This window comes from Moschus berezovskii, chromosome 2, assembly GCF_049115385.1.
Source record: "Moschus berezovskii isolate FMDL1 chromosome 2, NW_MosBer_1.0, whole genome shotgun sequence".
In the NCBI taxonomy this organism is placed as follows: domain Eukaryota; kingdom Metazoa; phylum Chordata; class Mammalia; order Artiodactyla; family Moschidae; genus Moschus; species Moschus berezovskii.
Genome location: NC_142461.1, coordinates 48113826 through 48169173, shown reverse-complemented (window position 1 = coordinate 48169173; position 55348 = coordinate 48113826). Strand labels below are relative to the sequence as shown.

Sequence of the window (55348 nt, the reverse complement as noted above, 5' to 3'; positions counted from 1 at the left end):
AGCTGCACCAAAGGGAGAAAGAGAATTACTAATCTGGTCACCACAACTATATTTCAGTTTCAGTATCACCCAGCTGTGTGAGCCAGAAAATGTTTTAAGCAATCTGCATTGACTGGATGATTTCTAAGATCCCTTTCAGCAACAAAATTCTGAGATTTGGAATTCCTGAGAAGTTGTTAACATTCTGTGTAATAGTTTACATATTAAAAACATCTTATTTGGTCTCAACCAGGTAGGCAAAAAAGATGAAAATACTTTGCATTTAAAATAAAAGATACATTAAAAATTATGACCAGGAAAACAATTTTAAAGCATCCTGAAGGATTCATCTCTAGATATTACAATTTAATGTTGCAATAGGAACCACCTCAAATCTCTCAGCAAAGGAGCCAGCACCAGCCATCAACTATGTGCCTGCCCTTGAGCTATCCCCTTTATTTTTGTAGCAACCCTATAAAGTTCATTTACTTTAAAGATAAGGAAAGCTTCTTAAAGGATTATATAATTTGCCTAAGGTCATCCAGTTTACTTTCCAAGTAAAGTGAATTAAAATGAATATTCATTAGGCAAACTGTAATCTCACATTTACTTCCTAGTTTTCTACATGATTCTGGACCTAGGTATTTTGTTCTGATTCTCTTACTGGCTAACGAGGGGGGGGGGATGGTTATTAAAGAGTGGACATAAATATTGTTCAAACTAAATCGGTTTTTTTTTTCTTCCCCAGGGAAAAGAGTTCTTTGCTTATCCTAAGAAATAACCAAAGATCAAAATCAAATAATTAGCTATAAAACAATTTCTTTTCTGACAGACTAGCTCTGTTGACCTGAGTAACTTCCATCTTTCTTCCCAAAGATGCCTAGGAAGTTGAGAATAATTTTCTTTATACTTTTCCTTTCTTATTTGTCATAATTTACTGTTTATAGGCTTCCCTGGTGACTCAGACAGTAAAGAATCTGCCTCCAATGCAGGAGACCTGGGTTCACCCTGGGTCTGGAAGATTCCCTAAAAAAGGGAATGGCTACCCACTCTAGTAGTTTTGCCTGGAGAACTCCATGGACAGAGGAACCTGACAGACTATAGCCCATGGGGTCACGGAGTCAGACACAACTGAGTGACTAACACTTTCACTTTTTAAACCTGAAATTAATCCATTCCAAATACAAGGTATAAGTGAATGTATAATTTTTATTAGAGAAAATTTTCTCCATACTTTAAATGCACTAAATCGATGTAATCAGATTGCTTTATATGAGCACATTTGTGTTCAGTAAATATATCTGGTCTCTCTTCAATGACATTGCAATATAATTACTAGGTGCAAAACAAAGAATGGCATAGATCCACATACAAACGCTCATTGTCTTCGGTGATGACAACATTATTGAGATCTCTCATGTATTCATTCTTGAACACTTTAAAAGGGATAGGCAGAAAACATCTCATGGGGAAAACTTGAATTAGGTTAAAGTTTAGCCATAGGTATAAATTAAAACAGATTTGAGTATTCAAAAACTGAAAAAACGGGCAGGCATGACTTTTACTGGGTACCAAGAAAACCACGATCAGGACCACAATCAGATTAAACAGTTGCTTCGGACAAATCACAAAACTAAGTCCAAATTACTATTATCTAATCCAGGTGTTCTCAATCCTAATTACGCATCAAAAAAAAAAAAATCTTTTAGATACCTATGCCAAACTCCCAAGATACTGCTCTACAAAGATGAGGCCTACGTATCTGTATGTTATAAAAAGCTCAAAAGATTAATGTAGTACACATTGTTGGTTGCCCATGTTTTTTTCCTTATCTAAACGGATTCTAAAAATGACCCATTCTGCCCTCATAAATACCTCCTGTGTCTCAGAGGAAACGAATTCCACTTCCAGCTACAGTAGACCCAACTGACCTAAGAGTTATTCCATATCCTTTACCAGTGACTGGCCTGTGGGTGGACAGGTCTAAGCTACTTTAGATCAATAAGACCCAGGCATCTGGTGGCAAATTCTGGGAAAGCTTTTGCATGTTAAGAAAGGGCCCCTGAAATCCTCCCCGATTCCTGCACTGCATGTAAATGAAGATGCACAGAGTCCCAACTGCTACTGGCAAACATCCCGTGACCACGAGGGTAGCCAGCACTAGATGATGCCAATGCTGCAGTTGAAAACAGTGGGGGGAAAAAAAGTCCAGAGGTTCTTGGTGACCCTCCTATGGAATCACTGGAATAGAAATACTGAAGCCCTTTTTATCAGCTAACTTCATGTATTCAATAGATTTTCTAATTGTTTAGGTCATTTTAAGTTGGATTTTTTAGTTATTTGCATCTGAAAGCTAAAGGGTTATCCCACTGCAGCACCTTTTCAACCACGTGTGCTCTGCTTAGTCACTCAGTCGTGTCTTAACTCTTTGTGACCCCATGGACTGTAGCCCGCCAGGCTCCTCTATCCATGGAGGTTCTCCAGGCAGGAATACTGGAGTGGGTTGCCATGCCCTCCGCCAGGGGATCTTTCCAACCCAAGAATCAAACCCAGGTCTCCTGCATTGCAGGCAGATTCTTTACCATGTGAGCCAGCAGGGAAGCCCTAACAATCTGTAGAAACCACACAAACATGCCTTCATACTAATTCTGTAAATCTGAGATTGATTTATCTTTCCTATTGTAACAAAGATTAAATCTTTCAAAAACTAATTTACATCTTGTTACACTTTTCCAATATTTGAACTGTATTTAAAAGTTTATGCTCACTGCATTCATTTCATTATTCATTCAAAGTTCTTGCTATAGGCTTTGTCTTGAATGTGCAAGACCATTCGCCGTGCATAGAAGTCCCTGTATTCCTCTGGTAATTCAGCCAGTGTTTTTAAGGCTCTGTCCAAAATTTGTACAGCTCTTGATGCTGCTGTCAAATCTTTGTTTCCATAGGTATCCGTTTTATCATAGCATTCAGATGGAAGGTGCTTCCAAAAGACATTCACTCCCACTCCAAACTCTTCAGAAATTACATTATGGAACCATAAAGCTGAAGAAGTATTAAAAAAAAAAAAAGTTAAAAATAAAAGCTACAGTTAAAAAAAAACAAAATGTCAGTGAAATATCACGAATTGCATATAGCCAATTCAAGAAATAAATCTTATAACTAGATCCCTTCGTTAGCACACTCCTAGATTTTAACAGAATCATTTTAACTTTTATGAATTGCCAACCAATTTAAAGTGTCAATAGCACAACCCTACCTTTAAAACTTCTGAAAGTAGCAATTTTTCCTTTTAACTTGAAAGACACAATAAAGTTCTATTTGTTTTTTAGTTCTGTAATTTGGGGCTGTGTTTTGTGTTACTTGTTTACACTTCCTGAGTCACACACCACATCAAAAGTGTTCATTTTTTTATCCACAGAACATTTCAATTATTTGAGGAGTATCTTTGACCTTTTCTGACTCAGTACAGTACTTTTGTTCTCAAAAACTTCCTGTTTAAGCTGCATTTGGTTCTCTAACTTGCTTAAAATCTGCATTCATTGTAGCCTCCCCAGTTTTATATTTCTAATGCAGTTACAATCATCCTATATTAACACTCCTTTATAATATATATATATAAGTAAAGCAAATATTTTGGTTGTGGAAAAGATGAGTAAACTTCGTATAGCTAATTAACATTTTACTTCCACTAGAAAATTTACTTCTTTGTTTTCAATTGAGAATAAATATTTTCAAAGCATAGGTGCTAAAGAAATACTAAACCAACACTACACAAAGATGAAATGCTAGTCACATCCAAAAAGTGTTTAATCTTGTGACAGAAAGGAAGATTTATAAGATGCTAAATTTTAGAAATAAACTCATTCTAAGAGTGCTCTAGAAGAAAAAAAAGCTTAAAATATTTTGACTTAGAAAACTAGGTTCCAAGCATGGTTTTAATCTTAACTACTCTTTCAGAACCTTTATTTCCTTATTCAGTGTTAACAGGGAGAAAAGCTAACCATTCTGTTAAATTTAAATCCAAAGATGGGACTTCTGCTCCTATTTCAAAATATCTGCAAATGTTCAGTATTTTTTCTCTTTTAAAGTTGTATACAGAATAAGGCAGAACTGCATCACCCTTAACCATGCTCTCAAGATATAAACCCCCCAAATTTAAGTAATGGCAATGGATCTAAAACACAGTGTGCTGTGACTGTTTTCAATGAAGAATGAGAAGTCAAAGTATTAAACTTTCATACACAATTATGTAAAGTACACTAAACAGGACAACACAAAGACTGACAAACTATGGTTCCCTATCCTCAAGGAATTTATAATCTAGTCCCAAATAAGATCATATTATTATTAATACTTTTAACTTAATTTTATCACTCAAGAGGTATTATTATAAACATATTAACATATATGAAAAGTAAAACTATAAGCTAAATTTGTTAATGCACCCTTAATATTAATTATGATTTTTATAATTTTCAGGTATTCAGTTTTGCATAGATATTAACTGTATCACTGGTTACTAACAATAACTAATGCCTATATACTGTTCAAAGAAATTAAGTGACACTAATTCAGACTGTAGAAAAATAGTGCACAATAGTGTACATCATAGGTATTGCATTGTAACATTTGATATTTAATAAAATATTCTGTTTGGCTTTGAAATATATTTACTATTTCTTCATAATTACTTAAGTGACAGTTCTAAAACACATAAATATTTTAGAAACAAAATGATTTTAAAAGTATCATGAGGTATAATTTTTCTGCAGATATAAAGTATCTTGCTTAGTATCCTTTAATAAAAGAACTTAAGAGTATAATAATATAGTTATAGGTTTTTTTGAAAAACAAGACTTAATATTGTAAGGATCTGACTTAGCATACTTTAAACACATACATATTTGTATATAAAAAATCATCTTGCATAGGATAGGATACAGTTTAACTTTTGTATTAAAAAAAAAAATCACATAATGGTTCAGTTCAGTCAGTTCAGTTCAGTCGCTCAGTCGTGTCCGACTCTTTGCGACCCCATGAATCACAGCACGCCAGGCCTCCCTGTCCATCACCAACTCCCGGAGTTCACTCAAACTCATGTCCATCGAGTTGGTGATGCCATCCAGCCATCTCATTCTCTGTCGTCCCCGTCTCCTCCCACCCCCAATCCCTCCCAGCATCATACTCTTTTCCAGTGATGGTTAGGTGAGTATAAATATTATAAAAAGAAAGTTACTGAAGTCTAGAAATCTTACCAGGAATGAATAACACATCTCCAGCTTTAAGGGAACATTCATACCTTCTAGCCTTGGAAAACAGTGGATATTTAGCTAAGTCTGGGTTATCTATGTTCAGTACTTCTGATTTAGAACCTGAAAAGTTCCAAAACAGGATGATATAGATTGAACAGTTAGCATTTTTTTTTAAATAACCACAGATATAAATTTGAAAACTTTTTCCTTAACAACTACTTTACCGTATCACACTGTGAGAACATTTACTGTTATCCTGGAGACAATTTTCAGTGACCTACCCTTTATTTATAACCATTGACATTCATGTAATATAATCAAGATAATCTGAAAATTTCATTCTTCATATAACCTATCATCCCATGTATACACGTACACAATGAAGAACACAATACAAGACACAAATACAAATACAACACAAGAATCATAATTAGGAAGAAGCCCTGCAAAGTTTTTCTATGAGAATGAAGACATTAAAAAAAATAAAACTTTAGCAATTTATTCTTAAAAAAAAAATAGTACCTGATAAATATAAATATTGGGCATCTCGAGGACTGAACAGAACAACACGCTTTTTTCCTGTCACTTGTATTAAGAAGTTATCCATTACCTGAAGGCAAATAAGAACTTATGAAAAAGCATAAAATTCTAATATACAGAATCAATGGTATTCCAAATAGTTAACCATAAATCCTATCTTTTAATAAAGCTTGACTCAGATTACCTAAAACTCTTGTAGTGATATTCTAATTTAACACTGAAAATAGATGTGTTAACACAACTGTGTCATTATTTCTTCAACACCGCCTTAAAATGGAAAGGATTGGCAGGCCATTAGAAAATCTGCTTAGAAGACTATTTGCCTTTGCCTCATCATCATGACAGCAAGTGCAGTTACATCTATTTGAGGCTCCCTTTGGTAAGTATGACCAACTTCCCTGGTGGCTCAGATGGTAAAGTGTCTGCCTACAATGTGGGAGACCTGGGTTCAATCCCTCGGTCAGGAAGATCCCCTGGAGAAAGAAATGGCAACCCACTCCAGTACTCTTGCCTGGAAAATCCCGTGGACAGAGGAGCCTGGTAGGTTACAGTCCATGGGGTCACAAAGAGTCAGACACAACTGAGCAACTTCACTTTCACTTTTCACTTTTAATTTGGTAAGTATGGGTTTCCCAGATGGTACCAGTGGTAAAAAACCTGCCTGCCAGAACAGGACATGTAAGACATGCTGGTTTGATCCATGGGTCGGGAAGATCCCATGGAGGAGGGTATGAAGCCTACTTCAATATTCTTTCCCGGAGAATACCATAGCCAGAGGAGCCTGGAGGGCTACAGTCCATAGGGTCGCAAAGAGTTGGACCCAAGTGAAGCGAGTTAGCACACACACAAGCATGTTGGTAAGTATCTATTTTACTTATCAAGGAATACTATGAGGCCAACATTAGATGATAGGATGAAAGCACTTAGAAAAACCAGGTGTTGAGGAAACAAACGGTAGTGCTGCAACCACTCTTACTATATGGCCAACCAGAATTTGGTTATAGGAATATATATTGATTTCCAAATTATTTCAATAGGACCATAACTTGGCAAATAATTTTGACAAACTTAGTAATAATGGAGTGATGTTGACTTTTATTGTGTTTGTAAGGGTACACTGCATTAGTACAAATTTTGAAAAATCCTAAAAGCAGAGCTACAAGGACTTCCCTGGCAATCCAGTTATCAAGACTACATGTTTCCAATGCAGAGGGTGCGGGTTCGATCCCTGGTTGGGGAACTAAGATCCCAAATGCCTCACAGTGCAGCCAAAAAATAGAGGAAAAAAAAAGGCAGAGCTACATTAATTCTCAGCTAAGGAATTAAAATATATACTAAGCAAGATATATTCATGATTATTTACATATCACTTCAACCTAAGCATTTCTCCCTTAACACTGACTTATGTACGCTTTAACTATATAATTAGCATTCCTTTGACTTATTTTTATGTTTAAGAAAAACTTCATAATATTTAAGATAAAACGGATACTACACAAAATTTGTGAATACAGTTAAAAGTATGAATTATCACTTTCTCACTATACTATTCATGTAACTAAAATCTTAAAAAACGTTAAGATCTTGTATCTCTCATTTAATTATACTATACCAAAATTCTCCCAAGAGGTCCTCAGCTATAAAACACTATAAAACTTTATTATAAAGTTTTATATTTAGAACTTTTCAAAATATTCTTTCATCTTTGGAAACCTATCAAGGGGTCGCAAAGTCAGACACGTGCAACTAATATACAAGATATTGCTTTAAATTTTCTAAATTTCTCTACCCAACACCAAACTAAACACAAAACTTATAATGTTTTTTAGATATTTATTTGCATGTGTTTGCACGTGTGTGTGAATGTTCAGTTGTGTCCGACTCTGTGACCCCATGGACTATAGCCCACCAGGCTCCGCTGTATATGGAATTTTCCAGGCAAGAATACTGGAGTGTGTTGCCATCTCCTACTCCAGGAGATCCTCCCACGGATTGAGCCCACATCATTTGTGTCTCCTGCATTAGCAGGTGGATTATTTACTGCTGTGACACCTGGGAAGCCCATGCATATGTTTAAGCAAATAAAATTGTAAAACCATAGAATAAATGGTCAAGATCAATGTCTGCACATGTTACCGCTCAATAAATACAGCAGACACTTGACATTCTCAAGGGATATACACCCTAAGACCTACAGGCATCTCCAAATGTTTCCAGTTGGAAATGGCTCTCCACAAACTTCTGCCTTTCTCCCAAACAACGGTTCCATCTAGTCTCGTGTATAACTTTAACCTTAACATTTTTTTCCACTTTCAGTTTCCCCTCCTCATCTCGTGTCCATTTTCCACATGTTAAAAAAAAAAAACTTGAAAAAAATCAGTATGTATATATATATATATATATATATATATAAAATGATGAATCAAGAACAAGACCACAGAGAAATGCAAATATAAGAAACTAACTAGGCTCTGGCATTAACTAAACAATTTACTCCCATACCACTGCCTGGCAGAGCACCTGTTTTCAAATCTGTTTTCAGCAAATTACATGTCAGAGATCTTCAGGGTAGCCTCCCAAAAGTTAACACTGTGAATGTTCAGTCTATAAATTCTAAAGAGCTACTGTAGTTTTAGATTTCTCATTTTATGTAGCATACATCATAGTGTGTCCAAAGTTGTAACCCTGGTGAGCTGATTCGAAAAACACTGGAAAAGAACTGCTCTTCTTTGAAGAATTTTGGAAACTTAATATCTCCTTCCAATAAAGGAAACTGCTTTCTGATATCTGCAACATCCTGCATTGAGAGAAATACAATGAGAATTTTATTCCACAATATTGGAGTAATGCTTATTTTATCTAAGGCTGCCATCAGAGCCCATGATATCATGCAGGAATGGTGCAAAATTCTGCTCACTGTTTTAAAATACTAGGATGTGACCATAGCCAACACATGATCTTTTAAGTGAAGGAATGACAGACTGTGAAATAAGACATTCAACGATATCACTATTGTTAACCTTTATATGCCTCATTAATAGGAAAGTTCATCTTACTCTAAGCAAGAATCATACAATGGCCACCTACTGAAATGTAAGAGTCATTAACTTGAATGTTATAAACTATGTAAAAGCTGTGGCTTCTCCTAAGAGAGAAGACTAAAAGAAGATAAAGAAATAACATGCCATAAAGAGAAAAGATAGAATCTGACTTGATCATTTTAGGGACTGCTCCTTAACTGTGTCCATATTAATTTGACTCTAAATACATATATATGAATTATCCAGGTTTTTATATCATTTTAGATTATATTTTATTAGCTGAATGGCCGTCTGCAAAATAAGTGGAATAGATTCCTTAATTGTGGAAAGATTAGATAACTTTTTACATTCAGAATTCTTACCTTTCTAGGGTCTTCTCCAAGTGATCGGAGATAGTACTTTTCATCCTTAAACATGCCAAAGAAAAATAACATCAGGATTCACTTAAAAATATTAGAAAGTAAAGACAAAAGGAAATAAATTTGAAAATCTAACCCAATTAAGCCATTTTCAAAAAAAGTTCCATTTTCTTCCCTTTCTACTAATGCTCTCTGGTGGCCATATGAAGAAATGTTTCTATATGTGCTTGTAATAATGAGAGGATCCACAAAACATCAGGCAAAATAAATTCTTTATAAAGGCAACACATGCATACCACATCTAAAGCCACAAAGCTTAATTTAGACTTTATACTCTAAATTATTTACAATCTTAATTAGCATCTTAAGACTTTAACGAAATTCCATTTTTATCACACACATGATCTCAGAGTATCATTGAGGGCCAACAACAAACTTTGTTAATATAATGCAAATGTAGAAGATAATATAAAATACTTGATACTTTTAAAACTAATTTTTTAAAAAATCTGAAACATATTTTATAAAGCTAAGCTTAACCCTAATCATAATTCTCAACCCAAATCATCAAGAGTCAACACAGGTATGAATTAGAACTATGTCATCTTACAGTAATAAACTTAAGTTGACGCTTTAAAAAACTGTCAATTATAACTTCATTAAGTAGCTCTAATAGGGAACTATTTGAATTATGAAGTATACATTGCCTGCATTTTCTGTAATAATTAGTAAAGTGAGCCACATCAGGTCAAACACAGGGGCAACCCAACACAAGAATTCTGCCTCTTTTATACTTACAATGACAATTACAGCACAAACTTCAAAATATATCTCATTTACCACACAATATATCATATATCTATGTTCATAGATTTTACTTAAATCTAAGATTTACTGATTTAAAAATTTTAACTAGTACCATATCAGATAAGTTTCATAAATTTGTTACTAGCTAAACAGGTTCAGGGCTTGCCTGGTGGCTCAGACAACAAAGAATCTGCCTGCAATTTGGGAGATCCAGGTTCGATCCCTGTGCTGGGAAGATCCTCTGAAGAAGGGAATGGCAGTCCACTCCAGTACTCTTGCTTAGAGAATTCCATGGACAGAGGCTAAGTCCATGGGGTCGCGAAGAGTGGGACAAGACTAAGCGACTAACACTTGCACTTTCAAACAGGTTTCAAAGTCTGTTCTTCAAAATTCTAAGAGTTTTCTACCAGTTCTAATATTTCAGGATTTAAAATATAAATTTATGTGGCAGATACAGAGATGTACCATAGAACTCTCTTCAAGAAAAGATTCATTAATTGCAAGGAGTGTGATAAACTTACAGCTGCCAGCTGTTAACTCCTTCAGGTTCACCTCACCCTTTGAACTGAAGGTCGTGCTCTTTCTAGGGTAGCCTCAACCAATGACTAAGCAAGATGGTAAAAGACCTAGACACTGCCACCCTGGACAGGATTCCTCTAGGAAGCAGTCTTTGCTCAGGAGTTCCACATGGAGCTGGCAGAGAGTTGGTCAGCTCTGGATCACTGCCTGATGGCACCCTCTACCCAAATCTTCTTTTCTTTCACAGGTATTTTCCCTAATAAGTCTTTTGTCATCCTAATTTCATCGCAGCATGTGTCTCCCAGAGAACTGAACTGACAGTCCAATTCATCTTACACATCACCCTAACTTTTAGACTTTAATACCACTCAGTTCAGTTCAGTTCAGTCGCTCAGTTGTGTCCGACTCCTTGTGACCCCATGAATCATAGCATGCCAGGCTCCCTGTCCATCACCAACTCCCGGAGTTCACTCAAACTCATGTCCATCAAGTCGGTGATGCCATCCAACCATTTTGTCCCTATTTCCTTTATTTCACTTGACATTTCAAGGCCATTTAAATCTGTGCCACTCATTACCCTTGGACAGGAAAGTATCAAAGTGCAGCTGAACATACATGTTAAAGCATGACTGTAAAGCTAAAATACATTTTTCAGATATAGCTAATGGAATCAGTTTTATAGATATTCTAGTCACACAGTTAGAATCAGACATCTGGGATTTGTAGGGATAAAACATTATGAGATGAAAGAACAGAGAAAATGCAATACCTTTTACCACCAAACTGACCATCAGCCCAGCTGGCTCAGATGGAGACAACAGCTTTCTTCAAAGCTTAAAAAGCAGTTTATTTTTCAAATGTGTTTTTGAAATAACACAGTAAACTTTTTTTTAAATGTATTTATAAAAGCCTCAATATCTCATCTCAAGATATTTAAATTATATTTTGCATTATTTTAAGCTGGATTATTATGTAAATAAGTAGAATTCTTCTGCATGTAATCCTGAACAAATGTTATAGCAAATACATACAAAGGAAATCACATTAATAACAATAAAAAAAAATACAGAAATAGTCTTATAGATATGAAAACAAAGTTCTCCTTTTTAGCATCTGAACTTGGCATATCAGACCAAAGCATTTTCAGAGAAGGTAGTATTAATAACTAATATTTAGTGAGTGATTCTGACCTGTCAGGCACTGTGCTGAGTACAGATTTTTTTTAGTTAACTGTCACAAAAAACTTATGAAATAAGTACTATTACTGTTCCTATTTTACAGATGAGAATACCAAAGCACAGAAAGGTAATGAGGACAAGGTTTGAGATCTAATAAATAGCACAGCTAGGATATACGGAAAGCTACAGTTCTCATATATCTAATATTCTAAGAAAATAATTTAGTGATTACATATTAATGTTTTCTTAAGAAAATGTGTTAAAAACAATTACCTCTGAAATAAAGAATTCCGTATGCTTTTCTTCAGCTGCCCTTTGTACCAACTTGTCAAAAGGTAAAGTTCTGAAATAAACACAAAAGAATCCTTGGACTTAGTAAAAATAAACTAGTAATACCCTAGCCACTATACACACACACATACTGCTTGCTAGAGTTTGATATCATCTTCTGTTTTACAACACAGAATCCATAATTTTTATTATAACCTATTATGTGGAATTCTAAGTTTTCAAACTTCATTTAGAGTTGAGTTTATTTGACTTAGATTGTCTGAAATTTGGCTTTCAAAAATTAAAGAGTTTTAGATCTACAGTACAGATGGATCCTTCTCATATGTCAATATACTCCTTCCTATTCCAAGTTGTTGTTAGAAAAATGTTTCTGGTTTTATGGTATATATGGAAATATACAAACTTGCAAGCTTTTACTGCTACTAATTTTCTAGTTTCATGGCAAAACAAGTCTCAGGATGAACGGGGCAAACCACTAGTGCTACTGTACAAGAGATAACAAGCAAATGGTCCCATGAAGCAAAGCCCTCCCCTTCTCACCAACCTGCCTGCCTTCTGGCACGACCAAACAAAACTGCTCTCACCCTTCTATACTACATTCTATCATTTCAGGCTTCTGAGTAATAGCTCAAGGATTCCAGTGAAGTGATCAAATTTTATTCTTAAATATTTCTGCCCAAAGGCCCATCTCCTTCCATCCTGGTAAACAGGATTGAACACTGTAGAAGCAAAGTTTGTTTCCTTTACCTCACTCTTTTGAGTTTGAGGGTTACCTTTTCTGAGTCATATCCTAGCTGTTCAATCTTCTAGAATCAAAAGTACTGCCCACTACCTGAAGATGATACCTTATCAGAAACATCAAACACAGACGATGACATCATCAAAGGCATCTGGGTCACTACACTCTAGCCTCCACACCTGATTAGGAGTTGTAATCTTTCGCTCTTTCTAACAAATATCTTTCCACTTGAACTCTATAACAGGGAGGTAAGATTTCTTTGTAAGAAGATGACCATGCAATGCTTTCCTAGAAACATAGTGTGTTAACATTAATGTGGAATGTCAGCTGTTAGAACAGATAATACTGTTTACTGAAAAGAAAAAGACCCTCTTGGAATTCCCTGGAGGTCTAGTGGTTAAGACTGTGTTCCCAATGCAGGGGGCATAGGTTTGATCCTTGGTCAGGGAACTAAGATTCCACATGCCATGCATCTCGGTAAAGTGCAAGTAAAAGTCGCTCAGTTGTGTCCAACTCTTTGACCCCATGGACTATACAGCCCATGGAATTCTCCAGGCCAGAATACTGGAGTGGGTAGCCTTTCCCTTCTCCAGGGGACCTTCCCAACCCAGGGATTGAACCCATGTCTCCTGTATTGCAAGCAGATTCTTTACTAGCTGAGACGCAAGGGAGGCAAATCTCAGCAAAAAAACAATTATTTAGTATGTCTGGACTAGAAGGATGGTGAGTGAACTCTTAATTGTTGGGAAGCAGAGGACGTGGCTTCCCTGTGTGCAGTGTAACTGAGTAATTGAGCACGCCCCTTGGAGGAGCTGAGAAACTAAGGTCATAGTCATCTTATGCTACAGGTTTCTGTGGACTATGTAGCTTAACTAAACTAGGGGATCTCTGTATCCACCTCTAGTCTTGTTCCCTTACAAGGAAGCTATCACTTAGTGAGCCAAAAATGGCTTCTGGATTGGTATAAGGACTCTACTGATACTATCCCGCTAGCATGCTGTTTCCTGCCTTGTACCCCTTTGCAAAGCTAAGCGAATCTGATGCCAGATTCTGGACTAGCAGGTGTCAATATGAATTTGAGGACACTACTGATAATTATGTACAGTGGACCCTGCAGGAGAGAAGAAAGAAGGCTGTCATCTCAGACCAATCTACTACTATAGTTTCTGGCTAATAATACAAATTTATTTGTTCAATGTTTTCCATCTCTGATCTCACTGTACACCCTTCATTTCTACAAAAGCATCTTTTGAAGAGTTTGAAAATAATACAGAAGCCTCTGCAGGCCAGAGCTACCTCTGTAATTGGTGCAGTTGCTAAGGTCTTAGAGAGAACCTAAGACCTTTACAAGAACAGGCCAGGTAGAGTAGTTCAGTCCAAAGCAGAACTTGAGTGGCCTCAGCAACCTTCTCCTTTAGTAGCACCACCCAAGCTTCTATAGAAGCGAAGCTTGAGAGAGGGGGGAAACAGGCATATCAATTAGGAAGTTCCTTGGCCTTAAGGTCTCATCTATCCTACGCATGTCTCAGTAAGAAGAACACCTGCTATACGATGCTCCACTTGTCTGGACTGACAGACAGACCAGCAAGTGAGGCAGTATCTAAAAAGGATTAGGATTGTTAGGACTCTGTGGAGTCAGGCAAATCTGGGATAAGTCTTGGTTCCGTCATTTCAAGCTATATTTACAATCTTGAGTAAATTATTTAACATTTTTAAGCTTCCGTTTTCTCATCTGTTAAAAAAATCTACCTTATAGACATTTAAATGAGTAATATAACCTAGGATGCACAGTACCTGATATACAAGAAATGTTCAATAAAAGACAGATGGTGGGGTTAACAATAACGGTAACGTAGCAGCAAGCAGTTAACAATATTCAGAAAAAGAAAAAAAATCCTTACTATTCTCTTCCCCATTTTGGAAAGGTTTCTTTCCAAGATCAGGAATGATGAAAGTGTAACAAACAATAAGAGCAGGATGACAGGAGTTAGACGATGTGGATGTGATAGGCAGAAGCAGCAAAGCAAAGCTCATGTAAGACTCAGACTTGAAAAAAAAAAACCTATGGACAGAATACCAACAGCATCCTTTCAAGGCTCTTCATTTTTATGTATATGAATTCTGGAAGAACAGTAAGAGCTACCATGAGGAAAGAAGTAAAAGCTAAGACTTGGGAACATATTTATCTTCAAGTGTTTAAAAAGCAGAAATGAAACCTTAATGTAAAGTGTTAATAATGAGATACGTGCATAGGTTTTCTTACTTTCCAGCCTCTCTCTTTGGCCCAGATGCCTCCCTTCTTTCCTGTTCCCCAATAACTGCTAAAATGACTACATCTGTTTTCCTTCTGTCTCTAAGCAAATAATCTTGCAACTCTTTAGCTGCTCTAGTGAAAGGCTTGGAGGAGCTGGAATAGGAACTATTACATAATATATGTGCTTCAAAAACATGTTTTGAAAAGTTTATAGGACATGACATAACATTAAGGCAATTCAAGACAAAGTTTCAATACCCATTTGTTACAGCACTGGGCTTCCCTGGAAAATAAACATCATTAACTGCAGGCTGAGAAACACTAATCATTCCAGCACTTTCTTCCACTTTCTTATTTAATAAAAAATGAAAAGTTCTTACACTTGGAAAAATTTATGGCAATTAAATTCAATTCATGGCCTATTAAAAACAAAAACTGTAGCAGCAAATATTCAGAGAATCAAATACCAAGAAATGGTTTGGCAAGCTACTATACAAACTTGGAAAACTCTAATGAGAAAAGTATGACCCTGGACACTGAAGCTCTGTTTAGCTCATCTCTAAACTCTGGAAGAAACAGTGAGAGCCACCTTTCTTTAAAAAATCAGTCTTTTGTGAACATGGTTTTTCAACAGACTGGATTTGCTGGAAACAACACGTGCTCAGAATTTGAAAATTGTTTTTAAATTTAACATTTTTAGTGAAACTCAAGGGAATAAACTCATGGGAATAAACAGCATAGTAAAACTATCACATTACAGCATTTAAAGCTTTTAAGTTCAGACATATCCCAGCTTTCAACTATCTTTTACTTTTAAGACATCCCAAAGCATAAAACGACAACCATGAGGGAAATTTAACATATTTAAGATTATTTTGTCAAAAAAGAAAATTAAGTCATATTTATCCAAGTTGACAAAAGATTATACCAAACATAGCAACCACGTGTCTTATATTTCTGGAGAGGGCAGGAAAACAACAACAGGAGCTTATACTTAACTAAAAACAATCTGGAAATAGAAAATCTTCCAAAACTAGGGCATTTAAAATTAAAATAGGTTATGAAGGAAAACTTTAGAATTTACAACTCTAGGTAACAATTACTGATGTGGGAGGCTCAACTAATCAATGAAGCACTAAATGAATACTGCACATCCAGCTTTAGACATAACCTAACTCTAGTTACAGAAATTCTCTGCTCTTTCCATAACTCCAGAGGGTATTGGGTATACACTCTATTTTTAAATAGTCTTTGGAAATGTCTCTGTATAATTATGTAAGCTGAGAATTCTTGTCTTTTAAAAGCCATTCTTTAAAAATTAGTAAGCTATTCTATAATTATAGCAAACAAGCCAAGAGAGAAAATGCCATATGGTCCTTGTATAATAATGCAAAAATATTTTACAGGTTTAAAAAAAGTTATGTGTATCCCCAGAGTAAACCTCAGAAGAAAATACCTATATACAAAGTTTTTACTAATGAAGTCCATCTGGGCAACTGCAGCAACATGAATTTTCACCTCTTTCCTCCCTCCAATTTGGCTGAGGTAATCCACTGTCCATTTGCTTGTACACGCGCCCAAATCAATTCCTTCCAACACTAGAGGTTTTCTCTGTGTGGGAAAAACCAACAAAAATTAGGGAAAACCAACAATTTATCAGGAGTTACATTGGGTAATAAAGGGATAAAAACAAATAAAAAATGACTATTGATCCCAAGATGCTCAAAATCAGATCTTCTGACAATTCATGATGTAACTAAAACAGGAAGAGGAAACTATGTAATATACTTAGAACAAAATTTTAACATTAGGAAAACAAAACCAAACCAAATAGCAATACTATCATAAGCTTAGAAACATGAGAAGTCCGAATATTATTTAAAGCATTTTTATGTGTTATATATAACAAAAAATACAACTGATTAAAATGTGTACTTTATAGTCAAATATTGTTTGCAACTTTTTATTTTGATAACAATTCTAAACTTATGGAAAAGTTGCAAGAACATTACAAAGAACTCCCATATACCATTTACTCTGAGTCACGAGTTGCTAATTTAACATTTTGCCCCACTTACTTTACCATCTGCTCTCACTCTTGCAATGTGTGTGTAGAGACATATTAAAGATAATTTAATTTTTTCTAAACTATTTCAGGGTAGTTTTACAAACTGTCTCTATCATGCTCCTTTATCTCTAAAACTTGAGCATATTTTCTGAGAACAAAGACATTCTTTTGTATAGCCACAGAATAATTATCAAAATTATATTTAACAGCTATAATACTTTGATCTAATCCAGCTTGTACCCAAATTTCACTAATTGTCTCTGTATTTTTCCCCTACTTCTGAGATACCACACTGTATTTAATTCCTACACCTCTTTTAATCTGGAACAGTTCCTCAGACTCATTCTTCTATGACCTGGACATTTTTTGAAGAGTACAGGCTAGTTATCTTACAGAATGTCCTTCAGTGGGAATTTACATGATGCTTCTCCATGACTGACTTCCTTGGTGGCTCAGACAGTAAAGCGTCTGTTTACAATGCGGGAGACCTGGGTTCATGCCCTGGGTTGGGAAGATCCCCTGGAGAAGGAAATGGCAATCCACTCTAGTACTATTGCCTGGAAAATCCCATGGACAGAGGAGCCTGGTAGGCTACAGTCTCAGTTCAGTTCAGTTCAGTTCAGTCGCTCAGTAGTGTCCGACTCTCCGCGACCCCATGAATCACAGCACGCCAGGCCTCCCTGTCCATCACCAACTCCCGGAGTTCACTCAAACTCACATCCACAGAGTCGGTGATGCCATCCAGCCATCAGTCTAAGGGGTCAAAAAGAGTTGGACACGACTGAGGGACTTCACTTTCACTTTCTCCATGATTAGATTCAGCTTAAGCATTTCTGCAAAGAATGTACCACTCAGTATTGCTGAGTGCAAAAACTGTGATTAAAAAAACACATCACCTTCTACATGTACTAGTTGGTATTCTAATGTAAGAATTAGCTCTAACTTCTCCATTCATTCATTTTTTTTTTCATTGAGTTATAATCTACTGATATAATTTTGAAGCTCAAGTTATCCCAGATTTGGCCAGTAAGAATACCTTCAAGCTGGCTCTTATGACTTTCTGCCTTTGCACATCTTACTTTATGGCAAAATAACATAATCCAGTATTCTTTTACCTCTCTGTCCCAGCCCTATAGTTATTTCTTCAAGTAGCTCTGGTTTCTTCTAGTGGGGAATGCTGTTTAGAAACAATGATCTAGGTGCTAAATGTGTTCATTACTATTGATATGTCATTACATATAGGCCTTCTCAGGGGACGGAGCTAGGAAACACATGAAGGTGTGTATATACTCACTCCCTCCCTCCTCCCCCAAAATACACACACACACACACACACACACACAAACTACATATGCATATGGTTGTATTTCTCTCTCTCAATATGTACTATACACACACACACACACACACACACAGAGTCTTAATGGATGTATGATGAATCATGATACCTTCAATATGGTTACCTAATTCCAAACTTATACCACAACATTTATTTCAATACTTCTTGTTCATATATTTGTAAACTACCCGCTCTCTTTGTGAGAAACCTGGTTCCCATCATCCTCAGTGTTTAATCAGTTGCACAATCCCAGAATTCACAGTAAGTATTTCTACAATTGCTAAGTTATACCACTGTAAAAAAAGTATACAAACTAGAATTCAGCATTGTTTATAGTTCTTTTTGTTTTTAGACTGCCATTGAATCAAAGTATGGGTTTCCCTGGTGGCTCAGATGGTAAAGTGTCTACCTGCAATGCAGGAGACCCATGTTTGATCCCTGGGTCGGGAAGATCCCTTGGAGAAGGAAATGGCAATCCACTGCAGTATTCTTGCCTGGGAAATTCCACAGAGGAACCTGGCAGGCTCCAGTCCCTGGGGCTGCAGAGTCGGACATGACTGAGCAACTAACACATTCCAAATTCATAATCAAAGTACTGTGTTCAAAAGTGACTTAGGTTACTTCTCCTCTCTCCCTTAATTAGGCTCACTTGTTATTTTTATATTCTATAACTAGAGTTTGGGTTTTTTTAAATTATTCCTTATCCATGTTAACTTTATTATTACTATTATTTCAGAATATAAAACATTAATGTGATCTCAAAGTCAAAATTATATAAAATAGGTCACCGCATCTATACTCACCTATGTTGTAATCACGCAACCCCTACAGATAACCAGTCTCATTAATGTCTGGCTTATCATCCTCATGTTTCTTTTTTGTAAAGTGATCAAAAAACATATAAATTTCCTTATTTTTTTATACAAAAGTATCTTACTTATACACTGTCTTTTGTAATTTTTTCTTTTTAATTTAAAATCATATCCTGAAAATCACTGCTATCAGTTCAGATTTTCTCTCATTGTTCTTTTACAACTTAACTTAGCACACTATAGTGTAAATGGACAATTTAATCAGTCTCCTATAGTAGGTTTTTTAGGTTATCTGTAATCATTCTCAAACATAATACTAGATATTTTCATACTGTTGAAGTACATCCCCAGAGTAAACTCCTGAAGAGGATCTACTATATCAGGATCTACTATACTTTGTTAGATATGCCAAATTCCCCTCCATTAGGCTTGTACTACTTGGCATAAAATGTGAGTGCCAGTTTCCTCACAGATTCACAAAGAGTGTATTATTAAAGCCTTTAGATTTTTGCCAATATGATATATAAATGGTATCTATTTCAGTGTAACTTTAAATTCTCTTATGAGTAAAGTTGAATGTTTTTTCATGTGTTTAGAGGTCATTTTTATCTTTTTGTCAACTGTCCACTTTTTAATCAGATTTTTGCCTGCTTCCTCATTAATTTTTAAAAGTTCTTTACATACATGTGTTTTCATTGACCTTTAATGAAATATATATTGCAATATTTTCCTCCCAGTTTGAATTTGATGTACTCAAATTTTAATCTTTTATGACACTTGAGTCATAATAAGGAAACCCTTCCATAGACCTAGATTACAAAGAAATTTATCCATGTTTTCCTCTAGTACTTATGTAATTTCTTTTTTTATTTAGATCTCTGATCCATTTGGAGATTACTTTTGTGTATGGTGTCAGATATAAATCTAATTTTATCATCTTATAAATGACTGTGACTATCCAGTTGTCCAAGCACCATTTATTTAAAAGTTCATCTTTGCCCTAAGTGATTTAATGTCATGTTCATCACACGCTAAATTTCTGTATGAATGGAAATTTATCCAGACTCTGGAGATACATATATAAAGTCACTCAGACTTTCTTCTCTATTCATCTGGTCTGTCTATCCATGCAACTGTACCACACTGTTGGTTATTAAAACATTTTTTAAAATCTGATAGGACTATATCCCTTCACAGTTTTTCTTTAGAGTTTCTTAAGTAGAAAAGTCTTGTTTTGCAAATTAGTTATTGATTTCTAGTTTTATTACACTGTGATCAGTGTTATTTGCAATTTTCCACTTTACAATGTTTAGTGATGCTTTCTTTGTAACATATTACGTTTTGTCTAGGAAGGCTAAATTACAAAACACTTTTTGCAAGCCATCTTACAAAGCATATCCACATTCATACATCATTTGATGGTCACAATTTTGTCCTAAAGGCATCTATACACTAATGTGTCCTGTGGTGGGGAAGGACAACCACACATGGAGCCTAGCCTCCCAAATAAATTAAGACTTGAATCCTCCCCGTAGGTTTCTAACTCCTAAAAGAAAACTTCGTCCCTGACTTTTGTAACACTCAGAACTAGCTCTATAACCATCCTCAGAGATGTAAATATCAAGCAAAATTACTGGGGTAGGGGGTTCTTTATCATGAGCAGGCTAACCGTAATCTTAATGGGTGTTTTTATTTGTTTGTTTGTTTTTTAATATCTGCTCGGCTCTTTATTCTCAGTTTTTCTGAAGCCTAGATTCCCTTGCAAAAGCACTGCAAGTAAAAACACTTTCTCCCCCATTAACATTTTCTGAGTTTTGTTTTAGAGAACTAAGGTTCGAATTACAGATACAAAAGAATCGAACGTCTGATCTACAACCCACGTTAGGTAGACTCCAGTGAAAGTTTCTCGGGGGATTCCCATTGCTTCCCCTTTAGGATCAGTGCAGTGAAACACTGCTCCTTCAAATCCAGTAATTCGTGTAGACTAACAGGCGCCATTCAAGCTATTGAGGGGTGGGGGTGCGAGGTGGGGCGCACCCACTGCCTCTCGAAACTGCCTCTCGACTTCAAGAAATTCGACGAAAGACTTGAAGACCTGGGGGAGGCGGGGGAGGGGAGTGGGTTTGGGTAAGTATTTCCCTAGGGTGTCATGGTAATGGTATTAAACTCCTTGATCGAACTCCCGCAAAGCAGCTAGCGGGGCTTATTAGGCAAAATATTTCTCGTAGTCAGTGCTCTGCCGTCCAACTGCTTCCCAGAAACGTGGAACGGTGCTCGCCGAAAAATTTAATAGATGAGACCGTCAACATCCCCCAAGTGCTCCAGTGGCCGCAGGGCGAACCAGCCACTTTCAACTGACAACCTCCTCCCCACAACCTGGATCCCAAGAAACCAGATCGGAGCCGCTCGAGTGATAGGAATGGGTATCCACCGACATCCCGTGGTTCCGCCCCGCGAGAGGGCCTCACCTGCGGATACAGGTGCTCTATGAACTGCTCCTGCGAAACGCCCTCGAATCGAGGTACTGGGAAGCGGTGCCCGGCCATGGTTGTTCACGCCAATTCTCTTCCAAGTCCTGGGACCCTGTGCACTAACACGTTCCTCAGCGCGTGATCCACCCGGAAACAGGACCCGGAGAGAAAAGGTCCTATCGGTAGGCTGAGTCGCGAGAACTGCCGGTTCGGAGTGGGGGGCTCGGTGCCGACAGGCGTATGATGGAAAGCAGAGAAGGGGCGAATTCACCAGAGGTGGCAGCAACAGGCCAGCTCGACTCTCCAGTCTTTCTCCGAAGCTCTCTGAGGTGGTTTCATACCGACTTACTTTCCATGATGCACAGGCAGGCACAGGGGTGAAAGGTCACGAAATGGCGCTGGCCGTCCGTCGTTTACCTCGCTTGCTACTTTCTCGGCCTCTACCGGGCTGGGCCGCCCGGCTCCGGACTCCGGGTTCGGCCGAGATGAAGCCCCCATTGTCTGGACTTTGCTGCTTCTGCCGCCGCCGCCTCGGCTCGGGAGCAGCCCCATTTCCTCGAGTCTCTTGTGCCTCCGCGGCCTTGGCTCTGTCAGCTCGGGGTCCTCAGCGTCCCTTGCTCAGCCCCTTGGAAGTCACGTCAAGCCTCCCCACTTTCCCTTCTTGCCCCCGGCGAACCTACAGCACCGAGGAGCAGCCCCAGCAGCGTCAGAAAACCAAAATGATCATTCTGGGTTTCTCCAACCCCATCAACTGGGTTCGGACTCGAATTTACTCCTTCCTTATCTGGGCCTATTTCGACCAAGAGTTCAGCATCACAGAGTTCTCAGAAGGAGCGAAGCAGGTTGGTTTATTTCTCTAGGAATAACCTATCCACCTCTCATGAATTCAGCAGTTAAGATACGCAAAAGTGTTTAGTGGTGAGGTTTCTACTGGGTCTCAAATGATCAAATGTGGGTAGTGACCCAAATACAGAGAGCCCTCCGGCCACTTTCTGTAAATTAAGCTTCTACTTTTGTTTGCACGGTCTCCGAGGAATAGGGAGTTGATTGAGACACCAAGCATTCGCCTGCAATGCAGGAGACCTGGGTTCGCTCCCTGGGTCGGGAAGATCTCTGGAGAAGGAAATGGCAACCCACACCAGTATTCTTACCTGGAGAATCCTATGGACAGAGGAGCCTGGTGGGCTACAGTCCATTGGGTCGCAAAGAGTCGGACACGACTGAGCGACTTCACTCACTCACTCACTTACATTTTCTGCCCTCTGCAGGTTTTGAATCAGATAGAAATGAATTCAAAGCCTATTTCTGTCACTTAAAAGCTCCATGGCTTTATTTCTTCTGAAATGTGATTTTTCTGCAGAATGGAAAAGATACTGATTATATGCTGGCATTGATATATTTACTTCTAGGTTGTTTTTTTTTTTCAGTTTATTTCTATAAACACAGCCATTTATACTTATTTATGTGATCTGTCAGTTATAAATTGAATGTTTTCAACTTTATATAATCAGTGTCAATATTAACTCGTGCTTTTTGCTTCCCTGAGTCAATTCTTGACTAATCTGTGTTTTTACAAAAAAAATTTAAAAGCAAAGAGCAAGCATAGTTAATAGCATTATAAGGGATAAATCTCAGTTCCTGTCAGTTCTCAAAATCTTTTGTTTGTGCAGAGGTAAATGAACATGATGCTACTGTCCTTCAGGATTCCTGCAGATGACTTGTGAGCTTGTCTACCTCCTGCTCATTTATGTGTCAATAAGGAATGGAAGTCATCCCCGCATATACAGGACAGAAATCAAGCCTAACTCCCTACTTCCTTTGACGACAAAGGAGCATGGAACACTTTTTAGTCTCTCTTTGATCCTAAAGGTCCTCCAGCTGTGAGCTGTTTTAACCCTGTCCTTGCTATTAAGTAGTATTTGCACCCATTCATTAGCCAGTCTGTATGCAGTCTTGCCTCATCTGAGTCAATTTTTGTGCATTTAGTCATTCTGATTTCCAAAAAAGAATGTTAGGTCATCCATGGCAAATATTTAGTGATTCCTTTAAACCAGTGGTTGCTTAACATAACCTTTCAGATCAAGCAAACCAGTTTTTCAATACCTACAGTTTAAAAGGACATGGCTGAAAAGTCTTCCTACCTAGATCTCATAAGACAACTCTTCCTTCTTTTGCACAGATGTAATTCTGGGGCTTGGGAATAATCTGGTGCATAAACATTGGATAGTTTATCTACTCTCATGAGCTCAACTTGCCCTTTAACTTCCCAACTATAGAATATTATCTTAGGATGTGACTATCAAGCTGTCAGTTAGATCATGTTCATTAACATTTTTCTTTTTCAGTCATGGAACGTGAAAGACACCTTCATGCTCGTTATTCTAGTCTAATTCCCTTTTACAGATGATAAAAATCAAGTCTAAAAAGGTCAAATGATTAACTCAAGGATGCATAGCTAGCAACTGCTGAGGTGCATCATTCTGTGACCCATTCTACAAGCATTCTTGGTTCTCCAGAGTTACTAGAAATTGACATGGTTAAGTATAACCTAGGCAAGCTTTTTAAAATAATTTTATAATTTAAAATTTTTTTCTCAAAGTATAATTGTAATGTTGTTACAGATATACAGTGTTACAGATGTACAGTGTAGTGATTCACAATTTTTAAATATTACACTCCATTTATAGTTACAAAATATTGGCTGTATTCCCTGTGTTATACAATATAGCCTGTAGCTTATTTTAAACCAATCTAGGCAAGCTTTTATTCATCATGTGAACCAGAGGAATAGGTGGTCCAATGATATACAGTCCTTAAACAGCTCTATTAGCTCCACAAACTTTACTTCCATTGATAAGTACATATTATATTATCCCTGTTACTGCCATCAAACCACATTAACCATTTACTGTTTGTCTTCCAATATCTTTACATATTTTGGCCTTTTCTATGAAAGAAAAAGCTATTTCCCAGAAGCCTGTTTAGGTTGCGTGTGTGCGTGCTAAGTCACTTCAGTCGTGTGTGACTCTTTGTGACCCTATGAACTGTAACTCACCAGGCTCCTCTGTCCATGGGGATTCTCCAGGCAAGATTACTGGAGTGGGTTGCCATGCCCTACTCCAGGAATCTTCCCGACCCAGGGATCAAACCCGTACCTCTTGTGGCTCCTGCATTACAGGCGGATTCTTTACCACTAAGCCACCAGGGAAGACCCTTGTTAGGTTGCTGCTGCTGCTGCTGCTAAGTCACTTCAGTCGTGTCCGACTCTCTTATATCATCAAAGCCTTATCAGGGCAGCCTCCTAATGGGACATTATTACCTTACAGGATAATTTGCTCAGGTTTGATCATTGGCCACAGAAACTAGAGTATCATGGGTGGACTTCAACATGATTGTGATGTCTGTTACTTCTTATCAGATTTCACCCATCTTCCACACACAAAGGCTTAGTAAAATACATAGGTTGTTTCTGAACCCTGAGAGCATCTAAAATGTTTGCACGGGATCATTGAGTCTGTTTGGAAGTGTGCTTTTTCTCAAAATTCAACCCCATTATTGTTCAGTTCAGTTGCTCAGTTGTGTCCGACTCTTTTGACCCCATGGACTGTAGCACGCCAGGCCTCCCTGTCCATCACCAACTCCCGGAGTTTATTCAAACTCATGTCCGTTGAGTCGGTGATGCCATCCAACCATCTTATCCTCTGTCATCCACTTCTCCTCCTGCCTTCAGTTTTTCCCAGCATCAAGGTATTTTCCATTGAGTCAGTTCTTCATATCAGGTGGCCAAAGTATTGGAGTTTCAGCTTCAGCATCAGTCCTTCCAATGAATATTCAAGACTGATTTCATTTAGAATGGACTGGTTGGATCTCCTTGCAGCCCAAGGGACCCTCAAGAGTCTTCTCCAACACCACAGTTCAAAAGCATCAATTCTTTGGTGCTCAGCTTTCTTTATAAACCAACTCTCACATCCATACATGACTAGTGGAAAAACCATAGCTTTGACTAGATGGACCTTTGTTGACAAAGGAATGTCTCTGGTTTTTAATATGCTGTCTAGGTTGGTTACGGAGAAAGCGATGGCACCCCACTCCAGTACTCTTGCCTGGAAAATCCCATGGGCAGAGGAGCCTGGTGGGCTGCAGTCTGTGGGGTCGTGAAGAGTCAGACATGACTGAGCGACTTCACTTTCGCTTTTCACTTTCACGCATTGGAGAAGGAAATGGCAACCCACTCCAGTGTTCTTGCCTGGAGAATCCCAGGGACGGGGGAGCCTGGTGGGCTGCCATCTGTGGGGTCACAGAGTCAGACACGACTGACGCGACTTGGCAGCAGCAGCAGCTAGATTGGTCATAACTTTACTTCTGAGAAGCAAGTGTCTTTTAATTTCATGGCTGCAGTCACCATCTGCAGTGAATTTGGAGCCCCCAAAGATAAAGTCTCTCACTGTTTTCATTGTTTCCCCATCTATTTGTCATGAAGTGATGGGACCAGTTGCCATGATCTTAGTTTTCTGAGTGTTGAGTTTTAAGCCAACTTTTTCACTCTCCTTTTTCACTTTCATCAAGAGGCTCTTTAGTTCTTCACTTTCTGCTATAAGGGTAGTGTCACCTGCATATCGGAGGTTATTGAAATTTCTCCGGGCAGTCTTAACTCCAGCGTGTGCTTCATCCAGCCCAGCATTTCGCATGATGTTACTCTGCATATAAGTTAAATAAGCAGGGTGACAATATATAGCCTTGACGTATTCCTTTTCCTGTTTGGAAACAGTCTGTTGTTCCATGTCCTCTTCTAACTGTTGCTTCCTGACCATTGTTGTTAGGGCTGCCATAACAAAATACCTCAGTCTGGGTTGCTTAAACCATAAAACTTTATATTCTTGCATTTCTGGAAGCTGAAAGTCCGAGAACAAGGTGTTGGCAAGTTTGGTTTCTTCTGTGGCCTCTGTCCTTTGCTTGTAGATGATCATTTTCTTTCTGTGTCCTCTCATGTTTTTTTTCCCCTCTGTGCTCATGTGTCCCTGGTATCTCCGTGTGTGTCCACATTTCCTCTTGTAAGCACACCAGTCAAATTGGACTAGGGCCCACCCTTATTTGACGTCATCACCTCTTTAAAAGTCCTGTCTCCAAATATAGTTACCTTCTGGAATACTGGGAGTTAGGGCTTCAATGTATGAATTTGGAAAACCCAGTTCAGCCCATAACAGTTACCAGAGTTGTCTGTCTGACACACCTTTGCATCCTCTTCCTCTCTCTAGTTCTTCAAATTTCTTCTTGATGGTTCTTCCTTTAGGAAGCCCCCTTAACTGTCCGCCCAGATAGTGTAAGTTCTCACCTGTATTCTCCCAAAATCATCCTGTTCTTATTCCTGTCATAATTCTTGGATTTGTCCATTTTCTCAGCTCTGTCCTCAAGTAGCCAGGAAGCTCCTTGAAAACAGGTGGAGTCTTAATGAATGCACATCCCCATTCCTCATTGCTAGTGGTGTGGAGGAGTGCAGTTGATTGTCTCCCACTTTAAAGTGGGATCTTGTACTTCAAAGTTGAGGTCTACTGCATTAGACTGTGCAAACTCATTATCTTTTCTCCCACTTTACCAATGCCGTATCTGTCTTAGACCTGTCTGGTCTGTAAAGAATCTGCCCGCATTACGGGAGATCCATATTCAATCCCTGAATCAGGAAGATTCTCCTGGAGAAGGGAATGACAGTCCACTCCAGTATTCTTGCCTGGAGAAGTCTATGGACAGAGGAGGAACCTGGCGGCCTACAGTCCATGAAATCACAAAGAGTTGGATAGGACTGAGCAGCTAACACTTACTTTCACTATCTATCTTAATGAGGTTCAGCTGCAGTCCAGATCTCCAGACTCCCAGTATGACTTACATTGCACTGCTATATATTCAAGATTCAGAGGAGGATCATATGACAGTCAGGATGGCTGATTACTTCATCGTTATTTTAAAAGGGACTATATAAAAGATTTTTTTATTGAGAACCTAGTATGACACCACACACTATCTTTTCTCAGGTGCTTGGAGTGGATACATCATTAGCAATCTGCCCACTTACTACTGTGCATGCTGAAAGGCCATATAAGAAAAGTCAACCAACTTTGAAAGAGTTATGCCTAACCATCAGTATCTTAGTGTAGACAATGTTTATTGCCTTTATCATAAAATAGTCTTTGTTATACTTAGCCATTGAAGTATGAGCATTGTACACTGTATGGTATTTCGCATGGTATCTTAAAATAATAATTACCACCCTTCCCCCACTTTTCCTTTGTCTTCTTTTTAAGGCTTTTGCTCATGTGTCCAAATTGCTGTCACAGTGTAAGTTTGAACTATTGGAAGAACTCGTGGCCAAAGAGGTAAGTTCAGTTCAGATCAGTCACTCAGTCGTGTCCGACTCTTTGCGACCCCATGAATCGCAGCACGCCAGGCTTCCCTGTCCATCACCAACTCCCGGAGTTCTCTCAAACTCATGTCCATCGAGTCGGTGATGCCATCCAGCCATCTCATTCTCTGTTGTCCCCTTCTCCTCCTGCCCCCAATCCTTCCCAGCATCAGAGTCTTTTCCAGTGAGTCAACTCTTCTCATGAGGTGGCCAAAGTATTGGAACTTCAGCTTCAGCATCAGTCATTCCAATGAACACCAGAACTGATCTCCTTTAGAATGGACTGGTTGGATCTCCTTGCAGTCCAAGGGACTCTGAAGAGTCTTCTCCAACACCACAGTTCAAAAGCATCAATTCTTCGGCGATCAGCTTTCTTCACAGTCCAACCCTCACATCCATACATGACCACTGGAAAAACCATAGCCTTGATTAGACGGACTTTGGTTGGCAAAGTAATGTCTCTGCTCTTAAATATGCTGTCTAGGTTGGTCATAACTTTCCTTCCAAGGAGTAAGCGTCTTTTAATTTCATTGCTGCAATCAGCATCCGCAGTAATTTTGGAGCCCCAAAAAATAAAGTCTGACACTGTTTCCACTGTTTTTCCATCTATTTCCCATGAAGTGATGGGACTAGATGCCATGATCTTCGTTTTCTGAATGTTGAGCTTTAAGCCAACTTTTTCACTCTCCTCTTTCACTTTCATCAAGACGCTTTTAATTCCTCTTCACTTTCTGCCGTAAGGGTGGAGTCATCTGCATATCTGAGGTTACTGATATTTCTCCAGGCAATCTTGATTCCAGCTTGTCCTTCTTCCAGCCCAGCGTTCTTCATGATGTACTTTCAGTCAGTTCAGTTCAGTCGCTCAGTCGTGTCCGACTCTCCGCGACCCCATGAATCACAGCACGCCAGGCCTCCCTGTCCATCACCAACTCCCGGAGTTCACTCAAACTCATGTCCACAGAGTCAGTGATGCCATCCAGCCATCTCATTCTCCGTCGTCCCCTTCTCCTCCCGCCCCCAACCTTTCCCAGCATCAGAGTCTTTTCCGGTGAGTCAACTCGTCGCATGAGGTGGCCAAAGTATTGCAGTTTCAGCTTTAGCATCAGTCCCTCCAAATGAACATCCAGGATTGATCTCCTTCAGAATGGACTGGTTGGATCTCCTTGCAGTATAAGGGACTCTCAAGAGTCTTCTCCAACACCACAGTTCAAAAGCATCAATTCTTCGGCGATCAGCTTTCTTCACAGTCCAACTCTCACATCCATAAGCAGGGTGACAGTATGCAGCCTTGACGTACTCCTTTTCCTATTTGGAACCCGTCTGTTGTTCCATGTCCAGTTCTAACTGTTGCTTCCTGACCTGCATATAGGTTTCTCAAGAGGCAGGTCAGGTGGTCTGGGATTCCCATCTCTTTCAGAATTTTCCACAGTTTATTGTGATCCATACAGTCAAAGGCTTGGCATAGTCAATAAAACAGAAATAGATGTTTTTCTGGAACTCTCTTGCTTTTTCAGTGATCCAGCAGATGTTGGCAATTTGATCTCTGGTGCCTCTGCCTTTTCTAAATCCAGCTTGAACATCTGGAAGTTCACGGTTCACGTATTGCTGAAGCCTGGCTTGGAGAATTTTGAGCATGACTTTACTAGCATGTGAGATGAGTGCAATTGTGCAGTAGTTTGAGCATTCTTTGGCATTGCCTTTCTTTGGGATTGTAATGAAAACTGACCTCTTCCAGTCCTGTGGCCACTGCTGAGTTTTCCAAATTTGCTGACATATTGAGTGCAGCACTTTCACAGCATCATCTTTCAGGATTTGAAATAGCTCAACTGGAATTCCATCACCTCCACTAGCTTTGTTCGTAGTGATGCTCTCTAAGGCCCACTTGACTTCACATTCCAAGATGTCTGGCTCCAGGTGAGTGATCACGCCATCGTGATTATCTTGGTCGTGAAGATCTTTTTTGTACAGTTCTTCTGTGTATTCTTGCCACCTCTTCTTAGTATCTTCTGCTTCTGTTGGGTCCATACCATTTATGTCCTTTATCGAGCCCATCTTTGCATGAAATGTTCCCTTGGTATCTCTAATTTTCTTGAAGAGATCCCTAGTCTTTCCTGTTCTGTTGTTTTCCTCTATTTCTTTGCATTGATCACTGAGGAAGGCTTTCTTATCTCTCCTTGCTATTCTTTGGAACTCTGCATTCAGATGCTTATATCTTTCCTTTTCTCCTTTGCTTTTTGCTTCTCTTCTTTTCACAGCTATTTGTAAGGCCCACCAGACAGCCATTTTGCTTTTTTGCATTTCTTTTCCACAGGGATGCTCTTGATCCCTGTCTCCTGTACAATGTCATGAACCTCTGTCCATGGTTCATCAGGCACTCTATCAGATCTAGTCCCTTAAATCTATTTCTCACTTCTAGTGTGTAATCATAAGGGATTTGATTTAGGTCATATCTGAATGGTCTAGTGATTTTCCCTACTTTCTTCAGTTTAAGTCTGAATTTGGCAATAAGGAGTTCATGATCTGAGCCACAGTCAGCTCCTGGTCTTGTTTTTGCTAACTGTATAGAGCTTCTCCATCTTTGGCTGCAAAGAATATAATCAATCTGATAAGTATACTTTAATTTTCCTTTAAAAATAAATATTAACATGTATTATTTTCTTTCATTAGAATGATATACATTGTCCTTATTTATGCTTTAAAATAACATGTATGCCGTCACCCAAAGTAGAGTCCCTTTATCGTGCCTTTGGAGTAGTAGGGGTCTTAAAAAGCGTAGAATGACTTGCTGCTTAAGGCATAAGTGAATATGATGTCTTTCAAATCTTACGTAGAATGTTCTATTAGGAGTTATCTAACTGAAGAATCACATGCCTCTCAGCCTTGCTTTTGAAAGTGAATATGTATGACTGTAAATTTAAAAATAGTTTTACAGAATACATTCCATGAAGAATTCACTATACTTTTTGAAAAGCTTTTGACAATTCAACAAGTGAACTCTGGTTTGCTTTTTCCATACTTAGACTCTACGTGTATTGAAAGAAAAGGTTACTTCACTACCTGAAAACCATAAAAATGCCCTTGCTGCTGACATAAATGAAATTGTGTACACATCAACAGGAGACATCTCCATTTACTATGATGAGAAAGGTAATCCTGGAGCATAGTCAACTTTAAATGGCCCACAGTTGTCCAGATAAGCTAAAGCAGTGAAAGATCATGGAATAGTGGCATTTTGTTGGTACAGGTGGATATTTAGAGAACTACAGAGAAACTAATTTATTCATTCTTTAAAGACCTTGCTCTGGAAGACTTGGGGTATGGTAATAGTTTTGAATGCCTTTCTGTCTAGAAGTTTGGGATGGTCATGTACACATTGCCGTTTTTAAAATGGGATAACCAACAAGGTCCTACTGTATAACACCTGGAACTCTACTCATTGTTATGTGGCAGCCTGGATAGGAGGAGGGTTTGGGGGAGAATGGAAACATGTACTCCTGTGGGTGAGTGCCTTTGCTGTTCACCTGAAACTGTAACAACATTGTTTGTTAATCAGCTATACCCCATTACGAAATGAAAAGATTAATTAAAAAAAAAGAACTTTTCCCTAATGCTGTTTAATTCATAGAAGAGAACATTGTCACAAGTTAATGAAAATTGCCCAAGACAAGCTGCTGCTATGTCAAAATGAAAATATTTGTGTTTCAGATTTCCTAACTTAAAGGAAACAATTCAGTATTTTAAGTGTCCAGCTGTATGTTAAGTAGGAGTAAAAAGTAAAATAAAAAGTAAATACTGTTAGCTAAAGACTGTTTTAAGAGTAACATTAACTCAGAACTCCCAATTGAATTTATTTGGAGACGATGAAAATAATTGAAAGGAACTTTGGCGTTTATCTTGTTCTTTTCCTGCCCTATTTTCCCAATAGCATTCCTGAAAACTCAGTAACTTACTTATTCCTTCTACAAATATACACATATGTATTATGTGCTAGGCACATAGGAAATCTAGCCTTTGCTCACATACTTGCCAAGGCAATTCTAATTGAGGACTCTTTTAATAGTGAAAATATTTTCACATACATGTTAATTTGAAACATTCAGAAAGGTGCTTTTATTGATAAATATTTTCTTCTCCCTGGTATTTCAAATTTCATCTTAGCACCATGGTCACTGCCTGGTTTTTGCACAGGACATTCTCATAATCACTGGGCATAGTGAAGTGAATTAAAGTAGAATGGAAGTGTTTTTTCTTTCTGGCAGTTGGGGTTAAGTTAATAACTTAGCACCAAAAAAATGTGTTTTTCCCCCTACTGTTTTCTGGCTTGACAATAGATACCTGTTATCATAATTTTAGAAAATCCCACAAATGGAAAAGAATCTACATAGTACGCTTGGGAAATAAGTACCTGCTCAGTAAATAGTAACTCTTATACTGTGTTGCAGAGAGGGAGGCAAATACATCATTAACCCCAAGAGAATTTTCTAAAAATAAAAGGTGTCAATATAGGTACCTTAGTTTAGAATGAGCACAAACTTTGATCTGTAATGACTGTATAATTACTGCCAGTTGCTGATTTCATTTTGGATATAAGGATGATAGATTATTGTGATTTGTATCTGTGTGTGTGTATGTTTTTTCTCTAAGGAAGGAAGTTTGTTAACATCCTGATGTGCTTTTGGTATCTAACCAGTGCCAACATCCCCAGTGAAGCCGTAAGTGGAGCCCGTGTGTTCCAGGTTAAGTTGGGGGATCAGAACGTGGAAACTAAACAACTTCTTAGTGCAAGCTATGAGTAAGTCTAATCACATTTTATTGTTTCCTTTCTTTAGAAAATGGAAGGTAGTATGAAGATAGGAAAACTAAAGGGAGCTTTAGGAAGAAAAAATTGAAATTTGACAATTATCTATGAAGAGAGATAGTTATAAAGACACATTGGCCACGAAACAGGAGTGTTCAGAAATTAGGAAGAGGTAATATTGCTGAACTTAATTAAACAGTGTTTCAGCTGTCTATTGCTACATTACAAACCATTCCAAAACTCGGTGACATCAAACAGCCATTCATTTTGCCTGCTTTTCTGCTGCTCTGGAATTTTGGAAAGGCTCAGCTGTGGGGTTTTCTCTGCTTTACCTGGCATCAACTGGGATGGCAGGAGCCAGGGATTCATTTCCACAGCGGGCTTCCTCACTCACAAGGCAGCACCAGAATGCTCCTTGGCTTCTCCACATAATGTCTCATTCTCCAAGGCCTCTCTTCGTAGCTTGGGCCTGTGGAGGTGTTAAGATAGTCACGTGTTTTACTTGGTCGTTGGCTTCCAAAAGACAGAAGATGCTAGACATAGCCCTCAATAAAGGGCTATGCCCAGGATTGGAACAGCATCACTTCTGCCATGGTTTGCTGGTCCAGACAGTCACAGGATCTGCACAGTGAAGGACATGGATACACACCACCTCTTCATGAGGCAGCAGCAAGGTCACATTGCAGAACAGCATGTGAAATGTAGTTATAACCATCTTTGGAAAATAAAATGCTGTAATTGGCACATGGACCGTCCACTCACTAGATAATTACTGACCATCTCCTCTTGACCAGGTACTCGGGTGGGAGTTCAGACACAGAATTGAAGGGTTCCTGCCCCTAAGGAGGTACCATCTAATGGGAGGTTACAACCTGTTTAAGTGAGACACTGTAGTGTATTATTGTGTGAATAAAATTTGGAACAGTGAACAATTCAAGCGAGTCAGTGGAGATATAGTTTAATATCTGTTTAAAAGAGAATACTTTTATGTCATCAAAGTTATACAAAGTTGCTGAAAACAATGAACAAAACCCCAAAATGACCTAAGAAAGAAAATGTATCCTGTTTCACTAAGGTAAAAAGAATTATGTCTTCATTTTTTCATTTCTTAAAGGAAATGTGCTTTTTTTTTTCTTTTTCCTGTGTGGAATTTTGCTTTATTTGTAACTACCCAAAATATTCTATGTATTTAAGTACTTATTTAGTTTAAATCTACTGAATTGTCTCTTTTTAAAGACATCATTTAGAACACTATAATCAACAGTAACCTTTGGTTGTTCTGATAGTCCCTACTAAGATCATAGGCAGGTCATAAAGACTGCTATTTTCAAGAATGAACTTAGTGCCAGCTGTGAGTATATCTAATCACATAACCAACTTCCATGGAAGTGCTATTTTATCACCGTAGTCCAGTTTTTTTCTCCTCATATTAGGCATATATTATAGCTAGTACTTAGCAAAATAACAAGTTTCTCTCACAGACTGACAGATATTGGAGTGTATATAGATCTGTCTATTAAAAATACTCAGTTGAGAATGCACTTCTAATTTTTGTGGGGATATTTTTTGTGATCAAATTGGTAGATTAAACTTCTGATTTTTATTTACCATTATCTGTTAGCTTTTTGCTAAAAACTGCCTCAGCTATATACTTAAAAATTACATAGTGATCCAGGAAGTTTTTGAACTGATACAGGATACACATTGTTTATAATGTTTTCCTTAGATTTCAGAGAGAGTTTACACAAGGAGTAAAGCCTGACTGGACCATTGCACGGATTGAACACCCAAAGTTATTAGAATAATTGTTCTTGGAAAAATCAGCTTATTGAACTTTTGGCAATTACTGTGAAAGACTAAGGAAGAAAAAATTTTCAGATCAATTGATCTTCACTTAATCAAGTTTGTGGATTACTTTTGTATTATTATAAAATGTTCCTTGTAGTAAATAAGCATGATACAATAAAGCATTTTCCACAGATTGTCATCACTTTATGTAGAAGTCAAAGTAAAAAAAATTACAACAGCCCATCACTGGTGTCATATTCAGTGTCATTTCTCATGTTACATGTAGATGTATATATACACAAACTAATTTTACAGGCAAGAAATAAAATATTGAAAAAACTACACATTTCTAAATTCATAGTCCTGAAATATTTCATTTGTGGTTAGTACACTTATACCAATAATTCAAGTATGTGGAAGATTTATTTTTAAAAAGTCACTGCTGCTATTTGATTACCTCTTTGTTCACTAGCTAGGTGAGAAAGAACAGATGGAATTACAGCAGATGGGTCACTGCAGAACTAAAAATCAGTGAACCTTACTAAAGCACAAAGAGAAAAAAGAAATAGAACAGTGCCTTAGTCCCCTGTGAAATAACATCAAGTCTTTCTAATATACTTGTATTTGGACTCCCAGAAGATGGGATAAGGGAGACAAAAACAATATAAAAAACAATGTCTGAAAGTTTTCCTAATTATGAAAATTATAAACCCAGAGATCCAAGAAATTCAACCATCAGGAACACACATAAAACTAAAGTACATCATAATCAAAGTGTTGAGAACTAGAGAAAATTAGAAAAGCAGCTGGAGAAGAAGAAAAACAACCACATTCCATACAGAGAGTGACTGTATTTCTTTTCTCAAACTCTGCAAGTTAGAGGCCTTGGCATGGTATCTTTAAAAGAAATATACCTGTTGACCTGGAATTCCATATTCAGGAAATATATCCTTCAGAAAAGGTGAGAAAAGACTTCCAGACAAGGAAAAGATGATATAATTTGTTGCCAGAAGACCTGTTTTATAAGAAATGTTAGGGGCCAGTGGACAGGATAGAGTTTGAAAATGGACCCATGCATATTGCACAATTGATTTTGACAAAGGTGCCATGGTTATTTAATGAGAAAAGTCTTAACAAATAGAATAACTATATATTCAAATAACAAGCCTCATCTTTTACCTTACACGATACATAATTTTAGTACAAAACTTAGATTGTGAAATAGATCATAGATTTAACAAAAGATGGGGTCACAAAGGGTCGGACGCAACTGAGCGACTGAACTGAACTGAATACTCTAGAAATTCTGGAAAGAAACAGAAATTACTGTCTTGGGATAGAGAAAGATTTCTTAGTGAATTGTGAAAGAAAAAAATTATTAATTGGAATTAATTAAAAGTAATACTTCTTGGAGAAAGAAATGGCAACCTACTCCAGTATTCTTGCCTGGAAAATCCCATGGACAGAGGAGCCTGGTGGGCTACAGTCCATGGGGTTGCAAAGAGTCGGACACGACTGAGCAACTTCACTTCATAGACCTGAAGTAGTTTCTTTCCTCTCTTGGCAAGCCCCACAAAAATATCTGCTTGTAAAGACCTGAAATACAGCGATCCTTTTTCCTGTCAATTATTGGTTCTAGTCTGAAGATACACAATAGGATTTCCAGCAAAGATCAGTGATAAGACTCTAGAACATTCTAGAATGATGCATTATGAGACCATGAATCCTTAGAATTTGGTGTGGTTTTCTGCTTTGAAATTCCTTTGCTGTATTCTGAATGTTAGATGAGTTTGGTGGAGAATTTAGAAAAACTGATCTTCCAATCCCCACTGCCTAAAAGTGCTAATTATTTTCTATAGTTAGCATGTTACCTACGTGGCAGTATTTTCTCTGCTTTTGATAATTTCCATAAAACTACTACATTAACGCCTTTGAAATATGATAACCACAGACTTTAATACAGGGGACTCAAACTTGTGGTCTGAAGTCTGCCAAAAGGTGACCCTGCCCCATATGGCACATTGCTCGTCTGTGGGATGAGCTTGAGACTGGGTTTTTTCTATCTTCCTATCTTGTCCTGTCCTTTCCTGGTTTCCTTTAAAATTCTGCTTAATGCATGACTACAGAGTACCATTGGAGAATGCAAGAACACTTTCTAATAGAAAAATGTAATATTTTTGTGTGCATGGATAGAGACTTTCAATAGCAAATCACTAGAAATTCCGACCATATTTTTCTTGCTGAGTTTTTCTTTTCCCAATATAAATCTCTGAAATTGTGACTTACATTAGAAATTCCAATATTTGAAAAATTGGCTAGAAAATCTAAGTTTTCTTTCAACTTCCAAAACAACAATTTAGCATTTAGGATATATTGCTCCAAGCTTAACTATTTGAAATGACCATTCCATATTCAGTGCTTCCACTCCAAATGGTTGTGACTTTTCCTAAATTTGTTGTTGACATGGATATTTATATGGACTTGTAGAGGTTTGTATTTATTTCATTGCAGTTATGGTGTTTATAAAACAAGCAAACCATACAAAACCTTACTCACAGTCACAAAACAGTGATCTAATAATGGAGTAATCATTCCAACCCACCCTGAAGATGGCACAACATACATACAAACTTAGGATTAGACATAGTACTGCTTAATACTTATACGAAAAAGATAAATCTCATGTGTTGGATAAACCAACTTGAACATGATTTCATGACTGAATTCAGAATTAGGTTTAATGTCATAAGAGTACAAATTATTATATCTTCACTTATTAGTGTGTTAAGCAATTGTTTTTATGTCTTTCCATTTCTCTCCTTTTTCATCTTCCTGTTTTTCATTTCTGCCTTTCCCTTCCTGTCTTTGATGTTAGCTTCTCAGTGGGACCCAGATGCTTGGCATCAGTGGCAGAGCCACAGTGCTTGGGGATCCCTGTGCAGACAGAACTAAGTTCTAATCCTAAAATCAAGTCTTTATGATGAGAATTTTCCAAAAACTTTTTAAAAAATTACACAGTATGTACACACACTTCACATGTTTTTTGAAGAAAGACCCAGCATTTGTGCTGTGCGAATTGAAGAATCATTTATAGCAACACCTGAGGTGAAATCATGTCACAGTTGCTGTGCTGGCATTTATTGGGTTACCAAAAAACAAAAACCAAACAACCCACCTGAACAAACTTTTTGGCAAACCCAATAAAGCTAATGAGATTTCTCTGGCAACTACAGAAATGTTCACAGATCAAAACAAGTATTCTCTTGAGTCTTCATGGTGAAAGCACTTGTGTTTGTGTCGTCATCTGCACGAACATGTAAGAATCAGATGCCGTTTCGGCTTCATCAGTTTTTCATGTCTGTGCTGCCACTGAAAACTGCACCCATTGATTATGGCTCCCAAGGAGAACCTGAATGCATTTTTTATGTTGGAAAACTTATTTTTAGTGATTTTTCTTTGGGACAAAACGAGCAGAATAAAGAACACTCCAAAGAAAAGGAATTATTACAGCAAATTAAAAGGACTGATACAATTTACTTACTATCTTGTCATTTTAAAATGCCATTTCCTGTTTTACTTTTTTTAATTAAAACTTAAAAAATAAAAGTAATACTTCTGCTCTTTGAAATACATCAGCAAGGAAATGAAAAGTCAGGTCACAGGTTGGGGAAAACTATTTGTAATACATATTATCTGAAAAAGGGCCTATATTTGGAATATATAAATAATGCTTATAGCTCAATAATGGAAAATTAGGTTTATACAGCTATTGTGACTCATCAAACTGTGGACTTAAAATGGGTACATTTTATTGTATGTAAATTATTATGTATTTTAATGCAAATTGTACCTAAACAAAGCTTGCTAAAATATTTAGCAAGAAGAGTAATTTGCAGAAAAATAAACTCAAATGATTAAATTTTTATAAAGTATAAAGCATCTTATCTATGTTTTATCTAATCTTAGGTGAAACAGAAAATAAGATCAATAAGGCACATAATTGGCAGCCTGGATGGGAGAGGAGTTTGGGGGAGAATGGATACATGTGTTTGTATGACTGAGTCCCTTTGCCGTTCACCTGAAACAATCATAACATTATTAATCAGCTATATCCCAATGCAAAATAAAAAGTTTTAAAAAGGCACATATTACTGAAAAAGAAAAATGCAGCCAGTTACACTATCACTTGCCAGTTACACTATCTGTTGTAAGATACATCTCCAATGGTTTTAAAAATAGATGGGGAATGTTTGACTTACAGTGTTATTTATTGTTTGTGAAAATATACATAAATTGTAAAACTTTTCTAAAATGCAAGAGATTAATAAGGCACTAAATGCATGATAGTGGCAACTATCTGGGGAGGAAGGGAGTGGAACGTGACTGTAATGTTTTGTTTCTTCAAAAAAAAAAAAAATCTTCATACTCAAACTATGGTCTTTGTGTATGTTTTCTCAGTAAAAGGAGTCAGGCGTTGGGGGCAATTCCAGTTCTATACAGAAGACAAGAGTAGTCTGAAACATATTCTTAGGCCAGAATGCAAGGACACTCTCAAAGCTGACTGAAGTAATGCTAAAAGTTATTTATTACCATTTAACAAACCCAAATTTAGTATTTTAAAAATAACAACAGTTACCTACTTTACTCATACATTTGGGCAGGGTTTGACTTGGTTTGTCTGCTCCATGCAGTGTTGACTGAAGTCAGTTGGGGATATTTAGCTGAAGGCCAAGTTGATGCAACATTGCTTTTACTTGTGTGTCTGGCTTCTTGGAGATGTTTGGAAGGCTGGATGCACTGGGTCACTTTTGGCCTGAGCGATCTTTAAATTTTTCGTTTCAAATTATGTTAGATACAGATGAAGTAAATTGGCAGATCTGCTATCCCAGTAAATTTTCCTATCGGTGTTACTGAATATAGCTGATTTATCCCTATTGTGTTGGGTTGTTTAATCAAAGATTTTGGTCATTTAAGGTTGTATGGTAGGGATTCTAACGTCTTTGTCTTGATCTCACTAGCTTTTATCCTTACAGATACTACAATCTAGTTGTTCCCCGGTGAGTCCAACGTGTTTTTTGTTTGGGGGTGGTGAGCGGGGTGGGCGTGATGGAAGTCTACATATCACTGATACCAGGAAGTGTTTGTCTTTCTTTGGCTTATTTCACATAGCATAATATTCATTCAGGTTGTAGCACACAACAGGATTTCCTTCTTTTTTAAGGCTGAACAATATTCCATTATATAAATATACTACACACACACAGATCTATACACCATATCTTCATTCATCTGTTAACAGACATTTAATACCATATCTTGATTACTGTGAATAGTGTTGCAATGAACATGGAAGTACAGATATCATTTTGAATAATGATTTCACTTTCATCTTCCTTGGATATATGTATCCAGAGGTGGATTGCTCCATCATATGTTAGTTCTATTTTTAATTTCTTGAGGAACCTCTATTCTGTTTTCCTTAATGGTTGTACCAATGTATATTCCCACCAGCCGTGCTCAAGAGTTCTCTTTTCTTCACATTCTCGCCAGTTTGTTTACCTTTTGACTTTCTGATAATAAACATCCTCACAGGTGTTAGGCTTTTATTTTTGAGTTTACCTGATGATTATGTACTTTTTCTGGTACATAATTATTTATGTATCTTTTCTTGAAAAAATGTCTATTCAGATCCTTTGCCCAGTTTTAAATTGAGTTATTTGGGTTCGTTTTGTTTTTACTGTTGAGCTGTATGGATTCTGTATATTTTGAATATTAAGCCCCTGTCAGATGTGTGGTTGACAAATATTTTCTCCCATTCCACAAGTTGCATTTTGGTGATTGTTTCCTTTACTGTGCAGAAGCATTTTAGTTTGTTGTAGTCCCACTTAATTTCTGCTTTTGTTGCCTTTGCTTTAGTGTCAAATCCAGAAAATCTTTCCCAGGACCAATGTCAAGGAGATTACCACCTTTGATTTCTCTAGGAGTTTATGATACAAAACTACATTCTTTTGCCTTAGATTCATCAAACATTAACATTTTGTCATCTCTTTTTCTTTTCTCTCTTTTACACACACACATACACAGTTTTTATCTAAACCATTTGAAAGTAAGTTTCAGACTTCAAATACTTTACTCCTAAATATTTCAACATGCATTCCCCCCTAAATAAGAACATTAGCAATAATTCCATATCATCCAATATTTAAAACAAAATTTAAAATTCTACCAATTGTCTTAAAATTATCTTTTTGAACTGAGAGTCAATCAAGATTCACACATTGTATTTGGTTATTATGTCTTTTAAGTCTTTTTAAAATTTTTAGGAAATCACCCTTTTTATAACATTCCAATTTTGAGGCATCTAGGATAGTAGACGTATACCATATGCCATATCCTGAATGTATTTGATTAATTTATTATAGTGTCATTTCTATAACTTAGAATTAAAGACTTAATTAGGTTCTTGTGTCTATAAGTGATCACATATATTAAAGTGGTTGTACTTCATAATATAACACATATATAATATATATATTGGAAAACTCAGCAGTGGCCACAGGACTGGGAAAGGTCAAATTTCATTCCAATCCCAAAGAAAGGAATGCCAAAGAATGTTCACAGTACTGCACAACTGCACTCATCTCACATGCTAGCAAAGTAATGCTCAAAATTCTCCAAGCCAGGCTTCAACAGTACATGAACTGTGGACTTCCAGATGTTGAATCTGGTTTTAGAAAAGGCAGAAGAACCAGAGATCAAATTGGCAATGTCCATTGGATCATCAAAAAAGCAAGAAAGTTCTAGAAAAACATTGTTTTATTGACTATGCCAAAGACTTTGACTGTGTGGATCACAACAAACTGTGGAAAATTCTTAAAGAGATGGGAGTACCAGACCACCTGACCTGCCTCCTCAGAAACCTGTATGCAGGTCAAGAAGCAACAGTTAGAATTGAACATGGAACAACAGACTGGTTCCAAGTAGGAAAAGGAGTACATCAAGGCTGTATATTGTCACCCTGCTTACTTAACTTATCTTCAGAGTACATCATGAGGAATGCTGGGCTGGAGAAGCACAAGCTGGAATCAAGATTGCCAGGAGAAATATCAATAACCGCAGATATGCAGATGACACCATCCTTATAGCAGAAAGCTTAGAACTAAAGAGCCTCTTGATGAAAGTGAAAGAGGAGTGTGAAAAAGTTGGCTTAAAATTCAACAATCAGAAAACCAAGATCATGGCATCTGGTCCCATCCCTTCATGGCAAATAGTTGGGGAAACAATGAAAACAATGAGAGATTTATTTTGGGGGGCTCCAAAACCACTGCAGATGGTGACTGCAGCCATGAAATTAAAAGACGATTGCTCCTTGGAAGAAAAGCTGTGACCAACCTCAACAGCATATTAAAAAGCAGAGACATCACTTTGCCAACTATGGTTTTTCCAGTAGTCATTTTATGGATGTGAGAGTTGGGCTATAGAGAAAGCTGAGCTCTGAAGAATTGATGCTTTTGAACTGTGGTGTTGGAGAAGACTCTTGAGAATCCCTTGGACTTTAAAGAGATCCAACCAGTCAATCCTAAAGGAAATCATCCTGAATATTCATTGGAAGGACTGATGCTGAAGCTGAAACTCCAATACTTCGGCCACCTGATGCAAAGAACTGACTCATTGGAAAAGACCCTGCTGCTGGGAAAGATGAAGGCGGGCAGAGAAGGGACTGACAGAGGATGAGATGGTTGGATGGCATCACTGACTCAATGGACATGAGTTTGAGCAAACCCTGGGAGTTGGTGATGGACAGGGAAGCCTGGCATGCTGTAGTCCATGGGTTCACAAAGAGTTGGACACAACTGAATGACCGAAATGATCTAAATGAACTTTGGGAGAACTAAATGTGAATTGTTTGTCTCTATTTCTGTCAACCTTATTTAAAAGAACCCCTCAGCATCACTTTCTATGCCCTAACTCAGATTTATTTTGGTTTATAGCACTTATCCGGAGAAGGCAATGGCAAGCCACTCCAGTACTCTTGCCTAGAAAATCCCATGGATGGAGGAGCCTGGTAGGCTGCAGTCCATGGGGTCGCTAGGGGTCGGACACGACTGAGCGACTTCACTTTCACTTTCACACATTGGAGAAGGAAATGGCAACCCACTCCAGTGTTCTTGCCTGGAAAGTCCCAAGGACGGGGGAGCCTGGTGGGCTTCCGTCTATGGGGTCACACAGAGTCGGACACGACTGAAGTGACTTAGCAGCAGCAGCATAGCACTTATCACATCCTGCTGCTGCTGCTGCTGCTAAGTCACTTCAGTTGTGTCCAACTCTGTGCGACCCCATAGACGGAAGTCCACCAGGCTCCCCCGTTCCTGGGATTCTCCAGGCAAGAACACTGGAGTGGGTTGCCATTTCCTTCTCCAATGTGTGAAAGTGAAAAGTGAAAGTGAAGTCGCTCAGTTGTGTCCAACCCTTAGCGACCCCACGGACTGCAGCCTACCAGACTCCTCCATCCATGGGATTTTCTAGGCAATAGTACTGGAGTGGGGTGCCATTGCCTTCTCCGTATCACATCCTACACTGTGGTAAATATTACTTTGTTGACTTGTTCCATTGTCTGCCTTTCCAACTAAGTCAGTAACTTCTATCTTGTCCACCGCTATATCCCCGGAACCCATAATAAATTATGGTACATAGTAGAGTTCAGTAAATATTATTTACATAATTGATTAACAAATGATCAAGCCTCACTCTCTACTGCTGCATTTCCTGGTTCACATGACAGAAACATTTTCCCTCTTACTGTTGATTTAATGCCCTAGTAAGCTGGATGTGATTTTTTTTATCATGTGCAGTCCCCACTCAAGGCATATATGGTATTATTGGATATATGACCTTGCTTTTACAGTCCTATAATGTTATTTCTTCTGAACACCACACGGTGGAGCCAGTTATGTGGGGAATGTAAATGCAGAACTTGCAGTAAGTTTGATAGGGCCTGAAGTCACTGAAAAATAGGATTGCTTCATTTCAGTTCAGTTCAGTTCAGCCACTCAGTTGTATCTGACTCTTTTTGACTCCATGGACCGCAGCATGCCAGGCCTCCCTGTCCATCACCAACTCCCAGAGTCTACCCAAACCCATGTCCATTGAGTCGGTGATGCCATCCAGCCATCTCATCCTCTGTCGTCCCCTTCTCCTCCTGCCTTCAACCTTTCCCAGCATCAGGGTCTTTTCCAATGAGTCAGCTCTTCGCATTAGGTGGCCAAAGTATTGGAGTTTCAGCTTCAACATCAGTCCTTCCAATGAACACCCAGGACTGATCTCCTTTAGAATGGACTGGATGGATTTCCTTGCAGTCCAAGGGACTCTCAAGAGTCTTCTCCAACAACACAGTTCAAAAGGATCAGTTCTTCGGCGCTCAGCTTTCTTTATAGTCCAACTCTCACATCCATACATGAAAAAACCATAGCCTTGACTAGACAGACCTTTGTTGGCAAAGTAATGTCTCTGCTTTTCAATATGCTGTCTAGTTTGGTCATAACTTTCCTTCCAAGGAGTAAGCGTCTTTTAATTTCATGGCTGCAGTTATCATCTGCAGTGATTTTGGAACCCCAAAAATAAAGCATCCACTGTTTCCCCATCTATTTCCCATGAAGTGATGGGACCAGATGCCATGATCTTAAGTTTTCTGGATGTTGAGCTTTAAGCCAACTTTTTCACTCTCCTCTTTCACTTTCATCAAGAGGCTCTTTAGTTCTTCTCCACTTTCTGCCATAAGGGTGGTGTCATCTGCATGTCTGAGGTTATTGATATTTCTCCCAGCAATCTTGATTCCAGCTTGTGCTTCTTCCAGCCCAGCATTTCTCATGATGTACTCTGCATATAAGTTAAATAAGCAGGGTGACAATATACAGCCTTGATGCACTCCTTTTCCTATTTGGAACCAGTCTTTTGTTCCATGTCCAGTTCTAACTGTTGCTTCCTGACCTGCATACAGGTTTCTCAAGAGGCAGGTCAGGTGGTCTGGTATTCCCATCTCTTTCAGAATTTTCCACAGTTTCTTGTGATCCACACAGTCAAAGGCTTTGGCATAGTCAATAAAGCAGAAATAGATGTTTTTCTGGAACTCTCTTGCTTTTTCCATGATCCAGCGTATGTTGGCAATTTGATCTCTGGTTCCTCTGCCTTTTCTAAAACCAGCTTGAACCTCTGGAAGTTCACGGTTCACGTACTGTTGAAACCTGGCTTGGAGAATTTTGAGCATGACTTTACTAGCATGTGAGATGAGTGCAATTGTGCAGTAGTTTGAGCATTCATTGGCACTGTCTTTCTTTGTGATTGCTTGGTTTTGGTGGATTTTTGTAGCTAGATATGTTAAGGCAACTTCTCAACAAAGAAGTTTCGTGAACTTGTTAATGTTAAAAGGGTTAAATGTATGAGTCAACTCAGAGGGAACTGTTGCTCACATGTGTTCTCTGATGGCTGGAACCATAGATAATATTCAGTTCCTCTGTGATTACTGCCATCCTCAGATTCTTTTTCTGGATGGTGTAATGCATTAATCAGAATATAGATTATGCTGGAAACAATCTTCAGATCTCAGTGGATTGAAACAAAAAAGGGTATATTTCTTGTTCAAACTCCATGTCCAACAAGAGACACTTGGGGACGCTGCTCAGCGGTTGGCATTACCTGCCCTCCTGGACACAGGTGATGGGCAGTCACTACCTGATACTGTTGGCAAGTGAAAAATACAACTGTGAAGGGTCTCACATGAGCAATATATGCTGATCTTGGAACTGATACAGTTCACTGGCCAGAACTCAGACATACTCAACCACAGAGAGCCAGGGAGTACAACTCTATCACATGGCTGGAAGGCAGAGTGTGAGAAATATTTGGTGAGCAGCAATGATGATTACCATTGGCTTTGAGGAACTACTCTTGTTTTAGCCCCAGGGAGGGCTACTTTAAAGCCCATCAGCACACACTGTTACATCAGAGAGATCAGGAGGCTCGAGAAATAGCGAGGCATCCCAGATGTTTTGATGATACAAACAGAATCAGTGATGCACTGCTATAGGACCCATAAGGTGAGGTACTCTCTGTTACTGTGAACCAGTGATTTCAGATGTCTTAGACCAGTTTTAAATTTAAAAAAGCCACCAACACCTGAATTCCATTCTCTTCATTTGATGAGATCTGCCAATGTGTATTAAAATACCCCTTAGATTAAATCAAAATTGGTCAGCTAAGACTTTATATAGTGTCAGTCTCATTATATATTGCTTATTGTTTCAAAATGATAATTTTAAGAAGCTTATATAAAATACAACTTTATGAAAGTATTAATCTTGTTCATTCAGTCTCACAATGTGGGTACATTATACAAATATTGGTGGGCCATTTAGGATTAATTCTGACTGCATTAAATGAAAACTTTAAAGTCGTGTAAAAAATAAGTAATATAGAAGCAACTTTCTCTTACATATAACAGAAGTCCAGAGACAGGATATTTTGGGCTAGTATGCCAACCCCACAAAGTCCTTGGAGATCTAGACTCTTTCTAGTCACTATGTTTTCCTTAGAGTATGACTCTGTCCTCATAGCACACAATGGCTGGTAGAGCTCCAACCATCATATCCACATTCCAGGTGGCAGAATGGGGGGAAAGAATGAGCAAAGTGCATACATTACGTGTCTTTTAAGATGCTTTCCAAGAGGTTACACAAAACTCTGCCACTTCATTTCATTGGCTAGGAGTTAGTCATATGGCCATATAGAAGTCATACGACTTCTGGGAAATACATAGTCTTTTAGCTGGGTATCATTTACTGCCCTGAATAAAACTAGGGGTCCTAAGATTAAGGAAGAGGAAAAGACAATCAGCAATTTGTCTGAATTGGGTTACTTGAGTTGTAAACCAGTGCGGACTCTGGTAATTAGCTGACTGGCTTGCTTTGCTAGCTTCACTGAGAACCAGCTTTAAGAGCCCATGTGCTTTCTAACTGGGGTCTGGTAAAAAAATCCTAAACATGGCCAGCAAGTTTTGAAACTAAATGTAACAGAGCACAGGAAAAGACTTGTGAGTCCAGAGCATCCTGTTTAAGGATGCTCCAGACAGTAAGTCCAGACAGACCTCGGGGGGCTCAATTCCCGCTATTTACACCAAACACACACATTCCTGCCCTGAGGATCCTGGGTATAGTTTATCCCATCTTCAAAAATAGAAACCTCCTCCTGCCTACTCCTCCCCCTTCCTTTTTATTAACCAATCAGTCTATTAGACATTCTATCAAAATTTACTTCCTTTACTTGCTTAATAAACTACAACTGTGGCTCAGCAATACATGAGAAACCCACCAGAAACAGAGGAAGAATTAGATAATTGAGTCCTTTTACAGGCCTTTCCTTAGCCTCTGATGTTGTGCAGGCAGAAGAGCTATGGACAAGGCAGGCAAGATGCCTAGCCCTTCTCCCTGCCTCCTCTCCTGGCCTTACTGATTCTCAAACTATGCTTTGCAGTATTGCATTCTACTCGGGGCCACTGATAGGCTTCAACGGAGCAGAATGGAAATGTGTCCTGGTCTCCCTCCTCTGAAACTTCCTCTTAGGGCACTGCATCTGAATAAGCCCCATGCGACAGAGAACAGGAAGACACAACATGGTTTATCTCAAACCGGAAGTAACCAAATCCAATAACTGACCTTGTTAACTACTTTGTTGCTAGGGAAGAGACTCCCTGTTATTGCTTCCTAAAAGAAAGAACAACAGTTTAAAAACCAACTTAAAATTTATATCACATAGCAAATCACATATTTCAGTTACTGTCACGTACTTTGAGGCAATATTTTTTCCTAGGGAGTAAGCATATCAGGAAGTAGGACTGTCCAAAGGAAATCATCTGTGGTCTCTTATTGGAATTTTATTTGACTCTCTACTTCCCTCCCCACCACTACTCTCATTCTTTCTGTCCTCAGTCACATCACGGTTGTCACTGCCTTGATACCTTTGCAGGAATTGTCCCTTTGCCAGCCAGGCTCTTTGCTGAGATCTTCAATGTCTGGTCACTTCCTGTCATTCAAGTCCAGTTTGAATGCCACCTCCTCTAAGAAAACGTTCTTCTCATCACTTTAAGGAGCTCAACCCCATCACTCTCTGCCACTGTTTTACTTCTATCACAGCATTTATTGTCATCTAATAGTTTCTTATTTATGTACTGGGTTATTGCCTGGCCCTCCTCCATTAGGATGGGGGCTTCAGTTTCCACCTAGCACCTCATCATATCTGGCAAACTATTCTTCACCTCACTGGTGTTCAGAGTAGGGCAGAGCTTCTCAGCCTTGACAATATTAACCTTTGAGGCCACTTGATTTTTTGTTGAGGGACCTGTCCTGTGCATTGTAGGATGTTTAACACTATTGCTGGGCTCTATCCATTACTTTGCCAATCAAGGTCCGTCTAGTCAAGGCTATGGTTTTTCCTGTGGTCATGTATGGATGTGAGAGTTGGACTGTGAAGAAAGCTGATCACTGAAGAATTGATGCTTTTGAACTGTGGTGCTGGAGAAGACTGTTGAGAGTCCCTTGGACTGCAAGGAGATCCCACCAGTCCATTCTAGAGGAGATCAATCCTGGGTGTTCTTTGGAAGGACTGATGCTAAAGCTGAAACTCCAATACTTTGGCCACCTCATGCGACGAGTTGACTCACTTGAAAAGACTCTGATGCTGGGAGGAATGATGGTTTAGGCTGCTGGCTGTGTTGTTGCTTTAGTATTTAGGAGGCAACATTTTCTCGGAGTAATAATAGCTGTCATTTATTGAATATCTACAGATATCGGGCACTGTTCTATGGGTTTTACATTTGATCTTTACAATAACTCTTGTAATAGGTACTGTTACTATCCTCCTTTCCCAGATAGGGAAAATGAGGCACCAATGACTGATAAATTTGTCTAAGTTCATGCTGTTAGTGTGAAGCCTGGGCTCAAACCTGACACTAGGATCCAGAACCCTGGGCGGGACTTTCCTTGCCTCAGGCTGCAGAAACTGGACATCAGATGGGCTAGCCACACCCCCCAACCCACACAGCCATTCATTCAGAGTGACCATGAGTAAGTGACAGCTTTCCTCTCCAAGACTCTGTATATAATAACAGTAACTTCATGCAGGATTGCTTTAGGAATTGACAGTAATAGCACACGTGAAAATTCTTATCCTGGTTTCTGGCACATCCTAAGTCCTGAATTCATATCTCCTCTCCTTCCTTTGCCCTTGGCTCCAAGCACTGAAACCAGGCTTTAAATACCTTGGTCAGACAAGCCCCTGGGGAAATCTAGCCTTTATGCAATCTGCTGAGTTTGTTGTTGACCGGGAGAGAAGAAAGACGCTGCCTTAGAAACAGCAGTCCAGGCTGGCATCTCCACCTCTGCTAATGACCAACAGCACAAATCATCAGCACTTTCCCATTAAGCCAGATGGGCTTTTAAATCTATACTGATTAGATACCCCGGGGCCTGGCTGACAAGTAGCTTTCCGTGCTCCATTTCTTGATGTGAGTCAGTGAATTAATTGCCTGACCTATTGTTTTCTAACACGGCCAATTGAGTTTTCGGATGGATGGCAGCCGCGTTTTGGCCAGCAGGGGGCCTCCTTTGCTAACGTAACTGAATTGGTGCTAGCGCTTGCGGGCAGAGCCCCACCACAATTTGGGTACTTTTGAAGTTTGCTCAGAATAGAGGTTCGAAATATGGGGTCCACCGACTCCTAGGAAGAGAATTCTGTGAACTTGGATAAGGGAAAAAAAAAAAAACAACTATGTGTGTATTTCCACTTAACCCCAACTGAAAGTTAGCATTTCTTCAATTATGAACGTAGACAATAAACCACTGAAATTTGTCAAACTCTTAACAGTTGCTGCAGAGATCTTGAAATATTAGTTAAATTCCTCAGAACTTCAAAAAATTACAGTAGCTGTAAGACCTGTTTCTAGAACTTGTGATTAATACATTGAGAAAAAAGCACATATCATAAACTGGTTGTTTTGTTGGTATTTTAATAACTGTCTTTTGATATTGTTTGCTTTGTACTTTTTTTACTATTTTATTTAAAACATTATTCTGAGACTTTTCCATGGACTCAGACCATCAAAGTGTTCATGCTACAAAAAATTAAACACCTGGCTGACAGTCTGGAGGGACTGGAGGGAAAAAGTTAGTCTTCAAGAGAATCTTTATACTTAATAATTTTTTGGTCATGACTCACCTCTTGCCCTTCAATCTCTTCCAGTAATATAAACATGTACCACAGTTCTAGCAAAACCGTTAGCTACAGTGCTTGGTGGTGTAGTCGCTTAGTCATGTCCAACACTTGCAACCCCATTGACTATAGCCCGCCAAGCTCCTCTGTTCATGGGACCATTTCCTTCTCCAGGGGATCTTCCTGACCCAAGCTACAGTGCTTGGCAGTGTATAATTTATATCAGGGTGAAACTTTGGTGTCTTCAGAATTGCATTGACTAAATTTTAGAGCATCCAGGATGCCCGTCATTCTGGCCTTGGGGAAGAAGGGGCCTAGATTTTCCAGCTGCCTTTGACTTCATGTGTTTGTTATGCTTGGTTCATTTCCAGGGCTCAGGAATCTTCTGAAATAACAGGAGTTTCTCTCCACACTCAGCACTGAGATCCACTTACTTTTCAGGGAGGAGGCCTCTATGCTCTGTGAGTCTTGCTTCCAGAGTCAATTCTTCTCCTACTCCTATATGAAAAATTCTGAAGTACTGTAAGAATAGGTTAGCATAAGAACGGCCATCTTAGAGGCCGGAAAAACCATTTTTACTGAGTATGTGACTTGAGGGAAGAAGAACTAGATAAAACCTGGAAGACAAGTTAATCTTAAGTACCAGGAAGGCAAGTTAATCTTAAACACCAAGAATGTGGGCGGTTTCGACACTGAAAATTAGGTAAACAGGTCTGATAAACTTATCTCCTTAAGACCCCAGGAGAGAGATAGGCACAGCTGTGTGTGTGTGTGTTATGAAAATTCCTGTGAGTTAGGTAATTTAGAAATATCATGATTTGAAAATGCTATATAACCCCTTGGCTCTGAGTGCTCGGGGTCCTTGTTGAAACCTGCTGCGTCGGGCGGACACTTGGACCCCAGCTAGCTGGAAATAAACCTCGCTGTGTGTCTTGCATTATCGTGAGTGTCCTCTGTTCCTTTGAGGGAAGGGCGACTCCGGGGTCTAACAGTACCTGTACCAAAGGGAATTCCCAGGTGGCTCAGCGGTAAAGAATAATCTGCCTGCCAATGCAGGAGACACAGGAGATGAGGGTTCATTCCTTGAGTCAGGAAGATCCCCTGGAGTAGGACATGGCAAACCTTCTTCAGTATTCTCATCTAGAAAATTCTATGGACAGAGGAGCCTGGTGGGCTATAGTCCATGGGTTCACAAGAGTCAGACCTGTCTGAACAAGGAGGCATCTGTACCAGAAGGAGAGGAAGAAGTGAGCATGTAGAGAATTTTTTCCCCTGGATTCTTCAGGTTTTCTCCCCTCAGGGCAGTGAGACCACCATGGGGAGATGGCCAGGCTGGGTCAGACTCAGGTGTCCAGTTTTCCTGCCTCACGCCCGGTGTATCCAGGCCCCGGCCTTAGAGTGAATGAGTAAGTGAAAGTCGCTCAGTAGTGTCTGATTCTTTGCAACCCCGTGGACTATACAGACCATAGAATTCTCCAGGCCAGCATACTGGAGTGGGTAGCCTTTCCCTTCTCCAGGGGATCTTCCCAATCCAGGGATTGAACCCAGGTCTCTCGCATTGCAGGTGGATTCTTTACCAGCTGAGTCACAAGGGAAACCCTTGTGGGCACTGGAATAAACCAGGTAATGAGTGTCCCCTCAGCACTTTCTCCTCCCGCTTTCCAAACCTCCTACTTTTTCTCCGCTGCCCCTTTCCTTGCTACTCCTGAGACCTGTCCTTTCATTCCCAAATCAATCCTTTTTCTTTATTGCCTAGAAGGCAATGATGAGCCCAGTTGCAGCAATAATAACAAAAAATAAAAATCGTCGCTCTATTTATTAAAGACCTGTAACATGCAGGTGTTAAATGAGGTGCTTTAACTGCACCCTTCTCATTCAATCCCCTAAACAGTTATCATGGGTTGGTAGTGCCCCCACAAGAATTTATGTCCATCTGGCCTTCAGAATTTGATCTTATTTGGTAATAGGGTCTTTGCGGATGTAATTAGTTAAGGATCAAGATGAGATGATCCCAGGTTAGCCTTGACCCTAAATCTAATGACTCATGTCCTTATAAGAAGAGGGGAGAACAGAGATACAGAGAGATGTGAGGAGATGGCAGGGGTTGGAGTGATCCTGCCATCACCAAGAAATGTCAGGGGCTGAGGCAAGGAAGGATTCTTCCCTAGACTCTTCAGAGAGAACTTAGCCTCTTTGATATCTTGATTTCAGTCTCCTGGCCTCCAGAACTATGAGAAAAAAAGTGTCTGTTATTCTGAGGCCCCTAGTTTGTGGTACTTGTTATGAAAGCCATTGAAAACTGACACACAAGCCAATGAAATGGGTATTATTACCCTGATTTATCAAGTGAAGAAACTTAGGCTCAAAAATACTTGCATAGATTTGCACAGTCAGTGGAGGACCTGGGATGTGAACCCCAGGTAACAAAGCGCCGAAGCCTCCCAACCTCCTTCCAGTAGCTTTGGATTCAGTCAGCTGTTGACCTTGAGAGTTGACTGCAGTCATTCATTTTCAGTTTGGAGGCAGCCCTGGGGCACCAGCTGTGGGAAGTGTGCTGTAACTGGGAGTAGAGGATTCCCAGAGGACTTCTTCCCCATCTGGGGAGGGAAAGCAAGAACAGGAGCAGCTCTCCAGCCTCTTATTGCTTAACTATTCTTGGAGTAAATCACATGGAACCTGCATTCCAGGACCATCCCTTGTGGAGGTTTTCTCTCCTCCCATCATTTTCATTTCTATCTAAACTATTTTAGGGGGTTCTACAGGTGTTCAAATAAGGAATCAAATCTCTCTCTGAGGCAGACCTCTTGTTATGGCAGGAAACCCTCATTTCCAGAAGATTAGGGTCCAAAAGACTATTAGGAATTTTTTTTAATGATAAAAGTGGCACCATACAAGGGTTGGCTAAAGTCATCTGTTGGTGAGCAGAGGGGGCTTGATTTTGCTCACATGCACAACTTTTTTCATAGGAACATTTCTAAGAAGATAGGTATCTTCCCTTATAAAAATCACTGAATTCCTGAGGTTCTTATGCCATATTCTACATACCAGGCTCTGTAGTGTGGTGTGAATTTCCTGGGGACATTAGATACCTGTGGACCCTGGATGACGTCAGCATGGTACGTGGCTGGTCTGTGACTTGCTACGGTAATGCTGACAGGGGGTCACTCAGCTGACTCAGCTGGGAGTTTATCAATGTCCATCCCTTGGCTTGTCAAGAGTTACAAAGTTATATTCACTGATGGGAGAGTTTTTATTTTTTTAAAAAATAGGATTTTGAAGACAAGGTCAATTTTAGTCTTAACAGTCCTGATACTGTCACTTTAGGTAAAACTCATCACAAGTTCAAATCCCAGTTCAGTTCTTACCAGTTGGGTGCCCTCAGGCAAGCTTCCCTGGGTTCTGAACCTTTCCGCTATGAAAATACTAACCTTTCTCAAAGGCTTGTGGTAGACTGAAAGTCTAAAAGTCAAACAGAATATTAAAAAATGAGGAAAAGAAAAGTAATAAAAAGTAATATGTCATCCCTTTCCCAATTTAACACAGTTAGATGTGGGTATGATCTTGGAGCTAATTGCTGAAAGCAAGCAATGTGTTACCCTAAATGATTTTTAATTCCCTTCCTTTTTTTTTATTTCCCATCTAATTCCTAGAGAATAGATGATGGAGAATAATAACCTGTGTTGAGTTGGCCATTTTTGTACTTCTGTACATGAGTAGGCTATTATTAAACTTGTGAGATCAGGGGGTCCACAAATGTGTAAAATGAGTTTTTCTATTTGGGTTTTAGCCAGAACCGTTGAGCTATTTAATTATAGAATCTCAGTGTCTGCAGAAACTGGGATCAATGTCAGCTGATCAGACCTACCCATTTGACAGACAGAAAAATGGAGACTAGAGAGCCCCCTGGATTCATTATTCTCATATGTAAATTGAGGGTGAAAGTCCTTACTTCAGAAGGTTTTTCTCTGTTTTAAGAATGTAGAATGGTGTCTGGCATGTAATATAAATGTTTGAGAGGCAGCAATGCTTGGTAATAAAAGAAAATTTGTATATCAGGCTGCTGGGTTCAATCTCTGGTCTTTTCCTCACTATTTTGTGACCTTGGGTGAAGTAACTAAAGTCCCTTTTCTCCTAGAACTGTTGCAAGGATTAAATTAATTAATATACATAAAACACTTAGTGCCTGACACATGGTGAGCAGCATTCAGGAATTAATTTTTATTATTGTTATTTTCAAAGAGATTATGTAGTTTATATAAGACTGCCCACTCAGTAGCAGAGCCAAAAAGAGAATTAAAAAAATGTTGGCTCCTAGCTGTGTGTGCTCTATGAAACTAATGTTCCTTTCCAAGGAAACTGGTTTTGTGTAAGCAGAGGGTCCATTTATAACCTCTTTGAGGCCATTTCTGACTCCTAGGATTATGATAGAGCTGAATTGTTTATTTCATCTCCCAGGATCAGAGTTTGCAGCACAGCTTAATCGATAAACTGTAAATAGGTTCATTAATAAGCTAGGCACATGCCCTAAGACCGAGAAAAAATCTCAGCCACTTGTCTCCATGAGGGGGCGCCAAAGGGAGACAGAAAGGTGGAAGGAAGAGGAAGAACTAGCCGCTTCCTGTTTGCCTCCTGTTCCTGCGGGTGTTGCCCAACAGTGGCCCTTCACCGGAACCCCTCCCCGAAGGCAGTTGATTCCAGTTTGCACTTTTCCCAATCTTTGCAGATACCCACTTGTCAGGGACCTGACACTGTGCTCTGCGGTCCTGAGGCAGTAGTACCAGCTAAACTCCCTTCTAAACTCCTAAAACCTAACAATCCCAACCTCCTCTCTGTTCCCCAGCCCTGGGTGCTGGCTGCTTTGCACAGCTATTACTCCTACGATATTTCAGGGTCCCCCTTTTACTTTTTCCATTCTTTAATACCTAGTTTAGATTCTTGATATGACATTCGCACTGTAAAGATAATTGGGGTGATTTATTTCTTCTGACTGAGACACTGGCTGATACACACATGAATATGCGTATTCATATTTATTAATATGAATATAAAGTAATCCACAAATAGAGTCAAGTCAAACGTCCTTAAACATCTCCTCTCTTTCTCTATTCACACCCCATTCTGGATGTGGTGACATAAATTAGATGTACTTCGGGGTTACTCAATCACTTAGTTACTTCATTCCCTAGAGGAAAATACAGTTATTAACAGGTGTCTGTTGCTCTAGAACTTAAAAGAATGCATTTACATATATATATAATATATATGTACACACTCACCTATTGTAGAATATGATCACTTAATGAAAACATAATGAAATAATGTAGCATAAATATAACCATATATTACCATTTAAAAGTCCTTTCTTTTCTAAGAAAATTGATCTCTTCCATTTTAAAATCTTAATTAGGATTAGATCTCAATTCTCTAATTTTAATCTGTTCTTCCTTCTTTTCATCACTCA

The 55348-nt window shown here is 38.7% G+C and overlaps 2 protein-coding genes across 4 annotated transcripts; one reads left to right on the top strand and one right to left on the bottom strand.

Annotated features, from left to right (window-relative positions):
• Positions 1-1372: 1372 nt before the first annotated feature.
• On the bottom strand, positions 1373-21849 carry TYW5 (tRNA-yW synthesizing protein 5). Of its 2 annotated transcripts, XM_055397357.2 has the most exons (8): positions 21647-21845; positions 16416-16570; positions 11949-12018; positions 9175-9219; positions 8431-8568; positions 5754-5841; positions 5235-5351; positions 1373-3021 (listed from the first exon to the last, which is right to left on the bottom strand). In XM_055397357.2, exons 1-8 carry the CDS (start codon positions 21722-21724, stop codon positions 2765-2767), a joined length of 948 nt encoding a protein of 315 aa, XP_055253332.1. In that variant the 5' UTR covers positions 21725-21845; the 3' UTR covers positions 1373-2764. The 2 variants fall into 2 exon arrangements, with proteins under 2 accessions (XP_055253332.1, XP_055253333.1); XM_055397358.2 differs by lacking the exon at positions 8431-8568 and having other exon boundaries at positions 21647-21849.
• A 60-nt stretch (positions 21850-21909) lies between these two features.
• MAIP1 (matrix AAA peptidase interacting protein 1) lies at positions 21910-39069 on the top strand. 2 transcript variants are annotated; one of them, XM_055397359.2, is made up of 5 exons: positions 21913-22491; positions 27946-28017; positions 31064-31190; positions 32688-32835; positions 34568-39068. In XM_055397359.2, the coding sequence occupies exons 1-5, from the start codon at positions 22042-22044 to the stop codon at positions 34644-34646; spliced, it is 876 nt and encodes a 291-aa protein (XP_055253334.2). In that variant the 5' UTR covers positions 21913-22041; the 3' UTR covers positions 34647-39068. The 2 variants fall into 2 exon arrangements, with proteins under 2 accessions (XP_055253335.2, XP_055253334.2); XM_055397360.2 differs by lacking the exon at positions 27946-28017 and having other exon boundaries at positions 21910-22491; positions 34568-39069.
• The last annotated feature ends 16279 nt before the right edge of the window (positions 39070-55348 follow it).

Bases quoted from the DNA above. Each gene is read 5' to 3' on its own strand.
- TYW5 (XM_055397357.2), bottom strand. From the start codon at position 21,724: ATGGCCGGGCACCGCTTCCCAGTACCTCGATTCGAGGGCGTTTCGCAG. The intron at 9,220-11,948 runs GTAATTGTTTTT...GGCATGTTTAAG, and splicing joins CGGAATTCTTTATTTCAGAG to GATGAAAAGTACTATCTCCG. The intron at 8,569-9,174 runs GTAAGAATTCTG...CTCTCAATGCAG, and splicing joins TTGGAGAAGACCCTAGAAAG to GATGTTGCAGATATCAGAAA.
- MAIP1 (XM_055397359.2), top strand. From the start codon at position 22,042: ATGGCGCTGGCCGTCCGTCGTTTACCTCGCTTGCTACTTTCTCGGCCT. The intron at 28,018-31,063 runs GTAAGTTCAGTT...TTCCATACTTAG, and splicing joins AAGAACTCGTGGCCAAAGAG to ACTCTACGTGTATTGAAAGA. The intron at 31,191-32,687 runs GTAATCCTGGAG...TTTTTCTCTAAG, and splicing joins CATTTACTATGATGAGAAAG to GAAGGAAGTTTGTTAACATC.